This window comes from Eleutherodactylus coqui, chromosome 1 (assembly GCF_035609145.1).
Source record: "Eleutherodactylus coqui strain aEleCoq1 chromosome 1, aEleCoq1.hap1, whole genome shotgun sequence".
Lineage (NCBI taxonomy): Eukaryota > Metazoa > Chordata > Amphibia > Anura > Eleutherodactylidae > Eleutherodactylus > Eleutherodactylus coqui.
In genome coordinates, this window is record NC_089837.1 from 290,287,283 (window position 1) to 290,337,998 (window position 50,716).

The window sequence follows — 50,716 nt, forward strand, 5'->3', positions numbered from 1 at the left end:
CGGCGTACCTAAAGGCTATACATGATCTGCCCCTTGGAGTTATCTTTGCAAACATAACTCATTTACTGCAGTACATGAAAAAAATTTTTGTAACCCCGTAGGCCACTCTCACACACACAACACTTTTTTACCATGGTAACCGTGGTACAACACTCTTATTGATTTTAATGGGGTTACCTATACCTGCTCTCGAACACAGTGTTTCCAACGCCGTGATTTTCTAGATCTGTATGTTCTATTTTTTCTTTGTAACATTTTTTAATGCACCTCCTCACCCAACACAATGATGGTGTGCATTAAAAAGCACCGTAAAACACGGTACCATGTGTTCAAAACCGCTGTTCAAAATTGCGCTAAAAATGCCATGATTTCGAGCTGCATTTTCTGAACACGTGTGAGAGTGGCCTTAGGGTGTGTTCATGATTTTTGTTGAACTTTTAAATCACAGTTAAGAAAAACACAAAAAAAAACTGCATGCGGTGTTCAAAGACCACATATGTTTTTAAGAAACTGTTAACACTATTAAAAACTGTATGTGTTTTTGATGCGTTTTTTCATTGTGTGTAAAGTGTGCAATTATATACAGTATATACAGGGAGATGAATAACTTATACCAGCCATAGATAGATAAATAGATAGATATGAGATAGATAGATAGACAGATGAGAGAGAAAGATAGATGAGAGGGATAGATAAATAGAAACATAGATGAGATAGATAGATGAGATAGATAGATAGATAGATAGATAGATAGATAGATAGATAGATAGATAGATAGATAGATAGATAGATAGATAGATAGATAGATGAGAAATAGAATTAGATAGATAGATGAGAGAGAAATACAGATAGATATATATGAGATACATAGATATGGGAGAGAGAGAGAGAGGTAGATTGATATGAGAGAGATAGATGAGAGAAAGAGATAGATAGATAGATATGAGAGAGATAAGATAGACATAAAAAGATGGATGGATGAGATAAATAGATATATGGATGAGAGATAGATTAGATAGATAGATAGATGAGAGAGAAAGATAGATGAAAGACAGATAGATCATATAATATCTGAGGAAGCTTGGGGTGAAACACGTGTCGGGGTACAGGTAGTCAGGTGGTCTTTATACGTTATGTATTGCTGCTCATATGCATAGATCCAATGCTTTGTGTGTTTGATATGTCTTTTTATACGATTAAATCATATGATTTTGCATATATGATAGATAGATCGATAAATAGAGAGGTAAGAGAGACAGATAGATATGAGATACATACCGTATATACCGGCGTATAAGGCGACGGGGTGTATAAGACGACCCCCCAACTTTCACCTTATACGCCGGTAATACAGTGGAGAAAAAAAAAATCATTACTCACCTCCCCCGGCGTTCTGTCGCGCTCCGGCAGGATGTCGCTCGCTCCTCGTCCCCGGCGCAGCATTGCTTTCTGAATGCGGGGCTTGAAATCCCCGCCTCCAGAAAGCTAATACACACGCCGTCAGCCAGTTACAGCCATTCAATGACAGCATTGAATGGCTGTGATTGGCTGAAGGCGCACGTGGCTTCAGCCAATCACTCTATTCAATGACATCATTGAATGGGTGTGATTGGCTGAAGCCACGTGCGCCTTCAGCCAATCACAGCCATTCAATGCTGTCATTGAATGGCTGTAACTGGCTGATGCCGTGTGTATTAGCTTTCTGGAGGCGGGGATTTCAAGCTCCGCATTCAGAAAGCAATGCTGCGCCAGGGACGAGGAGCGAGCGACATCCTGCCGGAGCGCGACAGAACGCCGGGGGAGGTGAGTAATGATTTTTTTTTTTTACACTTTTTTTTTGGTATTACCGGCGTATAAGACGACCCCCGACTTCAGAGCAGATTTTTTCGGGGTTCAAAAGTCGTCTTATACGCCGGTATATACGGTAGATAAATAAGAGAGAGATAAATAGGTTAGATAGATGAGAGAGATAGACAGATAAGAGAGATTGATTGATAGATAGATGAGAGAGAGAGATGAGACAAGCAGATAGAAAAACAGATAGATAAGAGAGATAGATAGAAAGATAGATAAGAGAGAGATAGATATATATGAGATAGATAGATAGATGTGAGATACATAGATATGAGAGAGAATTAGATAGATATTAGTTAGCTAGAATAGATAGATTGATGAAAGAAACAAACAAAAAGACAGATAGATGAGATAGATAAGATAGATAGATAGATAGATAGATAGATAGATAGATAGATAGATAGATAGATAGATAAGAGAGATTGATTGATAGATAAATAGATGTGAGAGAGATAGATATATAAATAGATGAGACAGAGAAAGATAGACATTAGATAGACAGATATGAGAGAGAGTTAGATAGATATGAGATAGATACATAGATTAGACAGATGAGAGAAACAGAGATAGATGAGAGAAATAGATAGATAGATAAGACAGAGAGATAGATAGACAGATATGAGATAGATAGATATGAGATACATAGATATATATGAGAAAGATAGATAGATGAGAGAGATCTGAGATAGATAGATACATTATTATATGAGAGAGAGAAAAACATGATAGATAGATATGAGATACATAGATATGAGAGAGAGATGAGAGAAAGACAGATGATAGATATGAGATAGATATGAGAGAAATAGATGAGAGAGAAAGAGATATAGATAGATAGATAGATAGATAGATAGATAGATAGATAGATAGATAGATAGATAGATAGATAGATAGATAGATAGATAGATAGATAGATAGATATGAGGTGGATAGATAGATAAGAACAAGATAGATAAATAAATGAGAGAGAGGGCTACAGAGGAAGATGAAAGAGACAGATAGATGAGATAGATAGATAGATAGATAGATAGATAGATAGATAGATAGATAGATAGATAGATGAGAGAGAGAGAAAGATAGATGAGAGAGGATAGAAATATAGATGGGAGAGCTAGATAGAAAGATAGATGAGAGAGATAGATAGATGAGTGAGAGATAGATAAAAAGAAAGATGAGATAGATAGATGAGAGAGATAGATAAGATAGATAGATATGAGCTAGTTAGATATATAGATAGAGAGAGATAGATGAGATAGTTAGATAAGAGAGATAGATTTGAGATACATAGATAGATATAAGAGAGCGTTAGATAGGAGTTAGATAGATATGAGAGAGAGAAATAGATTGATAAATGAGAAAGATAGATATGAGATAGATAGACGAGAGAGAGAGAGAGATAACAGAGAAGACAGATAGATAAATAAATAGATATGTGAGCGATAGATATATATGAGAGAGAGAGATAGAAAGATAGATGGATAAATGAGAGAGATAGATGTGAGAGAGAGAGATAGATATGAGAGAGAGAAATAGGTATGAGATAGATAAATAGATAGATAGATTAGATACATAGTAACATAGTTCGTAAGGCTGAATGAAGACAATGTCCATCTAGTCCAGCCTGTTAGCCTCCTGTTTTGTTGATCCAGAGGAAGGCAAAAAAACCCAAGAGCAGAAGCCAATTAGCCCTTTTGGGGAAAAAAAATTCCTTCCCGACTCCCTAATGGCAATCAGACTGTTCCCTGGATCAACCCCTAATAGTTCCTACCTGCCTGTATACCCGGATTAACAAATAACCTTAGATTTATAGCCTATAATATCATTCCTCTCCAGAAAGACATCAAGTCCCCTTTTAAACTCCTCTATGGTTCCTGCCATCACCACGTCCTCAGGCAGAGAGTTCCACAGTCTAACTGCTCTAACAGTAAAGAATCCTTTTCTATGTTGGTGATGAAACCTGCATTCTTCTAAGCGTAGCGGATGCCCTCTTGTTACCGTCGTAGTCCTGGGTATAAACAGATCCTGGGAGAGATCCTTGTATTGTCCCCTCATGTACTTAAACATGGCTATTTGGTCGCCCCTTAACCTTCTTTTTTCTAGAGTAAATAGTCCAAGATAGATAGATATTAGATAGATAGTTATGAGATAAATAGATAAATTAATGCATACCTCGGGGCCCGGACCACTCTGTGAGGAGAGCAGCTGTAAACTGTGTCAGCAGGAGGGGAGTAATAGGGAGATGACATCATCATCCCTGCTCCACTCCATGTCATGGCTTGCCATGCAGTGCGCCTGTGTCTTCTTTCCCTCTTCTCCTTCCCCTGTCCTCCCTTCTCCTCCTCTCTTCATCTCCAGCTTCTGCTGTCGGCCGGATTGCACTAATCACGCGGCCACCGACAGTGCACCCTGAATGTCATGTGTATGTGTATATGGCGGAGGGTGGCCTGTGGGCCCCCTGGTGCCCAGGGGCCGGGTCGTCATTGCAACCCCAGCGACCCCTGACGGTACGCCTATGGCTCCATTTATTTCAATGACCACACTGGAAATTGCTGTGCAGCAGTGCTTGGCAATCTCCAGGGCTGTCATTGAAATACATAGTGGAGCAGCACACACGTGCAACCGCCACTCCATTCATGGTGCTACTGTTGAGACCCTTGCTCTTGTAATCAATGGCAGTCCCAGAGGTAGGACTCCCACTGATCATAAAATTATCCCCTATTTTGTGTGAGGAGACTTATAAGGCCATGTATGATAATTTGCATAAATTTCCCAGGGCAGCTTGCATGTCTTTTAAGTCTGACCCATGTAGTTCGCCTCTCACCTTGCTAAGCCAGCAACATTCTAATAAGGGGGGAAAAAGCAAAATAGTCTGTCTATGCATGGTTATCTTTTCCTTCTGGAGAAGACTCTGACTTTGGCTTATATTCCCAATCACTTTTGCAAGGCTGGTTAAACAGTTTGACATTGACTTGCAGGCACAGTATCTTATTTTCAAGGGGGGGGGGGCTTATACTCACCTGATCCGCGGTGTCCCGATGCCTGGCGATGATCTCCGGCGGCACTGCGGCAAGCTGCATTGTCCTCCGCTCTGACATCTCAGCTTCTTTCTGGTGACAGGGCTTTGAATACCCCGCCTCCAGCAAAGCGAGCACTGTGATTGGATCGAGCGCTAGCCAATCACAGTCGCCACTCGATGAGCGAATCACAGCCATTCAGTGATGTCATTTACTGAGTGGCTGTGAATGATCGAGCGCCAGCTATGATTGGAATGGGAAATCTCTCCTCCGCTTCCATCTTCACGGCAAGAAGGCTGAAGGTGCTTTCATGTGGCTCTGTGTTAGGTGGAACTCAGGTGGCAGACAAGATGGAACTCCTTTCCCGCTCTCAATTACTCCTATTTATACTTTCTCTTATACCACGTGACATGACAGATTTGATACATTTACATGCAGACTTGGGTTTTATTAAAGTTAACCTCTCAAGCGTTGCAGCTGTGCAACACACACACTAGAAATTACAAGACAGATTTTGCACAGTGCCTCTACATAAGACAAACATGTATGACATTTATGGAGGGGACCAGGATGATGTACTGGGTCACTACACAAGCTTCTGCAAGTTCTGAGCTGGTGGCACTGCTGGGCATCTTCAGATTTGAAAAGAAAGTAAGCATGATGTGTCTTTCAACTGTTGCACTAACTTTCCTTGGCAGACTACTGCATCTATGGTCCTCAACGTTGCTCTTTTCATTGTCCTTCTTCCAAAGAGCTTGAACTGCACATCTGGAAACCCCAGTCTGCTATGAAATCTTTTCCTGGAAGAGACCTTGCTGATGCAATATAATTACCTTGTGCAGAGGCGTAACTTGAAGCTCTTGGGCCCCAATGCAAAATCTGTAACAGGGCCCCAAACTATAATGCTTTATTCATAGTATTAGGTTTACTATATGGAGGAGATGGGCCCTCTAAGGGTCCTGGGCCCAGGAGCAACCGCATCCCCTGCATCTCCTATAGTTACGCCCCTGACCTTGTGTCTTGTTGCTGTGCTCTGTCTTGCCATAGTTTATAGCCTGTGATATGAAACTCTCTTCCACTTCAACTTTGTAAGGCTACTCTCACACATCTGCTATTTACCACGACTACTGCGGCGTTTTGAACACCACGGTAATCACGGTGTAATGCTCCCATGGATTTCAGTGGAGCTTCGCAGACATGCACCCTAATGCGGCGCTTTCCAGCGCTGCAATTTTTAAGCTGTCTGTTCTATTTTAACGCGTTTTTGCACTTTTTAACTCACCTCATCACCCATCACAATGATGTTGTGCATTAAAAACCTCTGTTGGAAACAGTAACCTGCGTCCAAAAATGGCAATAAACTTGCTGCGTTTTGCCGACGCTGTGTGTAAGAGTGGCCTAACAGAGTCTGGCTGTTTCTTACCCAGTTTTAAGTCTCCTACACAGCTGTTTCTATTTCAGTTAATGATTGTGTTTCAATCTTATTTAAAAAATGATGATCATTATCACTAGAGATGACCAAGCCTACTCGGTAAGGCAGTTACTCAAGCGAGCATCGCTCTTCTTGAGTAACTGCTTAGTGATCCGAGCAGGCTTGGGTGAGCTGCGGGGGGGAAAGAGTGAGAGAGATCTCTCTCTCTCTTCCCCCCGCTCTGCTCCCCCGCCGCCCCCCGCAGCCCACCAGAGCCTGTTCGGATCACTAAGCAGTTACTCGAGAAGAGCGATTCTCGCTCGAGTAACTGCCTTACCGAGTAATCTCGCTCATCTCTAATTATCACCTGTTTGGTGTAATTTATTAAGCCATACATCTGATTAGAATGCTACAAAATCCTGACTTTGTGCATGCGTACCTAGAAGAACTGATGCTGTTTTGAAGGCAAAAGGTGGTCACACCAAATATTGATTAGATTTATTTTGTTTGTTGACTTTGTATTTTGTTAATTGACAAAAATAAACTATTAACACTTCTATTTTTGAAAGCATTCTTATTAGAGATGAGCGAGCATACTCGCTAAGGCTAACTACTCGAGCGAGTGGTACCTTAGTCAAGTATCTGCCCGCTCGTCTCTAAAGATTCGGCTGCCGGCGGCGGGGAGCGGGGAGGAACGGAGGGGAGATCCCTCTCTCCCCTCCGCTCCCCTCTGCTCACTCCCGCAATTCACCTGTCACCCGTGCCGGCAGCCGAATCTTTAGAGACGAGCGGGCAGATACTCGACTAAGGCACTACTCGCTTCAGTAGTTAGCCTTAGCGAGTATGCTCGCTCATCTCTAATTCTTATTTTGCAGAGTTTTTTCCACACCTGCCTAAAACTTTTGCACAGTACTATATGTGCACATATCGCAGTTGTGTAACAAGATGCATTTTTTTCCCTAAGTGTCCTGGATTCAGTGTGTAAGGATGAAGATCGAGAAGAGCTGTTGTTGACCTTGGGCGGTATTAGGATCTGTATCACTATAAGGAAGATCAACACGACTTTAGGGATAATCTTCCTATTGAGCCGGACTCGTAACTGGGGGGAAGAGAGGAATGGTTATATACAGACAGTTAAGTCAAGCACCTGCAATTAACAAACAGAAATTGTGTGTGTAGAGTAAACAGAAATGGCTGAAAATAGGACAATTCTAATGGGAATATTATATACAAATATACTTAAATGTAAGGTTATTTACTGATGGAGTGTGTGTGTTAGGAAACATTAACCCCAGAAGTTACTGATACTGTATGAAAATGTATGTCAGGCACTATGTTAAATACTTTTAGTGGCCGCTTTCTTGTTTTTGCTCTTTTAGTACTGTACTATGTAGGATACTACACCCTTTAAAACACAGACTTATAGCATTATTTCAGCTAGATGCATAAAAACATACGACTTAGGGCTTGTGCCCCTAATGTTTTGTGACCCGTGGGGGGCAGGAGGCAAAGAGCATATATTTTAGGGCTTGTGCCCCTAATTTTGTATGACCCAGAGAGGCTGGAGCAAACCCAGTAAAAGGGAGGAACCTTCAGCAGAAACATTAGGGTGATACTCGGAACAAGAGCCCTTTGGGGCAAAAACAAAGCAGAGAACTGCAGATGAGTATACATATGTAGATATACGCAGTTATGTTGACACCTATGCCAGTTAACTGTTCACTCTATATAGGCACAGGCTGCTCCGTAGATAATACACCGTAAGAAAAAAAATTATATTGGGCAAAAAATGGGCACAACAGCAGTATAGTAAGTGCTGCGGAATATGTTGGCACTATACAAATAAAGATGATTATTATAGTATAGCACCTAATTATGCAGCATTAACCCCTTAGTGACCAAGCTTTTTTTTTTAATTTTCGTTTTTCCATTTTCGTTTTTTCCTCCCCCTTTTAAAAAAAATCGTAACTCCTTTATTCATCCATCAACATTGCTGTATGAGGGCTTGCTTTTGCGGGACAAGTGGTATTTTTCAATGGTACTAATTGATGTACCATATAATGTACTGAACAACTTTTTAAAAAGTGGATAGAAATGGGAAAAAAATTAAAATTCTGCCATCTTTGCGTGCATCTTGTTTTTACGGCGCACAAACTGCAACAAAAATGATATGATAACTTTATTCAATGGGTCAGTATGATTTACTACGATACCAAACATATCGTTTTTGGGGGGTTTTTTGCTGTACCACTTGTATTTTTTTTCAAAGATATTTAACTTTATTAAATTATTTTCTGCCACCATCTTTTGCGCACAATAACTTTTAAATTTTTTTGTTAACATAGTTGTGCACAGGCTCATTTTTTGTGGAACGTCCTGTAGTTTGTGTTGGTACCATTTTGGAATACATACGACTTTTTGATCGCTTTATATTGCAGACAGGGTGACCAAGAAAGCACAATATTGGTGTTCTTTATTTTTTTTCTGACGACATTTATCGTGCAGGGTAAATACTGTGTAACTTTGATAGATCGTACTTTTAATGGATGCATCGATACCAAATATGTATTTTTGTTCTATTATTTAGATTATTTTATTATAAATATGGCAAAAGGGTTTTTTTTTAATAATTAGTATATCTTTATTGATTTTATTTTTACTTTACTGTCCCCAGAGGAGAAAACAACTTGCGATTCTTTGATCGCTCCTGCAGTATGATGTAATGCCATTCTATCAAACTACCCCACAGGCATGGCTTGATAGGCATTCTGCCAAGACAGCCCTGGGGCCTTTCAGAAGGCCCCCGGCTGCCATGACACCCACACGGCTCTCCGCGATCTAAGAAACAGCCGGCGCCCACGATGTATAGAGGGAGATTGTGCTGCGATCTCCCTTCATACACGTCCTGCAGTTGCAGAACATAAAAACACGATAGGCCGGTCATTAAGGGGTTAAGGTAACATGGATTTCTGTTCATGTTATCACCTTTCCCCTTTATCAGAAAACATTTTTACTGTGATTGCCACCTCTGGTAGTCTTTTTTTTTTTCCAGAAAAGGAGAATAGAAGCACACATTCATTGCTAATTGCAACACTGAAGTGGTTTTACACCAAAGAAAAGAAAAGGTATAAAGTTTTTTTCCTCCTTACACAATGCTTTAAATATTGATAAAATAGGAAAAAATCCCCTCTATGCATTATGACGGTTGATGCATGGAAAGCGTTTGATAGGGTGAGATGGGACTTTCTAGCTGCAATACTGGAGATCAGGGTGGGTTCTCATATGCAGGAGTAGATATTGACACTTTACAATGTGCCCACTGCACGGGTTAGGGTCAACAGCTTTCTGTCTGAAGCTTTCCACATCCACAACAGTGCACGTCAGGGATACCCCTTTCCCCCACCCATATGCCTTCCTGTTATGCAATCTCTAGCTAATGCAATTCGACAGACTCGATTAAGGGCTCCTGTCCACAGGCGAATTTTCACTGCGTTCCCTGCGGCGATAATCCGGCCGCGGGGAACGCAGTAAATGCTTTCCATGGCGTTGCTATGGAAAGCACAGCCCCCCTGTCCACGAGCAGAGAATCATAGCGATTCTCCGCTCGCAGGCGATAAATCGCGGCATGCCACGATTCTCCGCAGTGAGCCTATCTGTCAGATAGTTCTCTCCCCTGCTCCCGGGCGGCGGAATATCGCTAGTGATTTTCCGCAACGCCCGTGGACAGGTAGCCTTAAGGACTAAGGGTGGGCTCCTCTGAATGTAAGTTCTCACTTTTCGCTGAGAATTTTCTCGTGCACCTGTCATGCCTGTGCGTGAGACTTCTGGTGTTACAAGAAGAATTCCGGGAATTTGGAAGGTTAGTAATTTCAAAGTTAATTTAACCAAACCGTAGATCCTAAATATTACATTGCCACAGAGCGAGGTGTCACTCCTGGATAGGGAGTTCCCCTTCCGTTGGCAATGCTCCTCCATCAGATACTTGGGGATAAACTTGCCAGCAGACCCTTCCCAAGCTTTCTCCCTTAACCTTTTCCAATCCACTGTCTGACATCTAAAGACATTCTGATTGAAGGCTGTACAGCTCCGATGTTGGAAGACGTCCGGCAGGTTATTCTAACTGTAGATTCTGTTGTCGGGGGCCTCTCCAGCATGTCCCATACCGCAGTACTGGCTCTAGCCAGCAGATGGTGCCATTGTATAATGGCAGAAAGAGAAAGTCCCCTAGGCAACCCTGAATCCAAAATTGGATTGCAAAGGATTAACCTTAAACCATTTCTGTTTGGTATGTAGTGGGATCTAGAGAAATGGAGCCCACTCTCGTATTTGTCAGGGTTTGGTTGAGTTATTGTAATAAAAATGGATGTTTTACCACAGTTTCTATATGTATGCCAGACCCTGACAGTGAAACTCAATAGGCCCTATTTAATGAATATTGGCTGTTTGATATCTGGATTTGTCTGAAGGGGATGTAGACCAAGACTGAAATATGACATCCTAACACGCGAGAAACTCTTGAGTGGAATGAGTTTACCTGATTTCTACTTATAGTCTAAGGCTTGTATCAGTAACTGTATTCTCGATCTTTTACATCATCGCCCTAATACATTATGGGTAGAAATGGAATATGACCAAGACCCGAACCCAATTCAGGGAGTTTTTTGAATCCCAAGGAAATATCTTGGCGAACTCAGGGTCACTTCACCATTTTTAGAGTAGCTAATGCAAATTTCGATTGGATTTGTTGATTCACTTGGCCTAGTTAACGCTCTGGGTCCTCTCATCCCATTGGCAGGTAATCCTCGATTCAGGGCCACTCTTCAGAACTCTTCTCTGTTATCTCTTCCCAGCTTCCCTATACCCTGCTTGAGGGATGTTCTTTCACAATCAGGACTGAGGCTCTTTCGGGACTTCTTCAGAAAATCACACCACGAGAAAACACCACGATCGAGCGCATGTCTGCGAAGCCCCGTTAAGATCAATCGGTGCATTATATCGCAGCATTCAAAACATAGCGGTAGGCTGTCTGCACACAGCCGGGGTTGGATTCCGCATGTGGGATCCCGCAGCGGAGTCTGACCCTGTGTCTGACTGGTGATCCCCCATGTACCGGTCTGCAGTCTTCATATTCTGTACTGCAGATATGCCGACCATCGCACATACGCAGTACAGATTATACCACGCCATCGCTAGGCAATGACACAGATCTCGCGATTTTTCCACAATCATCATTGCGGAAGGGCCGCGTGTCAGACGGCTTCCATTACCTTTAATGGAAATTGTCTGCACGGAATGCAGTTCAAAATAGAGCATACTGTAATTTTTCCACCGCAAGCGTAAAATCGCAATTGATTTCCGCTTGTGGGCAGAAATAAACGCTTTTCCATAACATGCTATGGTTGGTATTTCCTGTGGAATATGGAGGCGGACACCCGCGCTGGATTCCGCAATGCCAATCCTCCCGTGTGCAGGCGGCTGTAATCGCGGATTTGTGAGAGTGGCTTAACTTTCTTAGGCCCCCTGCACAGGAGAGGAAATTCCGCAGTGGGATTGCCTGCAGAATTTCAGCCCGTGGCCGCTGCCATAGGATTTTATTAGAAATTGCAATCCGAGACAGACGGCCGCGAATTGTCCACGAGAAATCACGCGCGGACAACAAATCGCAGCATACAGAGCCCCGCACAGAAATGTCACTCCCCGGCCAACGGCTCCGCTCTGCGCATGCGCCGTCTGGCCGGCAGCTAGCACATCAAAAAGCCGGAGCCGCAGGAGAGGTGAATGCCGCACTGGTCACTGCAGGGGCTTGTGTCTGGCCCCAATTCTTGCAGCGGGATCCGACCCGGCCGTCTGCAGGCGGCCTTAGGCTGGATTCAGACAAACGTATAACGGCTGGGTTTTCACGCCGGCCGATATACGTTGTCTCTCTCTGCAGGGGTGGGAGGATGGAAGAGCCAGGAGCAGTGCTCTGAGCTCCCGCCCCCTCTCCGCCCCTCTGCACTATTTGCAATGAGGAGAGGTGGGACGGGGGTGGGGCTAATTCTCGGAATTTAGCCCCGCCCCCATCTCGACTCCTTTCATTGCAAATAGTGCATAGGGGCGGAGTGGGGGTGGAGAGGAGGCAGAGAGGGGGCGGAAGCTCAGTTCCTGCTCCTGGCTCTTCCACCCCCCCCCCCCCCCAGCAGATGAGGATACCGTATATCGGCTTGGCGTGAAAACCGAGCCGATATACGGTCATCTGAATCCACCCTAAGGGTGCCCACCCACTGGCGATTTTTTTTCCCTGCGAAATTCGCAGCATTTTTTTTCTCTGCAGGAGTCTATGGGACTTGTAATGTTAAAATCGTGATCGCGCAAAATCGCGATTTCGCGGTAAATTGCGATTTTGCGCGATCGCGATTTTAACATTACAAGTCCCATAGACCCCTGCAGAGAAAAAAATGCTGCGAATTTCGCAGGGAAAAAAATCGCCAGTGGGTGGGCGCCCTTAATCTGTATTGTACATGTTAATTTTTAGAATGTTCATAGCTGTCCAATAAAATACGTTTGAACCTAAATATTTATAAAATAAAAAAACATTAAATTGGTATTGCCAGATTTGTAACAAAACATTGCTTTATTTATTCAGCATGGTAACTTATGTAAAAAAAATATTAAAATCTAAAATTGCCATTTTTTGTTCGTCTTTCTTCCCCCAAACAAAAATAAAGAGTAATCAAAGTTGCATATACCTTAGCATGGTACCAATTAAAAAAAAGGAAGTAAGAAAACTACAGGTCATCCCGCAAATAAAAAGAAAAGCCCTCATCCATCTCTGTCAACAGAAAAATACAAATGCTATAGTCTTGGCATGTGGCGCAGTAGCATTAATGTACTAGAATATAAATACCACCTGATGAATGCTGTAAAAATGAGTTTTAAAAAATTCTCCAGTAAAAAAAAAATGTAAGGAAATGTAATTTTCAAGGCCTTATACAGAATATACTCAAAACTCATTTCTATACAAACTAAAACTTGTCCTGCAAAATACAATGTGTCATCCAGCTACATTAACTAAAAAATAAAATTATTACCATTGGAACATAAAAGGGGAAAAGATATACTGGTTCTTTAAGCTAAAATGAGTCACTAAGGGGTTCAAATGGGCCTCCAGCGCCTGCATTCTGCGCCAAATATATTTATGGGAGGCATAAATTGAGAATAACAAGGTGACATTTGTGGGAGGTTTTCCCAGCATCACTGTGACTGATAGGGGGCTTTACTAGGAGTATAATAACATGCCCACAGCATACATCTAACGTGACGCGATGCTGAGCGCTCTTCGCTCTCCTTTCGGCTCCTCCTAACTTTCCACCATGCCGAAAAAATGTCATGCTGCCGTCCCTTTAAACGAACTAGCATTTTTTCCTACCAATCAAAACCGGATTTCCTTTCTGGGGGGCGGAGCTGGAGCATCAACCAACAAGCTCGGAGTATCGTTGGCAGCTCTCCAGTGATAGTGAGCTTCAGCCTCGGGGTAGGTTGGGCGGGGACATAGCGACATTCTCTCTCGCCTCCAATCGTAGGCTACAATAGGAAGGAGGCACTTGAGTGACATCCGTGTCATCCAATGAGTGTGAAGCTGCGCTGTGTATATAAGAGGAGCCCGCGGTCGGGGCGTTACTCAGTGGTTCTCCGGCTGTCAGTGGTGCTGTGTGTGAGAGGACTGCTGTCAGTGACCCGCCCATCCAGCACGGACCGTCTCCTTTTAATGTTCTGTAGCCTCTCGTACTGCAGGACTTGTTGCCGAGCCGCTTGTGCTGCCGTTTAGCTCCGTCCCTGGATACAGTGGGAAGGCTTCAGGCGCTCTGTGAACGTCAGGCTCCCAGAGAGCAGCCAGCACCAGCTATGTCCTCCCAGACACCGCAGTCGTCTCCGCGCTTCAGCGTCCTCTCGTGCCAGCAGACCCGTCGCTTGGACGCCATCCTCCGGGAGAGTGTGCCCATCCACGGCCGTGGGAACTTCCCCACTCTGTCGTGCCAGCCGCGGCACCTTGTCCAGGTAAGACACGTGAGCTCAGGCCGGCGGAGTAGCCTCCATGTTGGGTGTGTGATGTGACAGCCGTGCATGCCTTCCCGCTGAGTCAGGCCGGCCGCTTCTCCGTCACACGTGGTGTAAAGGTCGCCTGTCCGCAGCGCCTCCACTACAAGCCGGTGCGGGGCGGCTGGCGGGGCGCCAGGCAGGGGCGTGCTGGCTCACCAGCCCCGCGGGCCGTTACATAACCGCTAGCAGCCCCTAGGAGCGGCGGCGGCACCCTGCAGCGGCTGCCAGCGTTAAAGTTTTACTCTGTTGTCTGCAGTTATCACCCACTGCAGGCTGCTGTGCCCTCTAGTGTCATCAGCACAGCACTCCCGGTCACGTAGTGTACTCATCCCGGGTCTGACCCCCGACTGTCCGTACCGATCCACCCTCTAATAAGCCAGACGGGATCTAGCGGATCTGCCGGTCTGGATATACTACTTCCTGGCCGGGATCTCCTGCAGCTCTTTAACTCTTCTGTGGGATTTAATTTTCGGATCCGTGACAGCGCGGTGATGGAGCCCTGAACAAACGTGACACCCACTGGCAGGCGTAAGGCTCTGGTCACATCTGAGCCTGGGGGGGGGGGGGGGGAATCTGACAATGCAGTGAGAAGCTGAGTGCTGCCGCCCAGCACCCCCATAACTAGGGCACTGGGGTTAGTCTCCAGCCTGCACTCTACAGGTTTAGTACTGTGCCACTCAGCCACAGATCTCTAGGCTTGCAATAGAGTAAATTGTGCAGAGGCACAATGTCTCTGGCTGCCATGTAATTCTAGTATCCGTAGATCATTCACTGACCACGTTGTGGTACACGTGCGATAAGCAGATGGAACTGGGTGCATATAGTAGTCTTTACCGCCATCTTTCCAGTTGACTTGTATAGATGTAGCAAGTATAAGTTGACTCATAACTTCCTACGGCAAGTTTGTAAGCCATTGAAAGGCTCAAATTGTAGCACAGGAAACTATATGCAATAAGAGTCAGGTTAAAGGGGTTTTTCAGTCAGTGTCAGCTGTCAGTGCTGGGATACACCAGGGTTGGAGCAGAAGTTGCAGCTCCGACCTGTGTAGTGGCCGGCGCTTGTAATTCCATGTGCAGCTCCCATTGATCTCAATAATTCCCCAACACACAACTATGAGCACCAGCCACTACACAGGTCGGAGCTGCAGCTTCTGCTCCAACTCCAGTGTATCCCAGCACTGACAGCAGATGCTGCCTGGAAAACCTACTTGAACTTTGTTACACTTGTAGCTTAGTGTAAAACGTAGTTTCAGAGCTACTTGGATGTCACTGTTAGATTTTAGACCAGAAACTTATCTACAGGCAGTAATTCCGGTAAGAATAACCCTGTCCCTGCCATCACCTTTTCTGATGCCTGGATGATGCCAGATCATCTTCTAAGCTTCCATTGCCCATGAACCCTTTGCGTAGCACTGGCAGCACCTCTGTTACCAGTGGAACAGAACAGCAAAGGAGCTTCAGATCCCTGCAGGCTTCTCCTATGGTTTGTATGTAAACCAAAAATGCGCACGTTGCATACAGCAATATCAGCATTTTAAGGGCTATGGAGACCTTGGATGACTTTTTTTTTTTAATCTTGTACTTTCACAAAATCACATTTCCTAGTGGATATTAAACTTTCCTACACTTGATTTGCTCTGCGACCCATAATTCAAATTTAGCTCTTGCCACTCACTACAGCTCGGATGAATGCAGGCTGAGGACGAAAGAGATAGAGAAGAGCAGTGAATGAAAATGACTTGTCCAGCCGTTTCCTCTCGAGTGCACTGTAAGGAGCCAGTGGTCAGCACTTGTTGGCTGCAGACCCCCACACTTGTGCAGTTGGGTAACGAATCTTAAAGGGGTTGTCCCGCGAAACAAAGTGGGGGTATACACTTCTGTATGGCCATATTAATGCACTTTGTAATGTACATCGTGCATTAATTATGAGCCATACAGAAGTTATTCACTTACCTGTTCCGTTGCTAGCGTCCTCGTCTCCATGGTGCCGTCTAATTTTCAGCGTCTAATCGCCCGATTAGACGCGCTTGCGCAGTCCGGTCTTCTCCGTGTTGAATGGGGCTGCTCGTGCTGGAGAGCTGCACCTTGTAGCTCCGCCCCGTCACGTGTGCCAATTCCAGCCAATCAGGAGGCTGGAATCGGCAATGGACCACACAGAAGACCTGCGGTCCACTGAGGGTGAAGATCCTGGCGGCCATCTTCGCAAGGTAAGTAAGAAGTCACCGGAGCGCGGGGATTCGGGTAAGTACTATCCGTTTTAGTTTTTTTTAAACCCCTGCATCGGGTTTGTCTCGTGCCGAACGGGGGGGGCTATTGAAAAAAAAAAAACCCGTGTTGGCGCGGGACAACCCCTTTAACTAGCTAAATGCCTCACATCCTCTCGCCCGCACTGATGTGATGTAGCCTAGCTCAGCTTCCTCTAGTCGCTCACTCTGATTCTGCAAATGTCTTGGCGAATGCTGCAAACAAACTGGTAGACCTTTTTCTGTTTCAAACTTCTGTAATGAATACAGAGACGTCTGTAACCTCCACCGACATCTCTCAAAGCCATATGGATAGTCTCGATGAGACCTCTAGCTGTGCACATGTTACTTGAAGATTATAGGCTGGCTCCATGATTGGCCCAGTTTCTTATTCAGTTCAATGTAAGTAGGGCATCGTATGATTCCAGAAACATGCGATTGAATTCCTGTGGCCCTGCCCTGGCTTGTGTGCCTGCGCTGGGAATGTGCAGTAGACAGTGGAGGTATTCTGCACAGGTGCAGCAGCCAACATCTGTCTGACTTAGTTTTAAGCCAAAAAATGGTGTAATGTCACTGAGCAAGCATAGATCTCATCTTCTGCTTTAAAGGGGACCTATTAACTATAAGCACCATAAGCTAAGTTATTGTGCTTTTAGTTTAGATGTGGAGTCCAGGGAGTTTAATACACTCCTGGTCATTCCTGCATTGACCCTTCACAAAATCAGCAAATGTGACCCTATACGGGAGGCTGTGCACAATCCCATTCATCTGAGTGCGCTTGCACAGCCTTCTGAAAAGTCAACTTTGCTGTGCATGCTTATTTTGCTCAGGTACCAGGTGAGTATAAGACCAACTCCCTGGACTTGCCATCTAAACTATAAGGACATAACATGGCTTGTGGTGCTTAGAGTTGATGATGGGGTCCCTTTAAAGACAGCCAAAGGTGTGGCTGTAGTCCTGCTTGCCTGCCTCATTAGCAGTTAGTAGGGCTGTCATGGGCCCAGCAGCAATTGAATCTGGCTAACTGATGCCTTGCAGAGAGGTGGACACAGAAAAATATACTATATAAAGTGATATACTAAGAGGCCTGGTACGCTGGCATTTTTCCTTCACAGGGAAAATGAAGCATTAAAGGGGTTGTCCCGCGCCGAAACGGGTTTTTTTTTTTTTTTAAACCCCCCCCCCCCCCGTTCGGCGCGAGACAACCCCGATGCAGGGGTTAAAAAAACCACCCGCACAGCGCTTACCTGAATCCCGGCGGTCCGGCGTCTTCATACTCACCTGCTGAAGATGGCCGCCGGGATCCTCTGTCTTCATGGACCGCAGGGCTTCTGTGCGGTCCATTGCCGATTCCAGCCTCCTGATTGGCTGGAATCGGCACGTGACGGGGCGGAGCTACACGGAGCCCCATAGAGAAGAGGAGAAGACCCGGACTGCGCAAGCGCGGCTAATTTGGCCATCGGAGGGCGAAAATTAGTCGGCACCATGGAGACGAGGACGCTAGCAACGGAGCAGGTAAGTATAAAACTTTTTATAACTTCTGTATGGCTCATAATTAATGCACAATGTACATTACAAAGTGCATTATTATGGCCATGCAGAAGTGTATAGACCCACTTGCTGCCTCGGGACAACCCCTTTAATCCTCTCTCATGGGCCATAGGCAGGGCTTAATATGGTTAAATACACGGCAGCCCAGCAAGCCCTTACTAGGCCCACAGCCATCATTGGCACCTCATGATCACATGATGTGAGGGCGGGGCCTCCGGCTGACAGTTACATGCCACTGTCAGGATTGGCCGCACATGGAAGCTGTCAAACTGGGACCTGAGCTAGTTTGAACGTGGCTGTTTATGGCAGTTGCCAGCTGTCAGCCACAGCCAGCCCCCGCTGGGTATGTAGTAGGCTTGGCTCCTGAGATGGCTTCATACGCACATCTGACGTACTTGTACATCACAGAGGGGATAGGAGATGGAGGCTTTCCCCACCAGACACGTAGTAGTTAACCACTGAGATTAGATCACTAGGTGTCACATAATGTATGCTTACAGATTTGGGTGAAGTTGAAGACTTGGTAAAACTGTCATGCATTTCCATAACAGCATGTTAGACCTTTACATAAGGTCTAGATTCTAAGCAACCAGCTCTACTTAAAGCTGGTTGCTTGGAATCTAGATCTTTCTAAATGTCTGCTAGACTACCATTGCTTTGGGCAAGAACTAAATGGGCTTTGTGCACAAAGGAGTTGCAGTCTAACTGGTGGTCACTTCATTCTGTACAGTGTTTGCTTCCACACCCTGTGAGCTCCCTGCCAGTTATGTGAAACTGTCTTGGCACTTCAAGGATGTCATGCCTGTCATGTCAACCTGTTCTGGACTTGTGAGTTAGCTAGATGAAATCTAGCTCTTCTGCTCACCTAGCTATTAAACAGCACTTGGATGCCTTTTGTCATGAGAGGATAATTTGGTGTGCACTCAAGTCATTCAAGAGGAATCTGTACAGATCAGGATTCAGAAAAACTACAAATGCAACTAGAAGCTGGGGCTGGCGTCTCGCCACTGAACGGCCTTGAAGCTGGGGCTGCGTGCCTGCAGCAGCGGCTGCTCTATGCTGCTCCAAAGAAGCCTTCCTTAGTGGGCTGGCAGGTTCTATGGGCCAACCACATGTGCAGCCAATCAGGTACAGAGGCATCACCCCCAGTCAATCTTGGCTCCACCAAGACTTCTGTTGGCATCAAGATACAATAATACTGCAGCATTGAAGTGAATGGTACAAGTCTGTAGCACTCAGAATGGCTACCATAAAGATGGCATTCTGGACACTGACAGGATCATACTCAGATGGAAACATTCAATCAGCTAAATGGCAAGTGGTCAGTGATCAGATATTGAGCCCTTTAAAGCAAAAATTCCATGAAATCCTACCATAGAAGGGACCAGTCTATAAAGGATTGACTGATACAATTTCTCCCTTAAGTATATTGTATCCGCTCATGGAGGTGGCTTTTAATGGCTTGTGCAAAAGCTGCAAAAATATCTGCAGTTGAAGCCCCAGACTACTAGAGGTGAACTCTCGCAGCATGGAGCTGCTGCAATAAAATGTTCCCTCTTATTTGTGGTTAATTATTAGATGTAAAATGTGCTGTCTTCTCCCTGAATTGTGATCTGTGGAAGACAACTGAACATAGGGTGTGGTGTGAATTTCCACCCTTGTTGGCATTCTGCTGTTTCAGCTCTTAAGCAAGGTGAGGGTAAGATAAATGCCAATCTGCAATGAATTCATTATAGATTTGCAGGAGGTGAAACACCTTTAAACTGCGCAGACTCTACAATCTATAGTCTTATGTGACAGACTATACTAGGTAATTGCAAGGATCTGGAATGACTGGGTGTTTTCCTACAGTAACTCATAAATAGTCCTAATGGAAACCAGTCTCTCAGGTAAGTATGACTTGCTACAGACGGATGAAAGTATGCTCATTAAAAGGAGCATCTATGGAAGTGCTTTATCCTGAGTGTGCATTCTCTCACCACAATCCAGAGCTGTTCTCAAGTAATGGGTACAAGTATTTAGCATGGATGGTCATTAATTGCTTATGTAATGGCTTTCGTCCTAGTTAAGACCTCTTTATATGCTAGAACAAATCTGCCCTAACAACTTGTCAACCAAATTATTGCTCTTGCTTCCTCTGTACCATTACAGAATAACTTTGTTATACAGCTTGGATCAACAGTTCTTGGAGTCTGAACAGCCCAGAGTTTACCCAGTGTGCCCAGCAGTTGATGCTGATGCCTTTTGACTTGTTGGTATAACAGTATTGCTCAAAGTTCTCCTGTATTTGTCCATTTCTTAAGCTTTGCTTAACCCCTTAAGGATGCAGCTTTTTTCTTCTCCCTACCCTTTTTTATCGACATGGCTGTCTGAAGGCTTGTTTTTTACAGGGGAGTTGCATTTTTCAATAGAAACCTCTTTTCCAGTATATTATACAGTACACTTACTATTAAAGGGGTTGTCCCCGTTCGGCGCGAGACAACCCCGATGCAGGGACTTTAAAAAAAAAACGCTCAGCGCTTACCTGAATCCCCGCGCTCCGGTGACTTCTATACTTACCGGTGAAGATGGCCGCCGGGATCTTCTTCCTCCGTGGACCGCAGCTCTTCTGTGCAGTCCATTGCCGATTCCAGCCTCCTGATTGGCTGGAATCGGCACGTGATGGGGCGGAGCTACACGGAGCCCCATTCAGAAAAGCAGAAGACCCGGACTGCGCAAGCGCGTCTAATTTGGCCATTCGACCATTTTAGACGGCGAAAATTAGACGGCAACCATGGAGACGAGGACGCCAGCAGCGGAGCAGGTAAGTGAAAAACTTTTTATAACTTCTGTATGGCTCATAATTAATGCACAATGTACATTACAAAGTGCATTATTATGGCCATACAGAAGTGTATAGACCCACTTGCTGCCGCAGGACAACCCCTTTAAGTAGGGTGAAATGGGTGGGATGGGACATAAAATTCTGCCTTCCTGGGGGCAGGATCTTATATACAAAAATGACATAACTATTTGGACTCTGTAGGACAGGAAGAGTACAATTATACCAAATTTTATAGCTTTGTTTTTGAACTTGTGATTACCTAATACTATGCTAATACATTATACTGCATTCTGACAGGCATTCTATCAAGCCATGCCAGAGGCAATCGGCCATATCTGTGCTAGGGGCCTAGAGAAGGCCCCATGCTGCCATGACAACCAAACGGCACCCTGCGCTCTCATTGTGAGGGATCCATTTGGGATCCTGCAAAACTGGGCAATTTAAATGTTGCTGCCAGAACTGACGGCAGCATTTAGAGAACGCTGATTGTGGCTGTTACCAGTAGGTCTTAGCTTTGTACACTGTATGGAGCAGGGTCTGCTCCCAATTTCCCTCCATACAAATTAATAACAGGACATGGTTACATCCTGTGTTTAGAGCTAGAAAACCCTTTTAAGCCCTCAACTACTGCTTGCCTATCCTTGGGATACATCATCAATAGTTGATCAGTAGGGCTCTGCAGGGCAGGACCCCCGCCCATCAACATCTCTGTAGCTGCTGTGTGCCAGAAACACACTGCTCTGTACAGGCTGTAAACCAGAATACGCTTGTTTAGCTTCCTACACTTGTTTAGAGTAGGAAGCTAAACAAGCGGGCGGGAGGGACAATCTTGCAGTGCTGTAGAAAAAACTGAAGCCCCTGTCCTGCCAGCACCTCCTTATACCAGCTTTCTCTCACCAATCACTCACCAATCAGCTCTTGTCGCTAGGGCCCAAGCTTCACAGAAGGATCCCTTATGCTGCTTCCCACCATTTTCTTCAGACCAATCACCATCCATCCTAGGGCTCCAAAGTTTTCCCAGCATCCTCCAGAACCTTCCATCCCGCTCACAGTTGACCCTGTAGTGAACTCAAAGAACATCTATTAAATACCTACCTAATAAGCAAATGCGCTAATAATTAATGCCTAAAAGACCTTTTACAACAATTTCTGCTCAGATTCCATGAGGCCTCAGTCCCTAATTGGCCTTTGGCTGTACAGTAGAACTCTACTAGGAGTCCTCCCATTAACAGGAGCCGCATCCACTGACACCACCTCCTGCCCTAATCACATTGGCAGGTGTGAAGTAGATCCCAAGGGGGTTATACCAAATAACACTCAACCCCTATCTGACACTGGTGAGACCCCCACCAATCCTAAGAATGGGGGTCCCCACTAATTCCTGCCCCCCCCCTTAAATCACAGCCTGCTGCAGTTTGGCTTCAAACAGTAAAATGGTGCTGCTTGGGGAAGGTATGCATTGCAAGTTCCAGAGGCTAATGGGCTTTTTGAAAGGCTCCAGCTGTCTCCACCTACCACTGTAGTTCATAGGTTAAGCCCCCTTAGTTCAGATGCTTGGCAGGTACATCAGAGGTGGGGCTGGCAGATGTAGCTGCAGGAAACTGACTTCAGATAATCCAAAGTAGCGGCACTCGCAGTTGATAGTAGGCAAAGCAGATGATACTTGAGTGTCTCTGCCCATTCTTTATGACTAAAGAACAGTAAGAAACAGATCCAGGTGAGTACTGCCTTTCACCTCCACTACTTGGAACATTGGCCATTTTATATACATGAGCAGTGGACAGAAGTAAAAGGCTTGATGATATCTGGTAGGTCCCTTAATCATGAGCAGTGCATACTTGTTTCCTAACAACCAGTGTTGTATGCATTAAGTAGAGGAGAGTTGCATAACCTTAAATTGAATGGGAGTGTATTGTAGTTGATGGATTAAAACTAGAGCAACTCCTGCTGGATCAAAGCTTGGAACCTTGACAGACGCCAAGAGAAGTTGAAACATGCCACAGCATGGAGATCTGCTGAGCATGCAGTATGTGAGACATGTTTAGTCTGGAATACTTTGCAGACAAGTATATGTGTAAAATAAAGCCTTTCCCTTTTCTGATAAATTGTCTGTCTTGCAGGTGGTTCGACATCGTCTAGAGCAGAACGGTATTCTGGTACACAAGGTGAAACTGAATGGCTCTGCTGCAAGTCATGTGCTTCATGAAGATAGTGGCTTGGGTTACAAGGATTTGGACCTCATATTTATGGTGGATTTGAAAGGTCCTGATGCGTTTCAGGTGGTAAAGCATGCTGTTTTGGATTGTCTCTTGGACTTTCTGCCTGCAGGGGTCAATAAAGAGAAGATTACTCCCATGACACTAAAAGAAGCTTATGTGCAGAAACTGGTTAAGGTTTGTACTGAAAGTGACCGATGGAGCCTAATCTCCTTATCCAACAACAATGGAAAAAATATTGAACTGAAATTTGTTGACACTTTAAGACGGCAGTTTGAGTTCAGTGTGGACTCTTTCCAGATCCTACTGGATTCAATGCTTGCGGTCAATCAGAGCTCGGAGACTGCGTCGTCTCAGAGCTTTCGTCCAACTGTGACTGGAGAGAGCATGTATGGAGATTTTGAGGAAGCCATGGATCACTTGCGGAATCGCGTAATTGCCACACGAAACCCAGAAGAAATCAGGGGCGGTGGTCTTCTCAAATACTGCAATTTGCTTGTGCGTGGATTTAAACCAAAGTCAGAAGTGGATATGAAAACTATGCAGCGGTACATGTGTTCACGGTATTTCATAGACTTTCCAGACATACGCGAGCAGTTGAGGAAGCTTAAGTGCTATCTACAGGACCACTTTGTTGGCATGGAGGATAAGCGTTATGACTACCTAATGACTCTTCACAATGTGGTAAATGAGAGCACTGTGTGCTTAATGGGACATGAACGGCGTCAGACACTCACACTCATTGCTTCTTTGGCTGTTCAGGTGTTATCGGAACAGAATCCTGTGCCTGCCATCCCAAACTTCACCTGCTACTACCAGCCAGCCACCTTCATGAGAGATGGGAATTACAGTAGTTACTATCTTACTCCTGTCCAGCCTGTTGTATCTTGCAGCCACTCCTATCAGACTTGGCTTCCCTGCTGCAACTGACTTCAGCTAGCTCACAGACCAAATGCTATCGTATCCTGAGCCGCCTTCTATTGCTGGTTGTCTTTGATCTCCTCTTGTGATAATGAAAGGACTAGGATGGTCAACAGTCACACAGCCTTTCTAGCCACACTTTTTTTTTTCTTTTTTAAATTGAACTATTGAAACTTTGCCTCCTCCTCCTAACTTCATACTGATGCAAGCTTTAGTACCTGTATAAATACTGGGTGTTTGGACCAAAGTGTAGGAGTTAGAGCTCTTAAGTGCCTGTAAAGCTTGATTGGTTCAACTCCTAGACATTAGAAACTATTTCTACTTGCTTTCAGTACCACATAACCATTTTTACTGCATATCACTCCAGCACACATCTTTGTCGATTTTTCTGTAGTATGTGCCTCTTATTTCCTTTTGAGAAAAAAATATTTGTTTTATACACATTGCAGAGCTACTGGATTTCCATAGTTTGGTGCTATAAGATACCTCCCAACTAAGGGTTTGTTTACACTGCCATATTTATGGTGTGTAAATAAGCCTTTGCAATAACTTTTTTTTCCTTTTTTCCCCTTCATTTATGTATCAAGTCTCAAAAAAAAAACTTTTCTTTTTTCTACCAAGTCATCTGGTAAGAAGTACCACAAGTTAGTGGATGGTCAGGTTGTTGATCATAGAATGTGACCTTATATGTGGACATGCATGTCTAAAGTGAGGGTGAAGCTATGGTCTTTCAACAAGCACATGTCATTTGCTTAATCTGTTACACCAAAACTTTTAAAGGGGTTGTCCAATGTTTTTGCAAACACTGCTCTACCGGTGTCCAAAGGTTGTGAGGTATTGCAGCTCAGCGCTACTGAAGTCAATGGGAGCTGTGCTGCAATACCAGACACAACCCATGTACAAGGGTGTTGGTGCATTTGGAAGAAGGTTGCCATGTTTCTCTAACCCTGGACAACCCCCTTAAGAGATGTTTCGTGTTCTTATCCCTCTCCATGTAAAGGAATGAAAGTTGCTTTAGGCTGCCTGCACACGGGCTGAAATCCCGCGGTGGGATTTCCGCCACTGAAAGCCTGCATAGGAGTGCATTACAATACGCTCTCCTATGCAGACGGCCGTGTGTAATCTTGCGCGGCAAACAAACTGCGGTACGTCCTATTTCTGTGCAGGGCTCGCAGACCCCCACACAGAAATGTCACCCGGCCACCGGCTCCGGTCTGCGCATGCGCTGGCACATGAAAGAGCCGAGGGCGCGGGTAAGTATGCACTCCTCCCTGCAGGTGCTGGGGTCGGGTCCCGCGGCGAGAATCCTCACCGCCGGATCCGACCCGCTCGTCTGCAGGCGGCCTTAGCCCTCAACACTGATGTCCTAATAGGGTTTTTAGTATCTGGCCTAGAACTGCAGTTCCCAGGTTATTGCTATAGCATGCCAGCAAAGTATTAAAATGGTTGAGCCAAGTTTAAAATGTATCTCCTATCCATAGGCTATTACATAAGTGTCTGGAGATCTGACTGGATCCCCAACAATATCCAATGGAGGTCCCAATTGAATAGAATGGTAGTCGGGCATTCTGCTGCTCAGTTCATTTTGGTACTGACTGAGCTAGTCAAGCACTGTACTCCATCTCTCTGCACTATGGGACTGCTGGAGATGGTGAATAGATCAATAGCACGAATGCTTGACTGATGCCCCACTTGTTTGGGGGTACACGGGACCCTTGATCTTTAGGGATTCTGAGCCATGGCAAATCAGACCCTTGGGGTGGGGGATATGTTTTAAACTTGACACAGCCCCTTCTAAGTTGGCAGTATTGCTGCTGGTGACTACTCCTTTTACTGGTCTGTAGAACCGGTCAGCTATCTTGCATTGTAATTTCAGGAGCCCAAAAAATATGATGTCTTCACCAGACCGAATATATTGCACTAATTAGTTCTAAAGCACAGCTCAGAATGCTCAGCAGCATTACATGGACTACATGACTGCAGATGATGCAAAGACTAGACTCTGGGTGATCCTACATAGACGGGCCCAGGATAACAGCTGGCTCTCCTGATAACTACATAACACTTATAAATGGATTTTAGTTAGTCTGATGTGAACTGTGCCATCAGCTGCAGATGTCCACATGACCCCTTTTATCTGAACATCTACTGTGACCCTAGAATTGGTTGCTGTTAAATGTGAAAACTTGTGTGCTACAGCAGGTATCAATGTGCTAGAGCTCTAATGGCCCGACAGACGTTTAAATGACTGCATAAGCGCTGATGTCCCTGCTATGGTCTTTAGAGCGTTGACACAAGACTTCTCGCTGGATTGTGGCTTCTTGTTCAGCGCTGCACCTTCTGCGTGAAGCGCTGAGCAGAAGTGTCTACACCCAACAAGAAGCCAGTGTTTTTACACTGATTATCACGCAATGTATTCCAAAGCAAGAATTTTAGTGATAATTGTTGCATGTCAATGGACCTTAAGGAAGCTCTTCCTGAGAACAATGGTATGTGACGTCTTCCTGGTGTGTATTGGAGTAGACATTTGTAGTTTCCATTTAAAGGCTTAAGATATGTAATGTAGATGAGAATGCCATCTAGTTGTATGCGCTCCTTCAGACACACAGCTGCCATGAAGGATGCGAAGCTGGTGTTGCGCCATGTCGAATAGTGAAGGTGAGGCACATATTAAAGCTACGGCCTAGTGGCATGCCTCTTACCCTAGTGTTAACTGCAGCAATATGGTTTTTCACCCTAGGACCAAGTTGTGATAATTGTGGTGGTCTTGGTGCCACTACTGCACAATACTACCTGCAGCTGCCATCTGTGGCTCCAGAGTAACTGGCTGGAGAGCGCTGGTATAATTAACATAAAGTAGTGTGGGTGTTTTTTGTTTTTGTTTTTGTTTTAATTTAGAAAGGGGGGGGGGGATCACATGCTGTGGAAAAATCTAGTGTGAAGTTGCTGTGTTTTCACATATTGCTATGCATGGGTTTTGGGCTAACGATTGGCTGTGTGCATAGCCTTACAGAACTCTTATGGAGCAGCTTGTCCTGTGCATGTCATACAAGGGCCTACCACAATGACACTGAAACATGCATGAGCCCTGCTACATGGATTTTTTTTGTTTTTGTTTTAAAGAATCTAATTTTTTTTGTCTACAGTGCAAAGAATGGATATCCTACATCTAAAGTGTTCAGCCACTCTTCCAAGTCTCCCTGGGATTGTCCTGTACATAACTAGGAAGACTTGGCGCTGAGTAACTAGCGGTGCTGGCCAGTTTTTCTGGTTGAGTTTCTATCAGTCACCCTCATTTATGCAGAGTAAGTCCACAATGTACAGAGGAGTTTTAATTGTTCAGATTGCAACTACTAGACACAGTGTTTTTTTTTGGTTTTTTTTTTTTTTTGGGGGGGGGGGGCTGTTTTTAATGTGCACTTTCATTTTAAACATTTTGTATTTCTTTGAAGAGGGAATTGGCCTTCTACATACTGGATTAAGCTTTGAGATTATGCAAAACAATTGGATCTCCACAGCAAGATATAGAATGTCTTTAATATGTATCTGGTGAATCCCACGGAAATGATTTTGCTTCTGGTTGTTTGGACAATTTTAATTGTTTGGTATGCTGAAATTTTACTTGTACTTTTTTTGCTGCTTTGCGTTGCATCAAATTCCTGCAGATGTGCAGCTATAGACCTTGCCCTGTCTGCAGGTCCTACACTGTGGTGCAGACCATCTCATCTCACCTCACCAGGCCTGGGTCTTAAAACTTGGCAGATAATTTTACCCCCCCCCCCCCCCCCCCCCCATATTTTGAAACTTGGTCCAGACTACAATTGAAATCCCTTCCACTGTATAAACGTCAATGATATGCGCTGTTTATGACTGTACACTGTTTAATTTTGGGGGTTACCTAATTTACACTTTGGTTGCATTGTATTCCAGTCATGTTATAAAGTATTGCTTGGAGCGAGCGGTCCTTCCCTGTGCCCATGTAGTTAGTCTTCCCTTTTACTATGCAGTTCTGGGTGTTGAGTGTAAAAATAGACTCTTGCTGTCGACACCTGTACTAACCCTGCTTGTAAACCGACTGTCCAGCTCTTGCTCCACCTGCTTTAATAGGAGGCCCATTTAATTACATTATGAAATGTGAGGGAGTGTAAATATATTGAGTGAGTCACAAGGTAGCGTCTAACTGCAAGTACAAGAAAGGCAACTAGCATCAGTTTAATGTATAGGGATACTTGAGGGTATGCTCACATGTCAGACAAAATCCACAGCAAATGGCCAATGCTGCAAATTCTCAAATCTACAACATGACTTTTTGCTTTGGTTTTTTTATATGTACATGAATGGGGCTTGTTAAAACATCATTCACTTGCTGGGTTCACACGTGGAAATCTCACGGTTTGGCTGCAGCAAAAAAACTGCAAGATTTCCACTGGGAGAAGCGCTGCTTCAAAACACGCAGCACTTGGCCGCAGGTTTTGAAGTGGCCTGGCCGCTCGCTCTTCCGCTGCGGCCGGCACTCCCATAGAGGAGCGTGCAGCTGCAGCAGAAGAAAAGGCTTTGCCATGGCGGATTCGCCGTCCCGTGTGGACGAGTTTTTTGAGAAATCTCATCCACATGGCTGGCTAACCCCGTCCGCCCCGTGAACCCAGACACATTGTACTTGTTGCAGAATCTCAGCTCACATTCTGCAGCTGAAATTACACAGGAATTCAGTGTGTGAACTCTCCCTTAAGGGTACGTGTTGGGTCCTAGGAGTCCCATAAACTAAGTTTGTGCTGACTTGTATACTCTCCTCCTTGCTGGGAAGCTGCTGCTTAGTCCACTGAGTGGAAAGTTCATTGCATGCACACTGTCCTTCCACCATGGGCAGTGTCTGTGCAATGAAAATGAGGAGTCCACTTAATGGATAGGGTGGCAGCTTCCTGGACAGGTTATAAATCACACACCCCTGGACTCTGCAACCCCTATGAGATCATAAACTTGGCTTACAAGGCTCATAGGACTTCACGGGTTTACTTTTTAGTGTGTCACCACCATGACTTATAAATGACTCTGGCCTCATTAATGTTAGTATTCTCTAAAAACCAGAGTAACCATAACAGCTTGTGTACACCAGTTCTGGCAGTTCCCTCAGAATATGGGTTCCTGCCAAAATAAAGTTTTTTTTACGTTGTTGATTATGATCCCATATTTGGAGAAAATAATAAAGGAACATGGTGTAAATAAGTTCTACTGTGTTTTTAAATGGTAGTGTATAAGTCTCACTGCAGCAATCCTGCCATTCCTGCAATATTAAAGTGTTACACTCCTTTGACCAAATTTAGGCAGCTCTCTCCAGTGTTGGAGCAGCTAACAATTGGTGACTTCATGCTCCAAGCTGCGTGCTCAGCTCATTCCTAGAATCTGAGCACATAGTTAACGCTTTCATTGCAGAGCTTGTTCATATCACTAAACCTGATGCAAATACACAAATTTCAAGCAGGTGGCATCTGGGCAATGTTTTAGTTTTTAAAGTGTGCCTTTTTTAATTTACATTTTATTCTGCCATCCTCCATTCAGACCTGAGATATTTGACATGTTGGAGTTTGGTTTTCGCCTGCACCAGTCTGAAAGCAGAATTTTTATTACGTTTCCAAACAACCTATTTTTACTGGGAGGTGGGGTGGGGGGAGAGAGAATGTGCAGTGTTATCACCCCTCTGTGGGGTAGTGGAGCCAAAAAAGAAATAAAAAGAAAATATATTTTCTCAAAGTCTGCCTCATTATTTGGTGCAAATATAGTTCTCAATAGGTGTTAAAATATTGCATTTTCTATGTTGTGTCAAAATACACAAACCTGACAAGCTGTTATGATGCACTTTGTGTGAATGTACACTAAGATGGATACAGGTCAACCTGACCCCCTTTGCTTCTTAGTCCAGACTTTGAACCCAGCCTTAAATGTTTCAGATTTACACAGGGGATTTGCTGCAGAAATTCCATCTGGAATTTCACTGCAGCTGTTAATCCTGGTATTGGCCAGCTGTGTGGACAAGATTTGTCAAAAATCTCATCCACATGGGACAGCCAGTGCAGCAAAGCTGGCGCTGTGGCGTGGATTTCACAGCCGCAGCATGTTTGTTTTTTCCCTCCCCCATTGCAGCTGCACTCTTCTCCTATGGAAGTGCCAGCCGCAACAGAAGAGCATGCAGCTAAGCCGCTCCAAAATTTGTGGGTTTTGAAACACTTTCCTGGAAATCTTGCGTGTTTTTTGTTTTTTGGGCTTTTTTTGCTGCGGTCAATTTGCAAGATTTCCAGCAGGATTGCACCCTGTGGCAACAGCCTAAAGCCAGCTGCACACAGGCAGATTAACTGTGTGCAGGTGGACTTACCTGGGTCTTAGGGTGGGCTCAGACGACCGAGCCGATATATGGTGTCCTCATCTGCGGGGGCGGGGGGGGGGTGTTCGAAGAGCCAGGAGCAGGAACTGAGCTCCCGCCCCCTCTCCGCCCCTCCACTATTTGCAATAAAAGGAGGCAGGGCTAAGTTCTGAGAATTAGCCCCAACTTATCCCGCCTCTCTCATTGCAAAAAGTGCAGAGGGGCAGAGAGGGGGTGGCAGCTCAGAGCTGCAGAGACAACGTATATTGGCTGGGTGTGAAAACCCAGCCGATATATGTTCGTCTGAATCTAGCCTTAAAATGGACCCGATGTGTATTATTTAATCTGGTAACAGGCTTGCATTAATTTTTTTCCTTTTCCCCTCACCACTCCAATAGAAACTTTGTAGCAGATGTGTATGATTTTTATGGTGGTTGTCTACGATTTCAAAAACCATGGCTGTTTCCTTCTAAAAATCAGTGCTATGCCTGTCCAGACATTCTGTAGTATTCCAGCTTGCCTGTATACAATTTAGTGGAGCTGAGCAGCAATCCCAGACAACCTGCGGACAGTTGCAGTGCTGTTTCTGGAAGGCTGGCATGTTTCTCTAGTCCTGGACAGCCCCATTTAAACCATAAATTGCAACTCATCTGATTTTGATACTCGATTAATCATCACAAAGTAACAGTGGTTGTCTGAACAGTTTGCCACTTGTCATGCCTACTATAGGAGGTGTGACTGAGGTGTTACACATGTGCCTATTCATCTGCTGTAACAAACCTTATATAAAAAAAAAAAAAAGTTTAGAGTTATAAGGTTTCTGACACTCCAATACTAATAGCTTCTATATCTTAGCACTAAGTTTGCTAAATGCTGAATCCTTGCCTATGGTGTTTTCTCTTGACAATTTTTAAGGAGCTTTTTGGAGTCTTATTGGCCTTAAAGGGGTTGTCTTGTGAAATCAAATGGGGTTAAGTACTTCTGTATGGCCATATTAATGCACTTTGTAATATACATCGTGCATTAAATATGAGCCATACAGAAGTTATTTACTTACCTGCTCCGTTGCTAGCATCCCCGTCGCCATGGTTCCATCTAATTTCGGTGTCTTGCCTTTTTAGACGCGCTCTGCTCGGCAGCATTGGCATTTTGGCTCCACCCCCTTGTACGCATCATCACGTAGCTCCGCCCCATGATGTGTGCCACCTGATTGGCTGCAATCGGCACGTGCCGGGGCGGAGCTACGCAATGACGTGTACAAGGGGGTGGAGCCAAAATGCCGATGCTGCCGAGCGGAGGGCATGCAGGACCCCTAAACAGTGTTCGGGGGATTTAAATGCCATTGTCAGAATTGACAGCGGCATTTAAGGGTTAATAGCCACAAACGGCTGAGCGCAGCTATTGCCCGCAGGTGTCAGCTGTAATAAATAGCTGATGCCCGCGCTGTATGGAGGGACACGTCCTGCAACAGCAGGACGTAGTTTTACGATAGGGCTGTCTCTAAGGAGTTAAGACTTGAACAGGCAGGGTAGCTATCACTATAATGGGGGGGAGGGGACAAAAAAAAAAAAAAGAAACTGATATTTTACGCCAACTAGGAAGCAATGGCTCCATTTTGTCACTTTCTGTAGTTGTAGTGGCTAGACATACCTGTGCTAAGTAGATGAGCTCATCTTGGGTCATAATGGGTGTTCTTTAAAAAAAAAAAAAGAGGTAGACCTGAGACTGATCTAGGTCTGAGAGGGCCCCAGCTCTGAATGCACATTCCTGTTGCTTATGCGTTGGTGAGAATATAGGCAGGGCCTTCCTCCAAAGAGGCACTGCCATTAGGGCAAACAAGGAGGTAGAGAATTTTCCCAAGGCTCATTTGAAGGGCATGAAATGGTAAACAAATGCCTGGCCCTCCGGTTCTGGGTGGAAAAAGCAAAATAGACCTCACAAGTTTTTGTTATGGAGCCTTATATCTTCTATGTATGGCATTGGATAAACTGGTTTTCAGTTATATGCTATGATTAAGAACAAAGTGCTTGAAAGGTGTAGGTGAAGTGTAATGAGGTCTTTATAAGACTCTGGATATCTCGTTCTCTGCACCATGGGTTGTGGAATGATGTGAAAAAACATTTGCCTATGTAGCAATCGGTTTTATCAATAACTTATACTGCAGCCACCTGGAATTTTTTTCTTTATATATCTTATTAAAGTTGCTGCTGATGCATGTTCATGAAGGCCCTACCCCTGTCCATCCCTCTTAGAATAAAGGATTCAGCAGTGGCTTGGTTGATCAAATGACCTCATATCCGCTAAGCTTACTATTAGGGGTTTTCCAAATACATATACTATTTTTACAATATTGTTAAAGATAAAGTAGGCTGTTGCTGAAGTCAAGAGGTTCACCCTTTCCTGACAGCTCTTGGTGCACATGTGTTGTCTACCAACTTCTTTCAGTAATGTCCCTTCCACCCACACGCACTCCCCCCTGCGTCTAATACAATACCCAGCATTGACACTGTAACCAGCACTACTTGTGCCACCCAAAATCATCCAGGCCCGACCCTTTGCACATGTGCCTGGTTCCTGCAGCAAGAGCTGGGCCTAACAGTCCAACATTTCTAGATAACTGCTGCCCTTGCCCATCCATGTAAGGGAGAGGGAGAATGCATGGACCTGATGGCTGCGGAAGGGGAGAAATTCCAGGTCCAACGCACCATGTGACTGGTGGGGAATGGTGATAAGTATCAAAATAATTGTACTATGTCCACCCTACTGCTATTTTAGGAAAAGAATCAAGGCCTCTTTCACATGCGCGACAAAATCACATGTTTGTTCTACTGATTTTTCAACGATATTGCTATTTTTGTGAGAATAATCTCGCATTGTGGCCGCTTGTTATAAAATCGCACTTTTTTTTTATTGTGAAACTCAGAAGTTTCTTATGCTAAAAATCACATAGGATGAAAATTGCAAGTTTGTGCGTTGTGATAAACCAGGAGCCTACATAGGAAAAAAATAGCACATTGCAGAAAGACAGAGCATGCCGTGATTTAAAAAAAAATTATTTTTTTTTCTTGCAAAATCGCATCAGTGAAAATATTGCTAATGCAAAGCAACCCATTGGAAAGCCTGGGTTTTACAAACATGCATTTTCCTGCGCTGTCACATCATGGCCCGAGTGAAAGCGGCCTAAGGGGCTCATGTCCTCGACCGTGACAGACTCCAACAGCGGCATATCACAGCAAAGTCCACCACAGAGCCCCCGCAAAACCCCCATACTTACCACTCTGGATCCACCATGCGCGTCCCGCATGGAGGCCCAGCAAGCATGCGCAGTACAACACATGACGCGCTGGCAGTGTTAAAAGACGTGGTGGGCGGGGCCGTGTATTCACGCGATACTTGCGCTGTACTACAGTGGAAGTAAAGCGTGATGGCCGGCTTCCATTGATTACAATGGAAGCCGTCCACGTGTATTCCTGCGGCAGTTAGAACGTGCCGTGGTTTATTTCACGCTGTGGAATTCTGCGGTGGAATTCCGCAGTGTTAGGGGGGGGTCACAAGGGGACCCGTCAGCTGATGCTGTCTGCTTCCCTATCAGTTGAACATGCGAGTATACTCGGAGGAGATCAATGGACACCACACCGTATGTGCTAACCAAAGAAATGCCTGTTTAATCCACAATGTATTTAATCTTTATACAGTCCTTCGAAGCAAGTGGCTTTATGCCAGATACAATTAAAATTAATGAGCACATATATTGATTTAAAACATCTCGGCCTCTTATCAGTATGTCTTCCTCTGTGTAGGTGTAATCGGGAGGTACATTCCTGTAAGCTTGTTGCAAGTTTCTACTAAAATTGTTTAGAGATGAGAACAGGACAGGAACCCAGTGTTTATCACAGCAGCATGAACATTGAGCTATTAGGTTCAATAGAACCTAATAGCTGCAGGGCAACACAGCGGATTTCTGCCGCGTAGAACACTGTGAAAATCTGGCCGTGGGCATTAGCCCTAAATTGAAAAAGGATCTCATACTTGTGGAGATTATGCTGCGTGCAGGTTTATAATAGGTATGGCTTGAGAAAGGTGCTTTGCCTTGCACCAAAACGCGTTGCCTCATTAAAGTTTCATCTGATTAAAATATTCTGTCCAGTACTATGTACCCTGGAGCATAGTTCTATACCTTATGGAGGACACTCTGAGGAGGGGGCATTTGTGCATCATACCCCCCTCCTTCCAAGTAAGTGTTATACCAAACCATTTTTTATATGTGAAACTGTCCTCAGTTCACTCCTAATTTGAGCGCGGATTTTTTTCTGACGTTCCATTTTCAGGTTTATAATAACCACTTATATCTTCGCAAATCCAACCTGCTAGAAAAAAATGTGCTCTGGGTTTTTCTTGTTTATGAGAAATCAATCCCAGTATCGGTGATCTCTGCTGTGAAGAATTGGTGCTGTGGCTCGTCCCCTCCAGGCTGTGTACGCTGCACTTTTCTTCCAGCCTCCAGGTCACGTGACCAGCATTCTCACACTGTTCCCTGTCCTGCAATTAATGGGTCAAAAAAAATGACTTTCTTGCCCTAAGCAATCAGTCACAGAGTGGCTATGATTTTGTATTCTGTTCTTTAGGCCGACTGCACACAAATAGTTCGGAGTCTGCAGCAGAACCTGGCCCTGACTGCAGCTGGCGCTCGCGTATACCTGTTACTTTTTGTCTTTACCTGTACTGCAGATGACTACGGCTAGCCCCGGTCGGACATACGCACTACAGATCTTTTTCCCCACGCCATCACTAGGTGATGACGCGGGTACCTGCGGCCTATCCGCAATGTCAATAGTAGATGGGCCGCCTGTCAGACGGCTTCCATTGATTTCAATGAACATGCTGCGTTTTTGTTTTTTTTCCCTACACTCGTGGAAATCGCAATTGGTAAAGAAGTGCTTTTACATAGCATGTTACGAACGGTATTTGCTGCAGATCTGTGATGCGGATGCCGACCGCAGATTCCGCAATGCATATCCATTAGTGTGCAGCCGGACTTAAAAGGAAAGCTATTCTTTAACTCTTTAGTGACCAAGCCTGTTTGTGACCAAGCCTGTTTGTGCCTTAATGACCAGACCAAATTTTGGAAATCTGACGTGTCAATTTTTTTTTTTTTTAAATCATTTTTTATTGACATTTATGATAAGTAAGTAACATACATGAGCAGGTCGTAACAAAAAGATCTAGGTTACACAACCAGCACAAACAAACGCAAACAATATCTTGCCCATGTATATACCTTCCATTTTTTTGTTTCTCCCCATTATCCTCCCTCCCCTTAGCTCTAACAGTCTCACCACCATATTATAGAAATAATAACTAATATATAACTAAAAATTATCCTATCAAGCAATTTTTAAGGTTCCCAATTGATTCATGTCGACCTGACTGTAGTACCACGTTGTGTTGGTAAATTGGGTCATACACTCCTTGATCTCGTTAGGACTAAGGAATAGAGATGAGCGAACTTACTCGTTTAGGGCGTTTTTGCACTCGAGCACCGCTTTTTCCGAATAACTGACTACTCGGGCGAAAAGATTCGGGGGGCGCTAGAGGTGGGCGGGGGGTTTCAGAGGGGAGTGGTGGTGGTAGGGGGAGCTCCCCCCTGTTCCCCACTGCAACCCCCCCACCCCACCCCCCCGCTCCATCACGCTGCCCCCCGATTCTTTTCGTCCGAGTAGTCAGTTACTCAGAAAAAGCGGTGAAGTGCAAAAATGCCCTAAACGAGTAAGTTCGCTCCTCTCTACTAAGGAACTTTTATACAAATTTCCTACCACTTTTTGAAAAATGTTGGGGCCTGGGACTCTGCACGGTTCTCTAATTTTAGTCTTTCCATCTTTAGGAGATATTTTAATTGTTGTATAATGTCTCTAATACTCGGGGATTTAGCCAATAGCCAGTCATTCAAGAGTCAACTCTTGCTGATCAATAGAATAGTGTTGATCGTTTTGGATTTCCCCGTCTGCTCAGGTAGTTGGTGGAAAATAAACACTTGTGGTGATAGCTGCAAGAGCTGCCCTTCCATATCTTGGATCAACTTTTGAACCCCTACCCAGTATTTTTGGACCATAGTGCAATGCCATATACCATGTAAAAAAAAATCGGATTTTGATTGGGAGCATCTAGGGCAAGCTTGTAGCCTTGCCGGACCGTTTGGGTTTTGTGGCTTGTCAAACACATATAAGGCCCCATGAATTATTTTGAAATAGGTTTCCCTCCATCTTTCATTCTACACTGCCTGCCTCACCGAAGTCCAACTCTCAATTATTCCCTCAGGTAACTCTGGATCTTGGAGCTTCCGTGCCCATTTTTTTTTTTTTTATAAATTAGAATTGTACTTAGTTCCCCATCCCTCTCTGAATTTGGTATAAATTGTGTGTTTATCTGAACAGGTTTTCACTAAGATATCAATTGGGTTAAGTATCGCTACCTTGTGTATATCCGTTACTCTTTCCAGGAGGAAACTACGTACTTGGGCGTTTGGTAGGTAGTGGGACGAAGGTCAATTGAATTCTTCACACATTTCCTTAAAGGTCTTGTACCTGGGATATTCTGGGTGCAAGAGATGTTGAACTTTCATAATTCCCTTGTGCCGCCATATCTCAAACATTTTGTTTTCCCTCCCCTCCTTAAATTCAGGGTGTTGCCACAAGTCCATATGTTAAGAGATTTTAAACGGCAATCCGTAAGCCTTGCAAACTATTTTCCAGGTTGTTATGGTGTCTTTAGACATAATAGAGTGCTTACAATCTATTGGGAGATTAGTGTAGTTTGTATGTAATAGGATATTTAAATTCCATGGATTAAATAGTTCTGCTTCTAGATCGGTATTCGAGTGGTCATTGGAGTCACGTAGCCAATCCAAAGAATGCCTCATGAGGCTCGCCACATTATATAACCAAATGCCCAGAAAACTGAGTCCTCTAATTTTGGGAAGCATCAATTTTTGTAAAGCTATGCGTGGTCGTTTACGTGACCACAGAAAAGCCACAAAGGCCGTGTGCAATTTCCCCAGATCTCGTCTTTGAAGTAGGAGTGATATTGTCTGCAGTGGGTAGAGAAGTCTTGGAAAACTAATCAGACATGTGTCAATTTAACATGGAATAACACCGTAAAGGTTTTGCATATCCAACTGATTCTGACATGGGATCTTACGCTTTATTAAAACCTTACCAAACTCTTATAAATAATCGACACAGACACCAGTATTGGATAAAGAAGGCTGCAGTGTTTATTAACGGGGTTACAAACATTTGGGGAGAAATGTAATCATTAATAACTAGAGATGAACGAGCACCAAAATGCTCGGGTGCTCGTTACTCGGGACAAAATTTTCGCGATGCTCGAGGGTTCGTTTCGAGTAACAAACCCCATTGAAGTCAATGGGCGACTCGAGCATTTTTGTATATCGCCAATGCTCGCTAAGGTTTCCATTTGTGAAAATCTGGGCAATTCAAGAAAGTGATGGGAACGACACAGCAACGGATAGGGCAGGCGAGGGGCTACATGTTGGGCTGCATCTCAAGTTCCCAGGTCCTACTATTAAGCCACAATAGCGGCAAGAGTGGGCCCCCCCCTCCCAACAACTTTTACTTCTGAAAAGCCCTCATTAGCAATGCATACCTTAGCTAAGCACCACACTACCTCCAACAAAGCACAATCACTGCCTGCATGACACTCCGCTGCCACTTCTCCTGGGTTACATGCTGCCCAACCCCCCCCCCCCCCGCGCGCGCATGACGCAGTGTCCACAGCGCACACCAAAGTGTCCCTGCGCAGCCTTCAGCTGCACTCATGCCACACCACCCTCATGTCTATTTATAAGTGCGTCTGCCATGAGGAGGAACCGCAGGCACACACTGCAGAGGGTTGGCACGGCTAGGCAGCGACCCTCTTTAAAAGGGGCGGGGCGATAGCCCACAATGCTGTACAGAAGCAATGAGAAATATAATCCTGTGCCACCGCCATCAGGAGCTGCACATGTGGGCATAGCAATGGGGAACCTATGTGCCACACACTATTCATTCTGTCAAGGTGTCTGCATGCCCCAGTCAGACCGCGTTTTTTTATAAATAGTCACAGGCAGGTACAACTCCGCAATGGGAATTCCGTGTGCACCCACAGCATGGGTGGCTCCCTGGAACCCACCGGCTGTACATAAATATATCCCATTGCAGTGCCCATCACAGCTGAGGTAACGTCCGATTAAATGCAGGTGGGCTTCGGCCCACACTGTATGCCCCAGTCAAACTGGGGTTCTTTAGAAGTGGACACATGCAGTTACAACTCCCTGTGGACCCACAGCATGGGTGGCTCCCTAGAACCCACCGGCTGTACATAAATGTATCCCATTGCAGTGCCCATCACAGCTGAGGTAACGTCCGATTAAATGCAGGTGGGCTTCGGCCCACACTGCGTGCCCCAGTCAGACTGGGGTTCTTTAGAAGTGGACACATGCAGTTACAACTCCCTGTGGACCCACAGCATGGGTGGCTCCCTGGAACCCACCGGCGGTACATAAATATATCCCATTGCAGTGCCCAGCACAGCTGATGTAACGTCAGCTTTAATGCAGGTGGGCAAAAAATTAATTGGATTACACTGTAGGCGAGGGCCCCAAAAAATTGGTGTACCAACAGTACTAATGTACGTCAGAAAAATTGCCCATGCCCAACTAAGAGGGCAGGTGAAACCCATTAATCGCTTTGGTTAATGTGGCTTAATTTGTAACTAGGCCTGGAGGCAGCCCAGTTAAAATAAAAATTGGTTCAGGTGCAAGTTTCAACGCTTTAATGAGCATTGAAACGTATAAAAATTGTTTACAAAAATTATATGACTGAGCCTTGTGGGCCTAAGAAAAATTGCCCGTTCAGCGTGATTACGTCAGGTTTCAGGAGGAGGAGCAGGAGGAGGAGGATGAATATTATACACAGATTGATGAAGCTAAAAGGTCCACGTTTTTGATGGTGATAGAGAACAATGCTTCCATCCGCGGGTGCAGCCTACGTATTGTTTAGGTATCGCTGCTGTCCGCTGGTGGAGAAGAGAAGTCTGGGGAAATCCAGGCTTTGTTCATCTTGATGAGTGTAAGCCTGTCAGCACTGTCGGTTGACAGGCGGGTACGCTTATCTGTGATGATTCCCCCAGCCGCACTAAACACCCTCTCTGACAAGACGCTAGCCGCAGGACAAGCAAGCACCTCCAGGGCATACAGCGCGAGTTCAGGCCACGTGTCCAGCTTCGACACCCAGTAGTTGTAGGGGGCAGAGGTGTCACGGAGGACGGTCGTGCGATCGGCTACGTACTCCCTCACCATCCTTTTACAGTGCTCCCGCCGACTCAGCCTTGACTGGGGAGCGGTGACACAGTCTTGCTGGGGAGCCAGAAAGCTGTCAAAGGCCTTAGAGAGTGTTCCCCTGCCTGTGCTGTACATGCTGCCTGATCTCTGCGCCTCCCCTGCTACCTGGCCCTCGGAACTGCGCCTTCGGCCACTAGCGCTGTCGGATGGGAATTTTACCATCAGTTTGTCCGCCAGGGTCCTGTGGTATAGCATCACTCTCGAACCCCTTTCCTCTTTGGGTATGAGAGTGGAAAGGTTCTCCTTATACCATGGGTCGAGCAGTGTGTACACCCAGTAATCCGTAGTGGCCAGAATGCGTGTAACGCGAGGGTCACGAGAAAGGCATCCTAACATGAAGTCAGCCATGTGTGCCAGGGTACCTGTACGCAACACATGGCTGTCCTCACTAGAAGATCACTTTCAGGATCCTCCTCCTCCTCCTCCTCCGGCCATACACGCTGAAAGGATGACAGGCAAGCAGCATGGGTACCCTCAGCAGTGGGCCAAGCTGTCTCTTCCCCCTCCTCCTCATCCTCCTCATGCTCCTCCTCCTCCTCAACGCGCTGAGATATAGACAGGCGGGTGCTCTGACTATCCAGCGACATACTGTTTTCCCCCGCCTCTGTTTCCGAGCGCAAAGCGTCTGCCTTTATGCTTTGCAGGGAACTTCTCAAGAGGCATAGCAGAGGAATGGTGACGCTAATGATTGCAGCATCGCCACTCACCATCTGGGTAGACTCCTCAAAGTTTCCAAGGACCTGGCAGATGTCTGCCAACCAGGCCCACTCTTCTGTAAAGAATTGAGGAGGCTGACTCCCACTGCGCCGCCCATGTTGGAGTTGGTATTCCACTATAGCTCTACGCTGCTCATAGAGCCTGGCCAATTGGCAGATGAAACCGATGTTGCAGGGTGCGCAGGGTGGTTAGTGTCCGTGTGGGACTTGCGGAAATGTGTGCAGAGCCGGCGCACCTTTCCGAGCAGGTCTGACAAGCGTGGGTAGCTTTTCAGAAAGCGCTGAACCACCAAATTAAAGACGTGGGCCAGGCATGGCACGTGCGTGAGGCTGCCGAGCTGCAGAGCCGCCACCAGGTTACGGCCGTTATCACACACGACCATGCCCCGTTGGAGGCTCAGTGGCGCAAGGCAGCGGTCGGTCTGCTCTGTCAGACCCTGCAGCAGTTCGTGGGCCGTGTGCCTCTTCTCTCCTAAGCTGAGTAGTTTCAGCACGGCCTGCTGACGTTTGCCCACCGCTGTGCTGCCACGACGCGCGACACCGACTGCTGGCGACGTGCTGCTGCTGACACATCTTGATTGCGAGACAGAGGTTGCGTAGGAGGAGGAGGAGGAGCGTGGTTGAGTGGAGGAAGCATACACCGCCGCAGATACCACCACCGAGCTGGGGCCCGCAATTCTGGGGGTGGGTAGGACGTGAGCGGTCCCAGGCTCTGACTCGGTCCCAGCCTCCACTAAATTCACCCAATGTGCCGTCAGGGAGATATAGTGCCCCTGCCCGCCTGTGCTTGTCCACGTGTCCGTTGTTAAGTGGACCTTGCCAGTAACCGCGTTGGTGAGGGCGCGTACAGTGTTGCGGGAGACGTGGTCGTGCAGGGCTGGGACAGCACATCGGGAAAAGTAGTGGCGACTGGGAACTGAGTAGCGCGGGGCCGCCGCCGCCATCATACCTTTGAAAGCCTCCGTTTCCACAACCCTATACGGCAGCATTTCCAGGCTGATAAATTTGGCTATGTGCACGTTTAACGCTTGAGCATGCGGGTGCGTGGCGGCGTACTTGCGCTTGCGCTCCAACACTTGCGCTAGCGACGGCTGGACGGTGCGCTGAGAGACATTGGTGGATGGGGCTGAGCACAGCGGAGGTGAGGGTGTGGGTGCAGGCCAGGAGACGGTAGTGCCTGTGTCCTGAGAGGGGGGTTGGATCTCAGTGGCAGGTTGGGGCACAGGGGGAGAGGCAGCGGTGCAAACCGGAGGCGGTGAACGGCCTTCGTCCCACCTTGTGGGGTGCTTGGCCATCATATGTCTGCGCATGCTGGTGGTGGTGGCTCCCCGGCTGATCTTGGCGCGACAAAGTTTGCACACCACTGTCCGTCGGTCGTCTGCACTCTCAGTGAAAAACTGCCAGACCTTTGAGCACCTTGGCCTCTGCAGGGTGGCATGGCGCGAGGGGGCGCTTTGGGAAACAGTTGGTGGATTATTCGGTCTGGCCCTGCCTCTACCCCTGGCCACCGCACTGCCTCTTCCAACCTGCCCTGCTGCTGCACTTGCCTCCCCCTCTGAAGACCTGCCCTCAGTAGGCGTGGCAAACCAGGTGGGGTCAGTCACCTCATCATCCTGCTGCTCTTCCTCCGAATCCTCTGTGCGCTCCTCCCTCGGACTTACTCCAATTACTACTACCTGAGTGATAGACAACTGTGTCTCATTGTCATCGTCCTCCTCACCCACTGAAAGCTCTTGAGACAGTTGCCGGAAGTCCCTAGCCTCATCCCCCGGACCCCGGGAACTTTCCAAAGGTTGGGCATCGGTCACGACAAACTTCTCCAGTGGGAGAGGATTCGGAACCATTGCTGCCCATTCTGGGCAGGGGCCCGAGAACAGTTCCTGGGAGTCTGCCTGCTCCTCAGAATGTGTCATTGTAATGGAGTGAGGAGGCTGGGAGGAAGGAGGAGCAGCAGCCAGAGGATTCAGAGTTGCAGCAGTGGACGGCGCAGAAGTCTGGGTGGTCGATAGATTGCTGGATGCACTTTCTGCCATCCACGACAGGACCTGCTCACGCTGCTCATTTTCTAATAAAGGTCTACCACGTGGACCCATTAATTGTGAGATGAATGTGGGGACGCCAGAAACATGCCTCTCTCCTAATCCCGCAGCAGTCGGCTGCGATACACCTGGATCAGGAGCTCGGCCTGTGCCCACACCCTGACTTGGGCCTCCGCGTCCTCGCCCACGTCCACGTCCTCTAGGCCTACCCCTACCCCTCAGCATGCTGTATTACCAGTAGTGCAGAAACAGAACGCTGTAATTAAATGTGCCGCTTATTGGCCTGTGGTTGGAGGCTGACTTCCCTTACGGAACGCACAGCAGAGCCAGGAAACAATTTTGCGCACGCCTGTAGTGAGACGTAGGTGCGTATGACTGAGCAAGTGGAATTCACAGCGCAGAAGCAGTCAAGTGGCCAAAGGCCAGTAGTATTTTGCTTCTATTTTTTTAAAATGCTGAGCTGATACAGCAGACAGATACTGTAGGCAGCGTATAATATTATGTATACTCTTTCCCTCTGGCAGGATGACGGCGATCATGTAACAGAGACAGCAGATCCAGGAAACAATTTTGCGCAAGCCTGCTGTAATGCTTAGCTGCGTATTAATTAGGACTACTACCCCCAGCAGATAGATACTGTAGGCAGCGTATAATATTATGTATACTGTTTCCCTCTGGCGGGATGACGGCGCTGATGTAACAGAGACAGCAGATCCAGGAAACAATTTTGCGCAAGCCTGCTGTAACTCTTAGCTGCGTATTAATTAGGACTACTACCCCCAGCAGATAGATACTGTAGGCAGCATATAATATTATGTATACTCTTTCCCTCTGGCGGGATGACGGCGATCATGTAACAGAGACAGCAGATCCAGGAAACAATTTTGCGCAAGCCTGCTGTAACGCTTAGCTGCGTATTAATTAGGACTACTACCCCCAGCAGATAGATACTGTAGGCAGTGTATAATATTATGTATACTGTTTCCCTCTGGCGGGATGACAGCGCTGAAGTAACAGAGACAGCAGATCCAGGAAACAATTTTGCGCAAGCCTGCTGTAACGCTTAGCTGCGTATTAATTAGGACTACTACCCCCAGCAGACACGCAGTAAACTGAAGACGGTCACAGGCAGCCCAAATATAGTATTTTTCCCCAATTTTTTGGAAAAAGCCCACTGCCTATATAGCCTGAATATCTCTTTCCCTGCCTCACCAGTACTGGCCCTATACTCTGTACAATGACTGCAGACTGCGGACGCAATGGTCTGCACGCCCGATATACAAAAAAAAAAATTGTGCAACACTGCTAAAAGCAGCCTCAACAGTACTGCACACGGTCAGATGTGGCCCCAAGAAGAACTGTTGGGGTTCTTGAAGCCTAAAATAACTCCTAACGCTCTCCCTATAGCAGCTCCGGCACCAGCAGCACTTTCCCTGATCTCTGTCAGAATGCATCTGTGGCGAGCCGCGGGAGGGGCCGATTTATATACTCGGGTGACACCTGATCTCGACAGCCACTCACTGCAGGGGGGTGGTATAGGGCTTGAACGTCGCAGGGGGAAGTTGTAATGCCTTCCCTGTCTTTCTATTGGCCAGAAAAGCGCGCTAACGTCTCAGAGATGAAAGTGAAAGTAACTCGAACATCGCGTGGTGCTCGCCTCTAGTAACGAGCATCTCGAACACGCTAATACTTGAACGAGTATCAAGCTCGGACGAGTACGTTCGCTCATCTCTAATAATAACCATAACACTTCCTGTAAATTCTGTTTTACAGACCCAAGTTTATTAACCAATCAATAACCATAACAGTTCATGTTAACTCTGTCTTACAGACACGAGTTTACCACCACCAAACTCTCCCCAAATTTACCTGTCCACCCGCCTAATGCGGGCGACAATCCCCCACCAGGCCATGGCATCCACTAATTACATGCCCCCCCCCCCCAAACACCCGCAGCCTCCTCAATCATCTACACAAATCCATATTAAAAATATCCAACGCAATCTCTGACAAGTGTACTATATCCTTCCTATGGAAGCCTGGAACAAAACCTTCTAAATCAGCATATCTAAAAAGAAAAAATCCACTCCTGGCATGAGCTCTACCACCAGGTTAACTCTTCTCCGAATTCTCACGCTATATACAGACCGCGGCAAGGACCATAATAATCGAGGAACAATATCTGAAAAAACTATCACTGTATCTGGAACCTTGTTTTAATGTTCCACTTCTCCCTTCAATGTCCCATGACATATCAATGTGTTCTCTTCTGTGTCATTAACCCCTAAGTGTAAAATTAAAACATCTGGACAGGGCCCACGTGACTCTCCAAGCCCACGTGACTCTCTAAGCCCACGTGACTCTCTAAGCCCACGTGACTCTTTATACATCAGTTCAGCCATTAATCTACTCCACCTCATACATCTATTACCGCACCAAAAATTTCAAACTGTGATCTGTACAATTCTTTCAGAATAACAGCGATCTGCTGCCCTTCTCCAAGCCCAGTACACAGAGGAGTGTCCAACAATCCACACAATACTTTTCTTAATTCCTAGAATGAAAAAAGAATTAGTACACCATATTATTCAGGCGTATGTACAACTTAACATGAGATGAACCCCATCTGTCTACTTGTTTCTTCAATAAAACCACACCTGTAAACAATTTTAAGCACCATTATACATTAAAAACAAGAAAATGACTGTCCATCATCCCTGTCTCCCCGAAAACAAGACAGGGTCTTCTACTAATTTTTGCTCCATAAGATCTTACTTTTGCCATGTATGGCTGCCTGGACACTATTTACATTGACTTTTTTCATTAAAGGGGTTGTCCCGCGCCGAAATGGGTTTTTTTTTTTCAACAGCCCCCCCGTTCGGCGCGAGACAACCCCGATGCAGGGGTTAAACAAGAACACCGGACAGCGCTTACCTGAATCCCCACGCTCCGGTGACTTCTTATTTACCTGCTGAAGATGGCCGCCGGGATCTTCTCCCTCGGTGGACCGCAGGGTTTCTGTGCGGTCCATTGCTGATTCCAGCCTCCTGATTGGCTGGAATCGGCACGTGACGGGGCGGAGCTACACGGAGCTACACGGAGCCCCATTGAGAAAAGAAGAAGACCCGGACTGCGCAAGCGCGTTTAATTTGGCGATTAGACGCTGAAAATTAGACGGCTCCATGGAAACGAGGACGCTAGCAACGGAACAGGTAAGTGAAAAATTTCTGATAACTTCTGTATGGCTCATAATTAATGCACAATGTACATTACAAAGTGCATTAATATGGCCATACAGAAGTGTATAGACCCACTTTGTTTCGCGGGACAACCCCTTTAACTGCAACTAGGACTTAATTTTGGAATATGGCTTAAAGTTCAAGCAAAGCATTCTCAAAAATCCAGAAAAATCCTGCTAGGGCTTATTTCTGGGTAGGTTTTATCACCAAGGAAACAGGGTACATGGATCAACAAAGAACCTGGTGCTTGCGGGCATAGACACATAAACGCCTGCAAATTCCTAAGCAGGCATATATTCTCATGAAAATGAGCAAACAAGCGAATCCACACCCCTTTACCTATTTTGTCTTTTTTCTTTTCTTTCTAACTATTATAAAGCTCCCATGGTTTGCCACATCCTTAAAGGGGTTGTCCCGCGGCAGCAAGTGGGTCTATACACTTCTGTATGGCCATATTAATGCACTTTGTAATGTACATTGTGCATTAATTATGAGCCATACAGAAGTTATAAAAAGTTTTTTACTTACCTGCTCCGTTGCTGGCGTCCTCGTTCCCATGGAGCCGACTAATTTTCGCCCTCCGATGGCCAAATTAGCCGCGCTTGCGCAGTCCGGGTCTTCTGCTCTCTTCAATGGAGCCGCTCGTGCAGAATGCCGGCTCTGTGTAGCTCCGCCCCGTCACGTGCCGATTCCAGCCAATCAGGAGGCTGGAATCGGCAATGGACCGCACAGAAGAGCTGCGGTCCACGGAGGGAGCAGACCCCGGCGGCCATCTTCAGCAGGTAAGTATGAAGACGCCGGACCGCCGGGATTCAGGTAAGCGCTGAGCGGTTTGTTTTTTTAACCCCTGCATCGGGGTTGTCTCGCGCCGAACGGGGGGGGGGGGGGGGGGGGGGGGTTAAAAAAAAAAAAACCCGTTTCGGCGCGGGACAACCCCTTTAAGTCACATCTAAACAGCTGTATCTCATGTGCTGACCTACACACTTCAGGCAATACTTTCACCAACTTCCCTTGTAAGCTCAATGTGATAGCAGAGCATTGATCAGCGGCATACACTACTGCCTTACAGCCCCTGATCAATCGCTCTACCTGAAAAACAGAATTAATAGGTACGAGGTTATGCCATCTTTGAAAGAAAGCCATAACCGACAATACCTTCCAAACTGAGCTATATGAGCGCTGCATCCTAAATGTTGGACTCTTCTTCCCTGAATTGCTGCATCAGCAAACAAGACTGTGATATAGCAGCCGCATTAATCTCACACTGACCATCTCTAACCCTCAATAAGAGGTTAGATGTTAGACATAATCTGACTACGAACTAACTCCTGCCCACCGGCTCTTACCAACAATCACTCCATAACCATTACCCACTGATGTCAGCACCTCATGATAACTCCTGCCGACCGGCTCTTACCAACCATCACTCCATAACCATTACCCACTGATGTCAGCACCTCATGATAACTCCTGCCCACCGGCTCTTACCAACCATCACTCCATAACCATTACCCACTGATGTCAGCACCTCATGATAACTCCTCCGCTTCCACAAACTCCCATCACCAAGCTGATTGACCATTAAAGTCACAGATACCAACCATACCACTAGATCCTGCTTTAGCCCCCTTGACATCCGCGCATGCGATGTATGGGACTTCCAACCGCACATCACCCAACATAACCTGCGGGAATACCTGCGACCAATATATAATAATCACCTGTGAAGCCAAACAGGACCAACCTGCTAACTGCTGCAGCTCCCTCCATGTAATCGTCCTTCATACGTAATGTCTGACTAATTACACCCATAAACTACACACCCCTGACATTGGCAATTAGAAAAACCATCGCAATGCTATCAATTGAATACCTAAAAACTCCAACCGAGTACAGGGCCATACCATTTTTCCCGTTCGCCAGCGGCACCCCAAAATCCTCCATCCTGACCACATGCCCTCTAAAACTTGTGCCCCCCTCATTACCCTGATGCCCCATAAACAAAAATCATCTAAGTAGTGTATTACATCTACATCAGGAGATTCCTTCCTCCCACCTAGTCTAAAAATGAGGATAGTCCTAAACAATAATAGGATGCCTCTGATCCCATCGGTAACGCCAAACCGGAAACCCAAAGAATTAAAACCCCAACCAATAAGAAGTAATCTGTATAATGCATCACATGACCGAAGTGGCATATCAAAGCCAATGTAGTCACATGATGCATATCTTACTGCCAGCAGCTCAGGAGCGCCTCAGTATTCAGAGACAACTGCTTGGGGTAAGATAGATGATAAATCACTGAGAGGAGATAGACACCTTCTGTGGCATCACCCTTAAAGGGGACAACCTCAATCTGAAAAAAGGGGGGTATCAAAATGACTAGCAACTCTGCCCTCAGCTATGTGATTAGCAATTTAACTACCTCAGGATCATAAATAACTGAAATTAACATATTAACCCCTTCACAACTGAGTCCCTTTAACTCATGCACATATAAGCTGTACCAGGAGCCTTCTTTAATGAGTCGGGCCTACTTCCAATATGAGAGGCTCACTGGAGTTTTGCCCTATGGCAGGAAATTCTCTATTTCCTGGATGCAAGGAATTTGTACTGATTTCTGACTAAAACAATCATAAATGGATGAGACCGGCACAATATGAGCCCTCATGGCAGTACCCACAGCTCTTACCTCAGTACCCACACCGCTCCATTACCTCGATCCCATAAATGTAACCACACATCCAGATAGTGAGGCGCCCCAAGAATGTCTAACAACCACCTAACTAGTTACACCGAGGTAGTGAGATGCCCCAAGGAGGTCTAACAACAACCTAACTAGCTACACCGAGGGAACACCAACATCCCGGTAACCATTATTAACCATCTTTGTTCCTCCGGTCATCATTAGATTCTGCTTCTTTATATGAAAGTAACAGTTATAAAATAACAAGTAATTATAAACCAAATCTGATTAACAGCAGCAGCCGCCTCAACCACAGACTGCATACAGTAGTTACCTCACAGCTGATAGGCTGAATACAGTGGTTATCTCAGAGCTGACAGTCTCCTGCAGTGCCCAGCTACCTCAGTGCAGCGTTCAGCTACCTCAGAGCTCAGTTACCTCAGTGCAGCGCTCAGTCACCTCAGTGCAGCGCTCAGTCACCTCAGCCCAGAGATGATACCATTAATAAAACACAATTGTTAAGCAGACATAAATTCCCCATCATCACCCTGACTAGCCCTTTCTTTACAGCCTCGTAAGGGTTAACACTAACACATTTAAAACTGACAAATCTACCTTAGGGGGCGCTCACACGACGGCCCCGATGCCCAGCACCTTGTGAGCCAAAGTCAGGAGCAGAGAGAAAGCATAATGGAAAGATTCACATGTCTTCCCTGTAATGGACCCGCTCCTGGCTCCGGCCCGCCAAAACCGAACACAAAAACCGCCGTGCAAAATCGCTCCCAAGTGGTTCACAAGCTAAATCCTTCTATACACAGGTGCCAGTAACCAGGGGTACCACCTGGTTACCGGGGGTCTCACCAACTTGTAGAGCTTCACCTGTACCCTGCAAGTGCAGCAGCACAGGACTTGGCAGAGGTGCCGTCGCCATCTTGTAGAGCTTCACCTGTACCCTGCACCTGCAGCAGCACAGGACTTGGTGTTGTCATCTGGTGGGCACTGTTCCTGCTGGTGTGGCATCTGCTGGGCACTGTTCTAGCTGCCAGGTTACAGTCACCTCCGATCGGATGAAGGTAAAGGCAGCCTCTGCGTTCGCTTCGCTAGTGATTTTCTACTGAAGTCCTCCTCAGATACAAGTGTTTACACAATGTCCTCTGCCTGTTCAGTTCCTCCTGGCCTGCACTGCTGACAAGTCCTAAGCTGAAGCACAGGGGATTCCAGACATCTCCTCAGCTATTCCTCACCATCCACTTCATCCTCGCCGACAATCAGCCACTGCAGAAGGTCCTCCATCTTCACAGAGGATCTGAAGCTGTGACAGGAATTGTGAGGGGAGCTGACAGGAATAGGGAGCTGTCACCTGGATGCTGCTTGCTGCTTCCTTTCCAGATGATGATGGCCCACATCTCTGCACCTCCATATCTCACTGCTGCTCCGATCAGCTTGTTCCTCTGGGCCAATCACCAGCCACTGTCAGGCCACCAGATTCTGCCTGACTACCACAGGCATTTCCCGCCATTTTTCTTCAGCCAATCATTTGCTGCTGCCAACAAGTCCATCACTGGGCAGAACTCACTCTCTTCCATCTCATCTGACCCAGTAATGACCTTTGTAACATATCATGGTTAACCAGAAAACCTCCTCCATAGAAGGTGACATACCATCCATCCATCATGTACATAAAGCTCTCAGATCCCATGAGGCTTTCCCTCATAACTGTCCCTCAAGCCTTACATTGTTTTTTCGCCACATATTTACTTCATTTAGGCGGAAAATATCCTTTATGGCCCCTATTAAGCAAAAAAAGCCGCTCATGGCCTCTAATACCCAATATGATTCAATTGCCAGTATGCCTTCATGTGTGAGAGTGGCCTAAAATTGCAGTGGTTCCCTGTAAATGTATATTTATTACTATGTTAAGTAAAGGCTAGGTCTGTATTGGTCTACTTTTGTACATTTACTAATTTTGTAAATGATGTGGCTCATTTTATGTATTATTACAGAAGCTCAAGTGTCGTGTCTCCTTAAGGAGAGCATCCAAAAAGTGTGTGGAGACACCAAGGGAATGAGTGGGTTGGGGAATGGTATAGGCTCTACCCAAGGAGAGCACTCCAAAGGGGTGTGGGACACCTAGAAGGGGAGTGAGAAGAATTTTAAGGCCATGCAAGCTTC

General features: G+C 45.9%; 1 protein-coding gene across 1 annotated transcript; it reads left to right on the forward strand.

Moving 5' to 3' along the window:
- The first annotated feature begins 13,953 nt into the window (after positions 1 to 13,953).
- TENT5B (terminal nucleotidyltransferase 5B) lies at positions 13,954 to 29,860 on the forward strand. Its single transcript, XM_066572877.1, has 2 exons — positions 13,954 to 14,316; positions 23,096 to 29,860. Exons 1-2 carry the CDS (start codon positions 14,164 to 14,166, stop codon positions 24,119 to 24,121), a joined length of 1,179 nt encoding a protein of 392 aa, XP_066428974.1. The 5' UTR covers positions 13,954 to 14,163; the 3' UTR covers positions 24,122 to 29,860.
- The last annotated feature ends 20,856 nt before the right edge of the window (positions 29,861 to 50,716 follow it).

Bases quoted from the DNA above. Each gene is read 5' to 3' on its own strand.
- TENT5B (XM_066572877.1), top strand. From the start codon at position 14,164: ATGTCCTCCCAGACACCGCAGTCGTCTCCGCGCTTCAGCGTCCTCTCG. The intron at 14,317-23,095 runs GTAAGACACGTG...TCTGTCTTGCAG, and splicing joins AGCCGCGGCACCTTGTCCAG to GTGGTTCGACATCGTCTAGA.